The sequence below is a fragment of the Apium graveolens genome, chromosome 5 (assembly GCF_009905375.1).
Source record: "Apium graveolens cultivar Ventura chromosome 5, ASM990537v1, whole genome shotgun sequence".
NCBI classification, from domain to species: Eukaryota; Viridiplantae; Streptophyta; class Magnoliopsida; order Apiales; family Apiaceae; genus Apium; species Apium graveolens.
The window spans coordinates 250,156,394-250,228,482 of record NC_133651.1 but is presented as its reverse complement, the minus strand read 5'-3'; the positions used below and the strand labels follow the sequence as shown (position 1 = coordinate 250,228,482).

Genomic DNA, 72,089 nt, shown 5'->3' with positions numbered 1-72,089 from the left:
ATTGTCATACCAGTTCAATTGATTGTCATACTAAATTAATATTGAATATAAATTCAAAATCAATTCTGAAAATTCATAATATTAATTTAGAATTAATTAATCATTTAATTCAATTAATCAATAAATTAATCTTTGCAGATATAATTTATTTTCTTAATTAAAATATATGACTTAATTAATTAATAGAGAATTAATACTACTCTTGAACAGCAGCCATTCTTCTGAAAATCTTTTGAAAATTATGAATCAATTCCACCACTTCAATGTTGACACTCGATGTACTGTCTGGTTCATGAGTGAATAACTTCTGTGACGTTTCTTCATGACTTGACTTTGATAACTTGATTTTCTTCAGATTAAATCCATGTAATTATCTGATACCCTGACAAGATCTCTGTCACTTGATTAAATCCATAATCTTGATTTATATCACTGAGGCTTGATCAATTTCTTGAACTTCTTCCAGTGAATTAATTCCTCAAGTCTGTAGATGAACATTGTTTCTGAATCCTTTGACAAATATTACTTTGAGAGATCTCTTTGACGATAGATACACTATTTACTTGTTACATTCTTATTTGAGTTGAGTTAAATCCTCGAATAAACAAATAGGCTATGACATATGCCTTTCACTAGTTGTTGTGGCTAGGTGTCAAATGGCTAGTAGTCGGCTCATATTTATATGAGTAGTCTAGGGTTGAGCGAGATGGAGCGAAACGCATTCGTTCAGAAATTTAAGAAAAAAAAAAGAGAAAAAAGAAAAGAGAAAGAAAAAAAGAAAAAATATATATTTAATTGTTATGTATAATTGATCACGAGTGGGCTCTTTAGTACTCGAGTTATTAAGTTCTTAGGGGACTTTGTGCCTAGTGACCTAAGGCTTTGATAGTCTGGGATCCGCTAACCTAACGCTCGCTACATGTGTATTATTGTATAAGTCTTTTCTGGACCTCACTCATTACACAGTCAAATAAGTATAGTTGTGTTGTATTGTTGTGAATAATAGCGTGAATCCATGTAAACTCTGATATAAGAATTTAAGTGTTAAGAATTATTTTGAGTCTAGCTTTTATTTTATTTATAAACTTGTAAATATTTTGATGAGTAGTGAGTTATGATTATTGATCTAGTTGCGATAGTATATCTGTAAGCATTTACACACACGCACGTCTCTAGTTTGTAGATTGATTTGTGAGGTTTGATTGATCTTTATGCGAATAATAACATTTATTGAGATGTTGTTTGTTAATTGGTTTATTTATTCTATTGGGGATCGTTGCATTCATTTAGTTGCATTCATGCATTTTAATTCTTATTCTTTGAGTCTGTTTATGCTTGAGGACAAGCATCGATTCAAGTTTGGGGGTATGTTGAGTGGCATTTATGACACTTTATTACGCTCCTTAAAGCTTTGAATTGGTGTATTTGTACTCAAGTTGTTAGTGTTTTAATGTGTTTTCTAGTGTTTTTGCATTTTCAGGCATTATCCAGGTAATCACGTAAATTAGCATTGTTTTGGTGCTAATTTGGTGTTAGGAAGGTGTTGGAATAAAAGCTCGTGGAAGATCAGCTCAAATCAGCAAGGAAAAAAGAAGAAGTCAGAATTTTAATTAGGAGGTCAGCGCCTGCGCGGTATTAGCGCGCGGCTGCGCCCAAAGTCCAGAAGCCCAGCGCGCCCGCGCTGTTGAAGTGCGTGGTCGCGCCAGGTCGAGAAAGGCAATTATGCTTCTATACTGATTTTGATCCAGAAGACTTCTACTCAGCATGAGGATGTAATATATACATAAATAAGCTCATTTTTTTATAAGGAGACATACCAGAGCATAATGAGAAGGCGTAAGTAGACCGTTTTAGCACAAATCAACCAAGGCGAAGAAGATCTAGTTTTAACTTGTGATTCTTTGTTTAAGTTGTAACGTTGGATGCTAGTTTTCTTATTCTTTAACCTATACTCTTGTTTCATACTTTGTTTATTATTTGTTTATAAAGACTACGTTTATTATACCATGCTTTCATCGGAACCCACGTTGACGATGAGTCCAATCATGGGCTAATCGTTATCGTGGGGTTCTAGCGGATTTATTTATGGATTTTTTTAGTTGATTTATTTCAGTGTCGTAGTGTGTGGTAATTGTATGATATCCATGTATGTGTTGTGCTTATTCATCTTATGTGTATAGCTACATATAAGATAGCGTGTTAATCTCTATTGAAGCAACAGTGAATATAGAGGTTTAGAACTTGCCATGCTAGCATAGGTTCATGTGTTATTGTGATGCATGATTCGTAGGTAATTTTAACCATCTTACTTGCCCTATGTAATCATGATAGATAACTTGTGCATTAAACCGTTATGTTGTCAAATTCTATAGACATATAGGGTCTGAATATAATTGGTGTCTATTCAGCTTCTATCTCTTTTGTGGATGTCTGGTAGTATGGTATTCGTGCAATGAAAGTTGTCGTTTATCAGTTTCGTGTCATCTGATTAGTGTCATCACCATTACATGCTAAGGTTAAGAACAAAAAGGCTACTGAATGAAGTATTTAATGAAGTTAGGATCCCATGTTTGTCATATATATTAATTCAACTATTCTTGTTCTATTAGTTATAATTGTTAGTTTAATTCTTTTTGTGTATATGTTGTGTACTTGATGATTACATGAACAAAACACCTTGATAGATTTTACCTAGTGAAATTATGTAGCACTCGACGGATAAGGTTTATAGTCCCGACGAATGACTCAATATAGTCCCGACGGATGATGACTTATTATCCATCGAGTGAGTAGCTTATGTAACAATAAGTCTATAGCACATTTCTGTATACACATTGTTTAGAATCTGTAGTAGTGCTTAAGTCATTTTGACTTTAGTTAGATATGCAGAATACGTTGATTAATTGTACATAGATGATGTCTTGTAATTCTGCATAAGTGAAATGAAGTCAAGTGCCTGATTGCTACCCGACGGATAAACAACAATGAATTCGACGGATGATCAACAACCCGGCGGATTATCAATAACTCGACGGATGATCATGAACCCGACGGATAAAGAATTCAAATATCTGTTGACAGTGACAACACAGTCACATGCGTTGAGTGGATGCAAATGGAATATGGTAGCCTATTTAACTGGGTTTTCAAGAACAAAGAATCATTGCCATTTCCATGCCATTATGAAGATATTCAAATATGCTGGAATAGAGTAATGAAGTAGCATTGTAATAGACTAGATAGTTTTTGTTTTATTATCCTGTCTCATTACTTTATAATCTTGGTGATATATAAACCAAGAAGCAGCAACTAAAGATAGATAGGAGATACAAGCAGAGAAATATTTGTAAGCAAAATTCTTAGCATTTCTCTATACTCTAAGTTGTTCAATACTTGTAAGCAGCTGTGTGCATTTTGCACACAGGGTTCTCTCGATATATAATATACATCTCTGGTGGAATCATTCAAATCCACCAGAAAGTTTTTAAAGACTCTTGATTTTAATTACTTGTGTTTTGATTCATTTAAGTAACTATTCCGCATTGTGCTAATCAATTCACACTTATATATATATATATATTCGAGTTAGAACATTTTTATTTCGAGAAAAAGTTTCAAGAATTCCATTCAACCCCCCTTCTGTAATTCTTGTCATATTGTTAATGGACTAACAATTGGTATCAGAGCAAGCTCTTAACTTACAAAGAGTTTAAAGATCAAAACAATATAGCAAGATGAACAAGAAGGATGTTGGAGTCAAGATCCCTTTTCTGGATAAAGACAATTACCATCATTGGAAGGTAAAGATGCATCTTCATTTGCTTTCTCAATATGAGGCCTATGTTGATTGCATAGAAAGAGGCCCTCATGTTCCAATGAGAGTTGCAACAGGAAATGAGCCATCAGTCCCCAAGCCAAGGCATGAATGGTCTGATCCTGACATTGAACAAGTCAGGAAGGATAAAAAGACCATAAATATCCTGTTTAATGGAGTTGATGGAGATATGTTTGACAACATTATCAACTGCAAAATTTCCAAGGATGTTTGGGATACAATACAGATCATCTGTGATGGCACTTAGCAAGTTAGAGAAAACAAGATGCAGCTCCTGATTCAGCAATATGAGCATTTTCATAATGAAGAAAGTGAGTCTCTCACTGACATTTTTAGTAGGTTTCAAAAACTACTAAATGCTCTAAAGTTACATGGAAGGGTCTATCAGACAAAAGACTCCAATCTGAAATTCCCTAGATCTCTTCCAAAGAAATGGAAACCAATGACAATCTCATTAAGAAACTCACAAGATTATAAGGAGTTTACTTTGGAGAGACTGTATGGCATCCTGAAAACTTATGAGCTTGAAATAGAGCAAGATGAGAGGATGGAGAGAGGAAAGAAGAAAGGAGGATCCATTGCACTAGTTGCTGAGTTGGAAAAAGAGAAGGAAGTAAAGATGGAAGTTGTTGAGTCAACTTCAAGGGTCTGTGAAAGCAAGGGCAAGGGGCTTGCAGCTGATAATGAAGATTCTTTGAGCCAAGATGACATGGAGGACATTGATGAACACCTAGAATTTCTTTCCAGGAGATTTGCCAAGCTCAATTTCAAGAAGAACTTTGGAGCAGCCAAGCCAAATAGAAACATGGTGGATAAATCAAAATGCAAATATTTCAAATGTGGCTTGGCAGGGCACTTTGCCAGTGAGTGTAGGAAGTCAGATTCCAGTAAGAAAAAGTTTGAGCCTATGGATTATAAGCAAAAATACTTTGAGCTGCTCAAACAAAAGGAAAGGGCTTTCATAACACAAGAAAATGACTGGACAGCAGATGGTCTGGATGAAGATGAAGATGAAGATGTCATCTATGTTAATCTAGCCCTAATGGCCAAGTCTGATGAGACAGAAACAAGTTCTTCAAGTAATCAGGTAATTACTACAAACCTTGCACATTTATCTAAAGCTGAGTGTAATGATACCATAAATGACATGTCTACAGAGTTATATCATTCGCGTGTTACACTTAAGTCTCTTACTAAAGAAAATGTTAAAATCAAAGAAAACAATTTATTTTTGAGTGAGAGAAATAATGTGCTTGAGTCTCAGTTCATTGATTTTGAAAAGTTAAGAATTGAGTGTATGATTGCCAAGGAGGAATTAACTGAGTCCTTGAAGAAAGAAGAAATTTTAAAGAAACAGTTCGAGCGTGAACAAGAGGTGATTAAGGCATGGAAAACATCCAGGGATGTCCATGCTCAAATCACCAAAGTTCAAGGAATTGAGTCTTTCTGTGATGCAGCCTGGAAAAAGAACAAAGAGAAACTAGAACCAAATTTGGTAGATGGAGTGCTTACAGATGTGGACTCGACGGATGATGAGGATCATCCGTCGGATAATAAAAAGGGTTATCCGTTGAATGATGAAAATCCTCATCCGTCGGCTGTGAGCAAGCCTATCAGTAAAGCCAAACTTGTTAAGCTGAATGAGAAGTATGGGTCTGTTTCCAAGAACTTTGTTTGAGGAGAATCGAGTCAAGTTAAGAAAGGGAAAAAGGCTAATGTTGGTCACATGACTGTCAAACAGTTAAGTGATAGACTTGAAAAGATTGAGGTAAAAACAGAGGCTAAAAAGAAAAACAATAGAAATGGTAAAGTAGGGATTAACAAACACAATAACTACACACCTGATAAATATGTTCCTAGAAAAATCTGTGTCAAGTGTGGTAGTGTAAATCATTTGTCTGTTAATTGCAAATCTGCCATGCCTACTTCCATGTATGTGCCACCTCACTTTCCTAACATGTATTCCATGCCTCCCATGCCTATGAATGTTATGTCTACACAAAATATGAATGCACAGTTTGCTAACATGCCATTTGCACCTAATCCTTATTATGCTGCATTTAGTATGCCACAAATGCCATTTAGCATGCCTTACTGGAATAACATGTTTACTAATAGCATGTCATTCCCTGTTGATTATAATATGCATGATAATTCTGTTACAATGAATGGTTTCAAAGGCCCAACTCAAATGACCAAGGATGAATCTGATATCCCCAAGTCAAATGAGATAAAGCCTATAAAACAGAAAAAGAAAGCTAACAAGGCAGGACCCAAGGAAACTTGGGTACCAAAATCAATTTGATTTGATTTTGATGTGTGCAGGGAAACAGAAAGAATCTTTGGTACTTGGATAGTGGTTGTTCAAGACACATGACTGGTGATTCTATCCTGCTCACAGAGTTTAAGGAGAGAGCTGGCCCAAGTATTACTTTTGGAGATGACAGCAAGGGTTATACTGTGGGATATGGCTTGATTTCAAAGGACAATGTCATCATTGAGGAGGTTGCCTTAGTGGATGGTCTCAAACATAATTTGTTGAGTATCAGCCAGCTTTGTGATAAAGGCAACTCAGTAACCTTCAACTTAGAAGCCTGTGTTGTGACTAATAAAAGAAGCAACAAAGTGGTTCTCACTGGTGTGAGAAAAGGAAATGTGTACCTAGCTGATTTCAACTCATCTAATGCAGAATCTGTTACTTGTCTTCTCAGTAAAGCAATTCAGGATGAAAGTTGGCTATGGCACAAGAAGTTATCCCATTTAAACTTCAAGACCATGAATGAGCTAGTAAAGAAAGAACTGGTTAGAGGCATTCCTCTAGTGGAGTTTTCTAAGGATAGACTGTGTGATGCCTACCAAAAAGGGAAGCAGATTAAAGAATCATTCAGGAAGAAACTTGATTCAACAATTGAAGAACCTTTGCAACTGCTGCACATGGATTTGTTTGGACCAGTCAATGTGTTGTCTATCTCAAGAAAAAGATTTTGCCTAATAATTGTGGATGATTTCTCAAAGTTCTCTTGGACATATTTCCTAAAGTCTAAAGATGAGGCTAGTGAAATCATCATCAATCACATAAGGCAAGTCAATAATCATCCCGATTTCAAGGTTAGAAGAATCAGGAGTGACAATGGAGCTGAGTTCAAGAATTCTGTCATAAGAGCATTTTGTGAGGAAAATGGGATTTTGCATGAGTTTTCAGCAGCAAGAACTCCACAACAGAATGGAGTAGTGAAAAGGAAGAACATATCTCTTATTGAAGCTGCAAGGACAATGCTTGAAGAATCTAAACTGCCAACATATTTCTGGGCTGAAGCTGTTAATACTGCATGCTACACTCTGAATATTTCTCTGGTTAATCAACAAGATGCATGACCCCATATCAACTGTTCAAGAATAAGAAGCCAACTCTAAATTTTCTTCATGTCTTTGGCTGCAAGTGCTATATTCTGAGAAATCAAACTGATCAAAATGGGAAGTTTGATGCTAAAATAGATGAAGGAAATTTTGTTGGATATGCTGTTGGTAAAGCATATAGAGTCTACAATCTAAGAACTAACATTGTTGTGGAATCAATACATGTTGTGTTTGATGATAAAAAGATTGAAGGACTACAAGATGGAGATTACCATGAGAGCCTCAAATTCGACAATGTGGAGATGGTTAGTGATGACAGTGATGATAAAAGTGATCAAGAAACCGTATCTAAGGATAATACTGAAAAATCCACTACCAATGAAGCACAAAACTCAACATCTGTCGAGTTGTATAATGCTTCATCCGTCAGGAGGCAATCTGCGTTATCCGTCGGGAGACAACCAGCCTCATCCGTCGGTACTCAAAACTCACCATCCGTCGGGTTATCAATAGAAGCTGAAAATCAAGATAGATCACCTATAGAAAGTTCCCATTTCTCAAATCAAAGATCCACAAACTCAGGGGGAGTTTCTAACAATCTAAACTCAATCACACATCAAGACAATAATGAGGCCTCTTCATCTAGAGCTAATCTACCTCAACAAAGAAAATGGACAAAAGATCACCCCTTTGAGCTTATTATTGGTGATGTTTCTTCTAGAGTTCAAACAAGGAGAGCAACTCAAGAAGAATGTCTATACAGTAGCTTTCTTTCCAAGGAAGAGCCAAAGAAGGTAGAAGAAGCTTTGTTGGATCCTGATTGGATTTTAGCTATGCAGGAGGAGCTAAACCAATTTGAAAGGAATAATGTATGGAAGCTGGTGCCCAAACCTAAAGGAAAGAATCCAATAGACACCAAATGGGTATTCAGAAACAAGATGGATGAAAATGGCATAGTAGTCAGGAACAAAGCTAGGTTGGTTGTTAAGGGCTATTGTCAACAAGAAGGAATAGATTTTGATGAAACATTTTCTCTTGTTGCAAGACTTGAAGCCATCAAAATTTTCTTAGCTTATGCAGCCCATGCCAATTTCAAAGTCTATCAAATGGATATAAAAAGTGCCTTTCTGAATGGAGATTTGGAGGAGGAAGTCTATGTCAGTCAACCTCCTGGTTTTGAAGATCCAAATTTTCCAGAACATGTCTATTATCTTTTGAAAGCACTTTATAGACTGAAGCAAGCAACTAGAGCCTGATATGACACTTTATCAAAGTTCCTTTTGGAAAACCATTTCACAAGAGGTACTGTAGATAAAACTTTATTCTTTAGAAATGTTAATGGCTCTAGTATACTTGTTCAAATTGATGTAGATGATATTATTTTTGGCTCTATAGATGAGAAACTTTGCAAAAAGTTTGTCAAATTGATGCAAAGTAAGTATGAAATAAGTATGATGGGAGAACTGACTTACTTTCTTGGTTTACAAGTTAAGAAAGTTAGTGATGGAAGATTCATTAGTCAAACTAAATATATTTTTGATCTTTTAAAGAAGTTTGATCTAGTGGATTGCACATCTGCAAAAACTCCCATGGCCACTGCAACTAAGCTTGAATTAAACATTACTGAAAAGTCTGTGGATATTTCAAGTTATAGGGGCATGGTTGGCTCACTTTTGTACTTAACAGTTAGTAGGTCAGATATAATGTTTGCTACATGTTTATGTGCTAGATTTCAGGCTGATCCTAGAGAATCTCACTTAATAGCTATTAAGAGAATTTTCAGATATCTCAAGAGAACACCAAAACTTGGCATTTGGTACCCTAGAGATTCTGGTTTTGATCTAACTGGTTATTCAGATACAGATTATGCAGGTTGTAGAATTGATAGAAAAAGTATAACAGGAACCTGTCAATTTCTAGGAAACAAGCTTGTGTCCTGGTTCGGTAAAAAGCAAAATTCAGTTTCTACTTCTACAGCTAAAGCTAAATATATTGTTGTTGGTAGTTGCTGTGCACATATATTATGGATGAAAAATTAATTGCTAGACTATGGTTTGCAAGTTGAGAGGATTCCTATTTTTTGTGATAACACAAGTGCAATTGCCATCACTGAAAATCCAGTACAACATTCAAGGACAAAGCACATAGATATCAAGTATCACTTCATAAGGGAACATGTAATGAATGGTACTGTGGAGCTACATTTTGTTCCAAGTGAGAAGCAGCTTGCAGATATCTTTACCAAGCCACTGGATGAATCCACCTTTTCAAGGTTGGTAAGTGAGTTAGGTATACTTAATTATTCTTAAATCTATATGAGTTAATTTGCAAGTTGAAATGCAGCCAGAAATTTAATTGATTTTTCAGTCTTGGATGAAATTTTGGCTAAGTCAAAATTTACATCTCGACGGATGATCTTTATCCATCGAGTTTGATCATCCATCGGTATACTATTTGCTAATAAAAATCAATTATTTTTCTGGAATATTTTATGACTCGACGGATAACAGTTTATCCTCATCCGTCGAATTGTCTTAATCTCAGCCGTTAATTCCCTGTACATTATCCATCGAGTATACTTACAGTTTGTAAGCATAACATGACGGATAATGGGTGGAATTTTACAGTTTATTTTTAAATGGCTATTTTAGGCAATTTCTATTGGTTACTTTATTTTACTTTATTATTTTTAACAGTTATTTTTGAGATAGTATAAAAGCTTATTTCATTTCAATCGCTTTTTTTTATAATTCTCAATTCAACTGCTCTAATTTCATTCTCTCTCAAAGCACTTACTCTCTTTCTCTTCAAGCTCTTATTCTCTAACAATGGCACCTGTTGTAAAGATTATGTCTCAAACTGGGTTCATTTATGAGAAGAACAATTTCACTACACTAGTGAACAAGGGTATTCAGCAATCTGGTGACTATCACAAGATGATGGACTTTGTGAAGAATTACAAGCTCAATTATGCCATGCTGGAATCACCCACAATCTTCTGTGAAGTTGTTGAAGAGATGTGGACCACTGCTACCTACAACTCAACAGATAAGACAATCACACTCAGCATTAAAGGTAAAGAGTTCTGTATTAATAGTGATGTTATAAAAGCATGTTTCAAGATTCCTGATAACACTGTGACCGCACTACACACTGACACTTATATAATCAATATGCTTAATTCCATGAACTATGCTCTTTCTACTTCTAAGTTAAGTGACATTAGGAGAATGGGTCTTAGGAAATAATAGAGTTTTATGTGTGATGTTGTGACAAAGGTCTTTTCAGGTAAAGTCCGTAATTTTGATTCAGTCAATATCTCAATGTTTAACATGCTCTACATGCTAGTTACAGATAAATTCTATAATTTCAGTGACCTTGTCTTGTTTAAATTAGGCTTTAAATTAAGAGAGTTAAATAAAAGAGGTAAAAATTGTATTATGCTAGATTCTTTATGATGTTAGCTAACCACCTCTGTGAAGAGATTGTGCTTGAGAACCCTAACAACAAACTAGATTGTTGGGTTCAAGAGAGAAGGCTCATTGCAGATTTGAACAGGGCCAATCATCACAAGGATGTGCCATTGTTCTATTTTCCTGTAATGCAAGCACCTCAGGTAAGTGAAGTAAGTTCATCTATCCCTACCACTATTACAACCTCACTAATTTCTTTGAGTTCCAGTGTGGCTATGGAAACTGTGTCAATGACCAAACAGTTGCCTACCCAAGCTACCAAAACTGCAAAAATTTTCAAACCCAAATCAAAGAAAGCCCCCTCTGGTATCTCCCAAAAGATGCCAGTTGAAAAATCCACTAAAACCAAAGAGGGGAGCGTGAAGGAGGGAAAGATAGGTGAGGGAAGGGGTGAACATAAAAGAAACCCCAAGAATAAGGTTGGAGAGTTGAGTTGATCCCAGCCTAGCCACACTGCAGTTTCCCAATAAACTGCAGTGCTTAAAAAGGATAAAAGCTTATTTCTAGCTGCATCCTCCCAAAAGGATGTAGTTATTGAACAAAGCTCTCAACCAAGAGCACAGGCCAAGAGGGTTAGGGACACAAGCTCACCCCAAACTTATGCCAGAAAGAAGAAATCTAAAACCCTTGAGGATGCACAGGGTACACACACTGTGCAAACTGGTGCTAAAGACACAGTCACTGCACCTTCACAAATTCAGTTTGATGTGGCTCCAATAAATGTGGAGTCACAGCCAAAATCTCTAGTCATAGAAGCACATCAAACACCAAACTCACCAAAAAATTCTCTGGATGTGGATATGATAAACACATCAATTCCTGATTCCCCTTATTTAACTCTATTGGGGAAGCCAAAATCTAGTGCAAGTGAGCATCATCTTTTAGATGATTTGTTGGCTCACTTGCCAATTCTTTCAGGAACTGTTGTATCATCTGTGCCCAAAATATCTTAAATTAGCACAGAGTCAACAATAGTTTTTATTCCCAGTTCATTCATTTCTACTCTCTTGACGGATATTTCTCATCCGTCGAGTAGTGATTGTATCCCGACGGATAAGCTTAACAACAATTATCCGTCGAATAACAAAACCACTCACTCGATGGATATCATTCATCCATCGAGTATCTCTGCACAGCTTCAAAATTCATTTATTTCAAGTGCAGAAGATTTAGTGGTTGTACAGTCACTCTTAGGATTGAGAGAGAAGAGTGTTTTGAGTGAGAGTCTGGGTTGCTCCCAGTAAAAAGGAGAGGAAATGAGTGAAACTATGCAATCCATTTCTTCAGGATTGGCAAAAGAAAGTGAGGGGAGTCCCACCTTAGTAGGTGAAGGTGAGGGTGTGAGGGTGGGGAGCCAAGGTGAGACCCTGATGCAATAAAAAAGAGAAAATGAGAGAAATGCAGGTATTGGAGTTATAAGGATGGATGTCATTGCTAGTGAGTCAATGAATGTCCAGGATGCAGACAGGGAGGGACTATCTCAGCATCCTAAAGCTGTTATAGTTTCCACCTCCCTTGATGCTGAGGCATTTACTCACCCTGTTCCAGCTTATCAACTTCTAGCTGAGCAGGGCAATGACAATGCAGAAAGGATGCTGAATTTGGTGCATACCACACAGTCTATGATGAGATCTAAGGATGCCATCACAGCTTTGCCTTCTACAGCTGGTGATGTGGACTATGAGACTGGTGGATTAGCTGATTTCTTTGATGATGGAAGTGGGGATAGTGAAGATGAGGCAATGGACATAGGGGGAGAAGTAGGTTCAAGTTCAAGTTCAGGTATGCCATCATGGGCATTCTCAAAGCACTGTGATGAGTACTACTTCAAGACCACCCTGATCCAACTAATCAATCAGACAAATACTGCTCTTCAAACCACTATTAATGCCAGTACCAAGAAGCTCCTTCAGGCACATCTAGCCTTCCTGCAACTTCAACAAATCCAGGGCTTCCAGCATGTTAGGGATGTAAACACCATGAAGGGTTATATTGAGGAGATGAAGAAGGCCATTTCAGACAAGATAGATTCTAAACTTCCAGAAGCTACAATGCTTGACATCAAGAGGTAATTAAGGAAAAATTCTGCTCTTGCAACCAAGATAGATGCCTTGAACACAAGAATGTCATCCATGGAAGCATCTTTAACAGCCATTCATCTTCATCAAGCCCAACAGACAGATCTACTTCAAAAATTGGTGGCTGCTCAAACCTCCTCCTCTACTCAACTTGATGATAACAAAAAGGGGGAGAAAGGACCAAGTGAGGGGGAGAGGCTTCAGATTCAAATCGGTAAAGTAATTGTGCCTTCAATTACTATCTCAAAGCCACCAGTTACAGACAGTATTGATCTGATCAATGTAGCAGCAGCCAATATAAGAGCAGCTGATAATGAGAAGTTGAGTTTAGTCAACTAGGAGAAGATTGATGAGGAAATACATAAGAAGTTTGAACTTGTCAAGGAGCCAGTTAAGTAAGCCATCCATCACTCTCAAGTCAAGCAAATTAGTGTGAATGAGACGAGCATGAACTATCTGGAAATAGGACAGCCATCCTGCATCAAATCTCCAAAGGCTGAAATAATTCTAAAACCAAGGGTAAACTACTCAAAATCATCATTGAAGAACCCTTTGGATACTGTGTATGAGACACCTAAGCCTGATGAAAAGAAGCTTCTGTCAAGATCAATTGCTTTCTACAAAGATCCAGCTGATTCAGCTTTAAAAAGAAGAATTGCTAAAATTTTCAGGAATGGGAAAGAAATTTGTGTGGTGGCTGGGCATCCTCAATTTGCTCAAGCAAAGAGAGAGGAAAAGGCTAGATTGAAGCAGGAAAAGAAGCAAGCTGCTCTGGATGCTAAAAAGACTAAACAAAAGAAAGAGCAAATTGCTATCTTGGCCAAGCTACATGCTGTAAATTTATCACAACAAATTCCTTCTCAGCCATCTGAAGATATTGAATCAAAGGAGCAAGTTGAACAACAGAAGAAATCTCCAAGAATCAAAGAATTGGCTAAAAGAACTAAAAGGAAACTGGACATTGTTGATAAAGAATTGGAGAATCAATTTCCCAAGAAATCCACTCTAACTACAACTCAAGCATCAAAACCCTCTATGGTATTTGAAGATATCAAAGTGGTGGATCCTTACAGGAACATCCATGGTGAACCTATTGTGCCTAAGGATGAACCAGTAGATTGGGAGAACATACCAATTCCTGAATTCTATTTGCCAATCCTTAACAAGCCAAAGAGAACAAAGTCAAGAGCAGTCAAGAAAGTGAAGTTGTCACCTCTCAAATCCAAATCTCTAGTCAAAGCTCAATCTAAAATCAATAAGGGAGATTACATGTACTTGTGTGACATCAAAGGATTTTCTGATCTAAACCTCTATCTAGATGAACTAGATGAAGTGAGAGGAATTGATGCATACAGAAACCTACCTGAAAGGTTAGTGTTCAAGTACAAAGGAGGAAAGGAGATTAAGTGGCCACTTCACAGGATCCTTCAAGAAATCCAAGTTATACTGATTAAAGTTTATTCATCCTTCAAGAAGAACTTCGGGTTCAATATTACTGCAAGAAGATTGGTACTGAAGAAGATTGAAGAACTAAGGAGTGTTAGAGCTAAATATGCACTCCCAAAGACTCTAATTATCCCCTACACAGGAAGAAGAGTGCATCTAAGGCCCTACTGGCTGATGGAGTTCATGGATGACAAAGGAGTGAGAATATTTTTCAGATTAGAAGACCAATTGAACATCTCCAGCAATGAGACTCTTTTGGAAATGCAAGGAAAGTTAAATCTCTCAGAATCTGATGAACTGAAATTCCACAAGCAGCTCCAAAATCAGATTGAGGAAAACAACAGAAAGCTTGGAAAGAGATCCAGACCTTCAAGGAACTAGATAAATCTACTCAGGCTAGAGGTGCATCTTGAAAATGACTGTGAGCAAAACTTTGTACATTTTGTTAATTGAAGCACTTTTCAGTATTATCTACTGTCCTTTAAAATTTATATTTTTAAGGTGTTTTGTTATCATCAAGTGTCTCTTAATTTATGGCTACAATTCCAGTAGACATAAATTGGGGGAGATTGTTGTGTATATGTTGTGTACTTGATGATTATATGAACAAAACACCTTGGTAGATTTTACTTAGTGAAATTATGTTGCACTCGACGAATAAGGTTTATAGTCCCGACGGATGACTCAATATAGTCCCGACGGATGATGACTTATTATCCATCGAGTGAGTAGCTTATATAATAATAAGTCTGTAGCACATTTCCGCATACACATTGTTTAGAATCTGTAGTAGTGCTTAAGTCATGTTGACTTTAGTTAGATATGCAGAATAGGTTGATTAATTGTACATAGATGATGTCTTGTAATTCTGCATAAGTAAAATGAAGTCAAGTGCCTGATTGCTACCCGACGGATAAACAACAATGAATTCGACGGATGATCAACAACCCGACGGATGATCAATAACTCGACGGATGATCATAAACCCGACGGATAAAGAATTTAAATATCTGTTGACAGGGACAATACAGTCACATGCGTCGAGTGGATGCAAATGGAATGTGGTAGCCTATTTAACTGGGTTTTCGAGAACAAAAAAGCATTTCCATTTCCATGCTATTATGAATATATTCAAAGATGCTAGAATAGAGTAATGAAGTAGCATTGTAATAGACTAGATAGTTTTTGTTTTATTATCCTGTCTCATTACTTTGTAATCTTGGTGATATATAAACCAAGAAACAGCAACTAAAGACAGATAGGAGATACAAGCAGAGAAACATTGGTAAGCAGAATTCTTAGCATTTCTTTGTACTCTAAGTTGTTCAATACTTGTAAGCAGCTGTGAGCATTTTGCACACAGGGTTCTCTCGATATATAATATATATCTCTAGTGGAATCATTCAAATCCACCAGAAAGTTTTTAAAGACTCTTGTTTTTAATTACTTGTGTTTTGATTCATTTAAGTAACTATTCCGCATTGTGCTAATCAATTCACACTTATATATATATTCGAGTTAGAACATTTTTATTTCGAGAAAAAGTTTCAAGAATTCCATTCAACCCCCCTTCTGTAATTCTTGTCATATTGTTAAGGGACTAACAATTCTTAGTTATAAACAATCTCAACTTGTTATTTGTCTTAGCATTGGATAATAACCATACCATTATTGCATAGGTGCATATTCTTAAATTAACCAAAGAGTCTCTGTGGGAACGAATCTTATTTATCTCTTATACTACTTGTGAACGCGTATACTTACGTGTATTTTAGCGCGTGTTTAGCAACTAACAAATATGCAGAGATTTCTAAAATATTTATAATTCATATTTCAGTTAATTTCTAATTAAATCAAATTAATTTTGATTTACTAGAAATTAATCTGTTGCAACACATTAGCCGAGTTCTTGCCTTAGGATGAAGAATTAAGCATTCCAATTTCACCTATAAGTCTAGTGAAAGTTGCTGCATCCAAAGGTTTTGTAAAAATGTTAGCTAATTATTTTTCTGTTGGAAAAAAATGAGTTCAGTGGTACCATTTGCAATATGTTCTCTAATAAAATGGCACCTTGTAGCAATGTGCTTTGTTCTAGAATGATTAACTGGATTAGCCACAATAAAAATAGCACTGGTATTGTCACACATAATTAGAATTTTGTGTAACACTAGGCCATAATCCATTAGCTGATTTCTAATCCAAAGCATTTGAGTACAGCAACTTCCAGCAGCTATGTATTTAACTTCAGCTATGGAAGTTGACACATATTGTTGTTTCTTGCTATACCAGGATACAAGTCTTTGTCCAAGAAACTGACAGCTTCCACTAGTGCTCTTTCTGTCAACCCTGCATCCAGCAAAACTGCATCTGTGTATACAACAGCTTCAAAACCAGTTCCCTTAGGATACCATAATCCCAAGTTTGGAGTTTCTTTCAAGGATCTGAAAATCATCTTCAAAGCCATTAATGAGATTCTTTTAGATTGGCTTGAAATCTTGCACACAAACATGTAGAAAATATAATTTCTGGTCTACTTGCAGTTAGGTAAAGCAATGATCCAATCATTCCCCTATAGCTTGAAATATCTACACTCTTTCCCTTTTTATCTTCATCCAACTTTGTTGCTGTAGACATAGGTGTAGAAGCAGGTGCACAATCAACAATACCAAACTTTTTCAATAAATCTCTAACATACCTAGTTTGGCTGATGAAGATCCCATAACTTCTTTGACTAACTTAAATTCCAAGAAAGTAACTTAATTCCCCCATCATACTAATTTCATATTCACTCTGCATAAGCTTAGAGAATCTTTGACACAACTTCTCATTAGTGGAACCAAAAATGATATCATCCATATAAATCTGAACTAGGATCATATCACCACCATGCAGCTTGTAGAAGAGTGTCTTGTCTATTGTTCCTCTAGTGAAACCATGTTTAAGTAGAAAATCTGTCAGTGTGTCATACCATGCTCTAGGTGCCTTCTTTAGTCCATATAGAGCCTTGAGTAACTTGTACACAAAGTCTGGAAATTCTGGATTTTTTAAAGCCAGGTGATTTTTGCACATAATCTTCTTCTTCTAACTCACCATTTAGAAAGGCACTTTTGACATCCATTTTGATACACTTTGAAGTTTGAATTTGCAGCAAATGCTAGAAAGATCCTTATTGCTTCAATTCTTGCAACTAGAGCAAAAGTTTCATCATAATCAATTCCTTCTTCCTGTGAGTAGCCTTTTGCAACCAAGCTTGCCTTATTTCTGGAAACTATACCATTTTCATTCATCTTGTTCCTGAACACCCATTTTGTTCCAATTACACTACGGTTCTTTGGTGCAGGAAATAGCTCCCAAACTTTGTTTCTTTCAAACTATTTAAGCTCTTCTTGTATAGCAAATATTTAATCAGGATCCATAAGAGCTTCTTTAGTTTTCTTAGGCTCTACTTGAGACAGAAAGCATGCATGTAGGAACTCATTAGCAGTTGCACTTCTAGTCCTTACACCAGCATTGGGATCACCAATTATTGCATTTTAATTGTGACTCCTATCCCATTTTCTAGTGTTTGTTGACTGGTGACTTCACCATTTTCTTCATTATTGGTATGACTGGTAGATCCTTCTTCTCTTTCTCCCCCTGAGTTTATGTTATCAAATTCAAGTGTATGAGATGAGCTTCTATTTTCATGATTTTCATGTTCATTAGTCTCTTCATTCATCATCTGTTGTGCATTACCTTCATCCTCTTCATCAGAATCACTGTTAATGTTGAGATTTGTAAATGCAAGGGCTTCAGCTTCATTATCATCAAGGAAGTCCAAGCTTGGACACTTGTTATCCTCAAAAGTCACATATGTTCTCTCCATGATTTTCTTTTGATCAATTACATAGACCTTGTACGTAGTTCTCTCCAATGAATATCCCAGAAAAATTGCTTCAAAAACCTTTGAGTCAAATTTTCCCACATATTCAGAGTTGTCTTTTATAATGTAACACTTGCTTCAAAATACATGAAGATGCTTTATAGTAGGATTTCTCTTAGAAATGATTGAGTAAGGTGATTTTCCATGATTCTTGTTAATGAGATATCTGTTTTGAGTATAGCATGCAGTATTTACAGCTTCTTCTGAAAAACTAGTTGGTAGATTGGCATCTTGCAGCATTGTCCTTGCAGCTTCTACTAATGTTCTGTTCTTTCTCTCAACTATGTTCTAGCAGCAGAGAACTCTTGAACAATGCCTTTGTTTTTGCAGAATCCACTCAATGTTGTATTTTTGAATTCTGTTTCATTATCACTTTTTAATCTCTTCACACAGTATTGATCTTCAGCCTGTTTCTCTATCTTCTTTATGTGCTCAATTATGATGTGTGGAGTTTCATCTTTAGAATGCATAAATTCTACCCATGTGTATCTTGAGTAGTCATCCACGATCACAAGTGCATATTTGTTTCTTGAAATTGATTAGACATTTACTGGCCCAAACAAGTCTATGTGAATAAGTTGCAATGGTGCACTTATGGAATTCATAGTTTTTGACTTGTGACTTGATCTTTTCATTTTTCCTTTCTGACAGGCTTCACAGACTTCAATTTGAGCAAACTCTAATTTTGGCATGTCTCTCACTAACTTTCTTGACCAGAGTATTGATTACCTTTTAGTTTAGATGTGCGAGTTTCTTATGCCATAACTTGATTTGCTCTAAGGATGCCTTGGTGTAGAAGCAACAAATTTCATCCTCATTTGTTGAGTCCAAGTCTGCAACAAACAAGATTCTTTTCCTTGCTCCTTTCAGAGCAACTTCATTGGTTTTCTTGCTGATGAAAATACGTTCTTCTTTGTCAAATAGAACTTTAAAACCTTTATCTGCAAACTGGCTGACACTGAGAAGATTTACTTCAAGACCATCTACCAATGCTACATCATCAATGACAACATTTCCAGAAACAATCTTGCCATATGCCATAGTGAATCCTTTACTATTGTCTCCAAAGGTCATCAAAGGGACATCATTCTGCTCAAATTGTGATAGCAGGCCTTATCACATGTCATATACCTGGAGCATCCTCTGTCTATGATTCATATGACCTTCTTTATTTTTCCCTGCACACAATGAGTTTTAAGTGTGTTTAGCAACCCAAGCAGTATTGGGTACTTTCTTCTTGTTAACTGATTTAGCAGAAGTAGAGTTAGAAGTCTAAAAAAAATAGCAATTTGTGGCTGAAGATCCAATACTGACTTCTTTGAGATCTACTATCAGCTTGTGGCAATTTTTCATTACTTTTAAGTTACAGGGAATGCAGTCAAACTTATCACAAAATGAATAGGGATCATTTGCCTTGGCTTAATTATACTTGCAGGCTCCTTTAGCTGGCTTGATAACAACCTTTTTACAAAGGTGATTTAGGTGTAACACAGAGCCATACTTTTCAAATTTCTTCCTTGGAGCATCTGCAACATAAGCAAAATTGTTGCTTTTGTTTATCCCAATCTTCCCATTTCTATTTTTCTTCTTCTTTCTTGCATCTTAAAGACATTTTATCCGCTGCAAATCTACCTGACTACCACAATAACAAAAAACCATGATTTACATAAGGAGAAAGTAATATTGAGGTTTAGTGTTTGCTTCCTCATAATTACAACAAAGGTGTGTATGTATACTACAAAGGTCATACGGGGTGATATTATATATATATATAATATTTTGACTATCCTAATTTACAAAAATATAATACTACCATTTGCTCTGTTACTCGTTAGAGTCGTTAAAGAAATCAATCACTCTAAAATTGGAAAGTTCTTTTAAAGATCTTATATTACTATTATAACACTCCCCATACTCAAAACCCCGGGACGCTCATCTTTAGGTTATTAATTTATCTTTCGTGTTCACGATAAATTATGATAATATTGGGGTAACCGGGAGTCGAACCTGCTCATCAACATAAGTTTGTTTCGATATCATGTTAAGAAATCAGTCGTTATAAAATCTTAACGTATAAGAGAAAATCATTTCCGGGATATTAAATTGTAACTCTTAGAGACACTTTTTTAAAAAATGAAAAAAAAAATCGGTCACCATTCCATTAATTTAAAAATACAGCCAAGTTTTTTAAGATACTGTGTTAAATTTATCTTACATATTTGTAATTGTCTCTTTTTTTAACTTTTGCAAAAAAGTTTAAGATAATAGAATATTGATTCATTTACACCTTTTATTTGGTATCCTAATTTCCTTGTAAGTGAGGCATACGAGAAGCATGGGTACAAGTGCAACGGCGCCACCGAACTCCGGAACAACATCGTTTAAAGTTGTGTTAAAATAATTATAATAGTATGTTTTTGTAATTCTTTTTGAGAAAAATAAAATTTAAGTTTGAATAGTATATAGAATAAGTATAGAATTGCAGTGTATTTAGAAAAAAAATATTTTTTTTTATCATTGGAAAAATGGAAATCCAAGACACTAACACAATGGTTAGTGGTTACATTTCAGATAAGATGCGTACTTTCACACCACACGGGATAGGCGTGTGGTTTTATGGACCATAATTGATGGTCTTAGTCAAGTGTCCAGGGTCCCCATGCTTTGCATTTTGCACCTCATTTGGTCCCTTTCAAAAAATAATAATAATTTTTTTTTAATCATGTGATGTTTGGATGTTAGTAAAGGCTTGTGAGCTATAAGCACACTTACCACTATAGAAGTGACGGACTCGCAGAAAGGGACCTTACAGAAAAGTCATATCCGTCGCTACCTGAAAAATATGGAGATGCGGGGTATCGATCCCCGTACCTCTCGCATGCTAAGCGAGCGCTCTACCATCTGAGCTACATCCCCCGACATGTTAGACTTTTTCTGACTTGGAAAATCGTCCTTTTTTCTACAAGGACAACATGTTATTCATCCTCCTGTTTCTCTTAAAGCACTTGTAACTGTTTAACAGTTTGTGTTAGATTTCTCGAACAGAAAAAGTTTAAAGCTGTTATTTAGTTGAGAGGGGCGCAACTTGTTTAAGAAAATCACTTGCAATTGATGCTGTTTTTTGCATAGGCCCATTTACCATTGCCCTGTAGCAAAGCAAACCAGCAAAAAGAAGTTAAAAGCTGTCTATTTTTGTTCCTCCTTTTGTTAATTTTGCTAACACTGACATCCGATGACATGACAGCTCCTGAAAATGATAGCATTCGTGAGAGATGCAAAGATACGTGTTTGGAATTGGTTCTGATCAAACACAAATTATTCAGCCTTTTTTAGTCAGGAATCACGATCATGGCTGTTTGTCACTGCCGAATGTTTAACCAAACAAAGCTAATACGCAAGTAACCACGCACGTTAATTACAATCATGTTCGGTACTGTACAGTAGTATATCTTGGATCAGATCATAAAATAAAAATGCAGTACTGTATTTTGTTGATCAGAGCACACCACTTAGCATGCGAGAGTTGAAGTATTCAAATTAGGACTTTCTACTTGTCTGTATTGGGCCTCCTCTTTCTTCTATCTTTATTGTGTGGAGTGTTTATCAATCATTATTAATTTAAACGGTAGGTTTTAGACGAATCGGTTACTTGACAAATACATAGCTACGTTCTTATGTTTAAAGTTACGATTTGATGCATTTTTGGCTTAAAAAAGCATCAAAGCATGTACTCTTTGATCTTCAGGCATGAGGGACCCTATCAAAGGATCAAAGCTTTAAAGTTGTGGAGCTAAAATATTTAGTAAGAAAAATCTTTTAATTCTCCACTACCCTTTGAAAAGTTGTGGTGGCTCAATATTTTCTTTTATTGATTTATAAACATTAGTTGAGACTTTAGTATGTGTTAGCTCCTCGCCAGCCTCGGTTAGTTCTTCCTTAGTTCCGCCACTTACCAGGTACAAGTTTTTGGAATTTATTAACCTATTTTTTAAATGAAATAATGTGATGCACAAAATTTAAAATGTTCTTGTTCATGCATCTAGGTCAACAGATTATGAGCTCATATGATTATGATTGCCTTTTTTTTTACTACAATACATAATACATTATACAAATGATGCACATATTGTTTTGCTATTCTCATTTGTGAGAAGACAAACGTCATTTTTTTGTTTTTATTGTTATATTAGTATTTATCATTTGTGTTACTATATTCTTTTATCACACACTATTTTTTGTCGTGCACTAATCCGGAGTATTGACGGAAATAGCCTTCTGCTCTTGAAGTAGGGGCATGGTCTGTGTTTATGTTTGGTTTGGTTAGTTATTTGTTAGAACGCACACATCATTCTTTGAAGTATCACTTCCTATTTATCTTGACTCTTAACAGTACAAATTATGTTTTTCTTTCCAGCACATACGTTCTTTATGGTATTTTTTTTTCATTTGTCTGACTTGATCCTAAAAAGGTACAAGATGATTTTGTTTAAAACATTGAATTACATGCCGTATGAAATAGAGGGTTTTCTCAAATAGGCCTCTGTATTCTTTTAAATGCCAAACTTTATCAAGTTTGATTATGAGTGGTTGTTAGATATGGAGTTGTCCTATAAGAGAACTGACAAAAGCAAATTGGTTTCTTACATTCAGCACTATATAAACTCCAACAGGCATATATAATAATGCAAGCAAACTCAAGCTCGCTCTTGTTATTCCCTTCCCTTGAAACCTGAGGTTTCGTGTTCAAGTATGTGACTACAACCATGTATACTGTATTGTCTTATAGGGAGGATTTTGTGGCAAACTTGACATTATTTCAGTTATTTGGGCAGGTGGGAGAGGATTCTCACTTGAAGTTGTGAACTAGCCTTTGGTTGAAAACTAAATGGCCGGTGAAGATGTCAAAGAGACGCTGCTGGAGAAAGATTACTTTGAGGGCTGCCCTGGGTGTAAACTAGACAAGCAGAAGGTACTGCAGCGAGGTGTGCCATATAAGGAACTCTTCATAATATGGGTTGTGTTACTTGCTTCAGGTACGCCGATTAATGAACTTGCAATATTCCTCATTGTTCCTGTATGTTAAATTTCATCAAGCATGTTCAACAGATGGGATAAATTTCTTTATTTGCATGAACAATTATGTTTGGACTATACAGAAGCACTCTATTGTTAGCGTTAAAGTCAATTTGTCTTCCATATGATATTTTGGATAGTCTCGATTTATATCTGCTATAAATGATTCCTAATTTGAGGCTTTAAATATAACAGCAGTGAACTCAGTAAGAATTTTGAAGAACTGGTTGCATCCTTTTGGCCACAATAAAATTTAGCCCACTACAAAATAAGTCTTCAGTTTTGTTGTAAGAAATCCTACAATTCAAGCAAAGCATAACAAATCAAAAGTTTGTGAAATCTCTAACGTTATTCCAATTGTTCGAAGAAAGGATCTGACTCCTTTTTCTTTCTTTCTTTTTTTCCATAAAATATTCCACTCTTGGTTGATGGTTATACATGTTTAAAGTATTACACTTTTCTCAAGTTTAATGGTGATGGCATTAGATTGTTCTTCAGAAAAAACTTGATCACTGAAAGATCAATATAATAAAATTATAATTGATCACTGGCGAAAAAACTTTACACAAATGTCAGTTTGTGAATGGGAGAGTATATTGTACTCCCTCCGTCTTTTTTATTTCTTTACACTTTCTATTTTTGGCAGTCCCTTCCATTTTCTTACATTACTCTAAATAGAATTTTTTTAATATTATTAAACTCGGAAGACTTGCTTTAGAGCCACACAAGTATTTTAATATTGCTCATTTATGTCCTTGTTTCTTTAACTCAGCAACCTGACAATTACTTTACATTATTCTATCCACTGCCTTGGTCTATGTGCATAAACCGTTTGATAACTATTCAAATGGACAGAGGGAGTATTTGACAACAGAGGCATAACAACGATTATTGATTTACTGCTGATTTGAACATCTCAAAATGGACCGTAAGAGCTGAAACATGTTAAGATGATCACTTATGCTATTTCATTTGGATAACAACCCTGAAGCTAGATAAAAAAACTTGAGACTCTATGAACTTACCGCAAAGAATGTGGATGGATGACAGGCATTTGCTTTTGTGTACAGTAGTAATGCAAAAATTTGATGACAAACCTCTTAGAAGCTTCAGTTGTAGCTTATTTTTGGTTAGCTGGTAGTTATTTAGACACTATCCCAACAATTAACTGTGACACTCTTAATTAATTTACTGTTTTCTTAATCTGCTGAAAGGGAATGACATCTATTAGCATATTGTAGGGTTCTAATTCTTTTTATTGATTTTTGCAGCTCTGCCGATATCATCTCTTTTCCCATTCCTTTACTTTATGGTAAGTACATATTCCCAACCCTTTGTAGATTTGTACATATATCAGAATTGTACATTGTTATTTGGTGAAATTCTGGGACATGTTTTTAGGCTTTTCTAATTTTCATCTAGTGCTGCATTTCATGAATTCATACTATTACTATTTTCTCCTATTTATTTTATTTATTGTAAATTCTCTTTCTTAACAAAAATAAATCATTCATTAGAAAAAGTTGCTTGTTTATGACCAGCTAAATCTGAGGATCAAATTACCTCTAGTAGTCTTTGTTAATACCATCCAGTACATTCTAGATGGACGAAACATGTTCAACTCAAATATTAACTATTGTGAAATGCTACATGGTTAATAACTGATATCCAATTATACATGAACATATAATTTAATTCTAAGTTGATCGGACTCTTCATTTTACCTTCGAGTATCCGTGTCGGACACTCGACACTTGGACATGGACACTCGGACACTTATTTTAGGCCAAAAACATGTATATTTTTCAAAATGTTTCCAAGTCCGATCCTTGGACACGTGTCCATGTCGGACACTTCTAGCCGAGTCCGAGTAACATAGATTTAATTTGTTAAATGTTAATCCATAAACTCACCAGTTCCACACTATCAATTGTAGGTAAGGGACTTCAATATCGCAAAAGAAGAGGAGGATATAAGTTACTATGCAGGTTATGTAGGTGAGGCAGTCGTTATGAAGGTTAACAAATCGATTGCTGGTCCCTTATTCATAGCATGTCCACTTGACTTGAATTTATGCCTACTACTTTTTAAGGGTCATCATATATGCTTGGAAGGGTTCTCACGTCAGTCCTTTGGGGCTGGGTGGCTGATAGATATGGTCGCAAAGTTGTTATCATTTTTGGCACTTTCACAGTGTATGTTACTTCTTATTACCTTGCTCAAAGATTCTATTTTGGCTACTTTCAATGTGCTTGTCTTGTAAACCATTTTCTATAATCACTTACAGCGTTGTGCTCAACACTCTTTTCGGTCTTAGTATAAATTTTTGGATGGCCATTGCTACAAGGTTTCTTCTTGGAAGCTTAAATGGTGTACTTGGACCAATAAAGGTATCTGTAATATATCTGGCTCATTCCATAAATACACAATGAGGTTCACTGCTAATATTTCCGACTGATGTGTCATAATCTATGAATGATTATTAGAAGGCTCTTACTTAATAACTATTGGCTCAACACATGACATGTTTTGTCGAACATCTGTTTTTGTAAAGTGTTTGTGTACGCAGAAATTTTTATGAATTCGTTAGGGTCGTTCATTGTCATGTTTTTCCCCATGATCAGGCATATGCATCTGAGCTTGTCCGGGACGAATACCAGCCCTTAGCACTATCAACTGTAAGCTCCTTTAATTCACGGCATCACAACTTTTGAATACTATAGTGACATTATTATATGAGGATCAAAATGTTGCTCTTATTTTCATTAGAATGATCTCTATTTTTCTTCTTTTTTTCTTGTAACAGGTTAGTACAGCATGGGGTACAGGATTGATAATAGGCCCAGCTTTGGGAGGTTTCTTAGCCCAGGTTCTTTTAAACTTTTTACTGCAATTAGTAGAAAATAAAGTTTCCTTAATGTAATTTAGATTCAAGGTCATTAATTTATTTTTGAAGATCTACTCTACTACCAAAAGTTTGGAATTTTTAAGTGAAGTAATACTTCACATAATATGATATCCTCAGTTTTCAATTTTATCACTTCTTCTTTATCTCCATATTTTGCCTTTTAACCATTTCTTTTTAATTATGATCGTATTTTGACTCATGGTACTCTTTTTCTTTTAAAATAAAGCCTGCGGACAAGTTTCCAGCTATATTTTCTCAAAAATCGATATTTGGGAGGTAATTCTTATTAAATTAAATAATTTGATTACAGTTTCATTTTTGAAGTGCAGACATTTCATAACTTGAAAACTTTATGCAGGTTCCCGTACCTCTTGCCCTGCCTTGTTATTTCACTTTTGGGCCTAGTCATCGCTATTGCCTGCTTTTGGCTTCCGGTATGCTTTTAGTACACCATTCATGTGCTGTCATAAGTTTAATTTGATGGAGCATCTTAGAAAATTTTCTACCTATATTGCTAAATTTCTCTCTGTGTCATGACTTACTAATGGTCATGGTCCTCTCTAACGAGGTCAATAAGTAAGCAAGTAAAAGTTTTAAAATATATACGTTCGGTAATTTATGTTAAACTTTCAGGAGACACTGCACATGCCAGAGTTACACAAGGTACCATGTCATGACTCTTTGGAGGAGTTAGAATGTGCGCATGGATCTGATGAAACGGAGGATACAGATGGAAAAAGAAAAACAGATTCTACTGGAAGCCTATTTACGAATTGGCCATTGATGTCATCAATCTTGGCCTATTGTGTTTTTTCACTTCATGATATGGCTTACACAGAGGTAAGCTACAGATGTTTTTGAATACAGTTTCGACTCAGCAGTAATAGTTGTGTTCTGGATACAATTTGGAGTAAGCAGTGGCAGTTGTGTTAGTCTATTACTTTGTTTTAGCTAGAGAAAATCTAAAGAAATAATTTGTAGGATCAAAAAATTAATGATCAGGAGTGAGAAGTTTCAGAAAATTTGGAGGTATGGTACTAGTGTATCTGGTTTGCAGAAAGTGGGGGTTTGATTGGGGAGTTAGTATTGTTGGATTCTTGAAGACAAGGGGTATCTGAAGAATGAGAAAGTGGAGAGAAGAATAATGCCAGAAATTATTATGAATTCGATATTCGACTCTTATGATGTGAACGGCATCTTGTTGAATGTTACATATTTGATCGAGGATAATTTATGAACCTAATATTCCATGCTTAATTCTTGTCCTCTGCTTTGTACCGAGCTATGAATTAGAACAAATTTTCTAGTGTCTAATAGTGGAGAAGAAGTTTGCAGCATTTTTGAGAATAAGACAAATAGCAAAGGTTGCCGCAAAGATGTTTAGAAATTTGGAATAATGAAGTCAAGTCATATAAGTGTCTATTTGATCTCAGTAATTAAGTTAAGACAAATGATTGTAGCCGTTCATAGACCAGGAAACATTCATATCTAATATAATTATCCAGCAAGTTCATTCAAGTATCAAGGAGCGTTGGATAGTTCTAAAACAAACTCTCAAATTCATAGATAGGTAGGACCAAGAAGTTGCAAACTATCAATTCATTTTCAACATGTTATCCCGTGACATGATCCATATGTCTGGACCAGAACACATGTAAAATACTTGAGATTATAGTTTCTACAATTCTGCTCTGAAATTGAATTTAGAATGAGATATGCTCCTCCTCTGTGAGTATCCTTTGAACTATGATTTGACTCGTTCTGTTAATTTAACTTATCCATATGTGCAGATATTCTCATTATGGGCAGTGAGCCCTAGGAAGTTAGGGGGCTTAAATTATTCAACTGATGGTGTTGGCGAAATTCTAGCAATTACAGGTACAGAGGTTTATTATGTTACTCTTGACAATATTTGCGCTCAGAGTCTCTGCTTTACTTTACACATAGTATTAAACATAATTTGCGTATGATATATATAAAGTTCAAAGTTATTTATACCTACTTATTCTGCTTGCTTTTTATCATGGTGAACTTTGACACACTCTATTTCTGAGAACTGGAACCTCAAATTTTATTTGCTTTTATAATATCACCTTATGAACCGCTCCCCTCAGCATAATTATAGTTTTGTCCTCGTAACAATGTTAAAAACAACTAATGAAGAAAAATGAAAAGCCTGTCACTCTTTTTAATAAAAGTTGGTATAATTGGTGGTTTAACTATGAACACTTGAATTTATGCTGCAGACTCTTACCTTTTTTCTTTTTTGAGGGTTAAAAAATATCTAATAGGTTAAATGTAAATTTCAGTAAAACTTACATATGAACTGAACATGAGTTAATTTGAAACTCATACAATAAATTAGGAAATTGTACCTAATTTCAAGTTTACCTTTAATCTTTTAATTCGGCATACCTTCTTTTGTGATCCCTTATCAGCCGATGTTCAATTTCTGAGAACTGAGAGTCTGATATTTCATATTGTACCTAGTTTTGCAACTAAAACTTCTAAGATTATCCCATCCCTTCCTCCCAAGAAAACAAAGTATGTTACATAGCATATAATCACTAGCTACATCTCAAAAAACTGATCGTCCGGGTTCATTTTACTAAAGGGAAAAGTAAGATTTTAATTTTGTCAAATTGTTTCCCTCTTCCCGCAATTGCTTAACATGTGGACCATGGATTTCAAATGAGATTTTCTATCTTCAGGTATTGGACTTTTAGTCTTTCAGCTTTTCTTGTTTCCACCTCTGGAGAGGAGATTTGGTTTCCTCAGGCTAGCCCGTGTCTCAGGAGTAAGAATTTGGGCGTCTTGAATTCACCTTTTTTTTTTAATTTCAAATCCATAAACATCTAAATATTAATATGGTGCACAACTTACTTTTCTACAGTTTGCTTGCATTCCTCTTTTGACAAGTTATTCCTATATAGCCTTGCTATCAGGGGTCGCCCTTGCATTGTTGATAACATGTGCTTCCGTGCTGAAGAATGTACTATCTGTAAGTTCATTTACCACACAAGTAACAAGCTGCTTTCGACATATGTATTATCTATCTCAAAGATAGTTGCTTGTGTACATTTTAAGGTGTTCCCCAATGGATCTTTCAATTTTTTTTGAACATTTCTCATTGTATGTGAGTGCGGTAGCCAAACCCACAGGGTCATACCCTTATCGACACTGTCGTTTTCCTTATACCCCGTCTTTGGGGAAAATATCTATCCCGTGATACATCGTGCATCCAAATGTAGGTCCCAAAACACCCAAGTGATTATGAGAGTTCTCTTAAATGAACAATGTTTATTTACAAAAATGGAAGCATATTAATTTGCCAGCAGATGATGGATGCAAATTCATGAATTTATTGAGAATGAAAATAGAATTTATATAGTTTTGTCAAATTAATTTTACAATTCGGTCCAATGAGCAGTTCTGTGAAGTTCTTTGCTCATATCTTGAATTCTAATAATTATGACATCATGCAGCTATGCATCGTCACTGGCATGTTCATACTGCAAAACAGGGCTGTGGTAATCTCTGTTTGATATTTCCTTCTTAAAAATTTTGTCATTCCATGTCATGTATAATCGTATTGCATAAAAATTCTTGCGTGAAAACAACAGGATCAACACCAAAGAGGTGCTGCTAATGGCCTTGCCATGACTGCTATGTCACTTTTCAAAGCAATCGGTCCAGCAGGTGGAGGGGCAGTGTAAGTTCCTCTCTCAATATCTTTAAATCTAACTTTTTTTCTCAATTTTGAACTCATGAATGCACAAGAAAATTCATTCATACCGCTGTTCAAGACTGCTTGCCCACTTTCCAAATAGAGTCTATTTATTGCAGTTGTGTAGGCCGTTATTTTGACAACTTGGGTTGTTGCATTATGAATCCAAAACAATACTTAAAGTCAAATCCAAACTCATATCCAGAATAAGCTCAAGTGCAAATTAATTGGATCATCCACAAATCGCAAATGCACCTCTAGTTCCCAGAAAATATGATTTTATTGTGTACATATGAGATTAGAAATAAGACTTATATCATATTCATAGTGTCTACGAGTTGGTACTAACATGTACAATATGTAATCTGCATCGGAGTAACATTTTCCGGTCATCTAACCTACTTTTCTCCTCCTGCAGACTTTCATGGGCACAAGTCCGCCAAGATGCCCCCTTCCTTCCTGGTATGTTTTGTGTTATTATGTAAATAAAATCTTCTAGTTATGAAATTACCCTGTATATTTCTTTCGATGTGAAGGACTTGCATTTTCATTCAAATATCTTGTTTGTTCGTTCCATGCGATCATGAGTATATCTGCATCTTACTCAACTCTTTGAATAATCTTTTTTTGAAATTACGTCCATAATACACCCGTATACTTAATTTCATTTGCAAGACCAAGTTCATTCTTTAACACCTTTAATTTTTCAGTAGTTTCTTGACCATAAAATAAAGTCATCATATTCTTGCTGAAGTTGTTCTTACGATTACTTTGTGTGGTTGTATGTTTTTGTACAATCTACTAATAAGGTTAACATCAGTGTTTTATTGCATTGTAGGTACTCAGATAGTATTCTTTATCTTGAATGTAATTGAAGCAATGGGGATTGTATTGCTGTTTAAACCATTTCTAGTTTTACGAGAACCTTGAAAATTATCAACTACATTAATCTTTGGATCAGTAGTAGCAGTTCTGTTGTGTTTTCAAGTTCATGCGATGTAAACATCTTTTTGTGACTGTCTCTGAATTAGACACGGTTTAATTTGACAAGCCCAGTGTGTGTTACAACTTAGATGCAATCCACTCATAACTCACAGGGTACACCTTTTCTAAATGTCTTTGTTCTTGAACAAGTCAATTATAAACTTTACAAACTCACGGAAAACGTGTAATCAGTATCTTGTGAATTGGTTTAAGCAACCCATCTACGTGATGCAGGGGTTAGACAAAGACTGGACAAGTTTGGTGCTATGTGCAGTTTTAAATTTAGGAATACAATAGGACACTAGAAAATTTGACATGTACTTCTTTCTACCAGAAGATATTGACCCAAAATCAATTACTTAGAAATTAATTTCCATGGCGATCTAGTATCTATGAACCAATTAAAATCGATGAAAGCTACTTAAGTCTTGATTGACAATCTACCTCGGCGGGGTGGATTTAATTGGAATTTTGAAAAATTTTGAAGAATTTTGAAAATGGGAGGGTATTCAATTTGGATTTTATATAATTCATTAGAATCTTAATGTATTTATTTTGGATTTTAAAAACTCTTTTAAAATCTTTAGATATTCAATCAGGATTTCAAAAAATAGTTTAAAATCTTGTGGCGTTCAATGAAGATTTAAAACAATTCATTAAAATTTTATGGTATTTAATAAGTCATGGACTTTTTTGAATTTAATAAAATGATAGATTTCATTGGATTTACTAGTGTATTTTACATGTTTTGATTCTTCCCAAATTTCAATGAACACTAATTCTTCCCAAATTTCAATGAACACAATCTTTCGTTGTTCCCAAATTATAATATCATATAATTATATCATTTATTAATTAATTTTATAATATCCTGAAATTTATATATAATTTTCAAAGATCAATTTATCTATGACATCTTATTATTTTATTTATAATCAAATTCTTATATTTGTGCTCGATTCTCTTCAATTTGAGTAAATCTTCGTGCTAACATTATTTTCTCAACTAAAAAATAAAATGGAAATGAAATATGATCATACAATTTTAAATAGATTAAAAATATATATATAATTGTTCGGTTAGCTTCACTATTACCCTCATAAAAAATTTAAGTGCTAATATTGAATCATGCATCACATAATTTTAATGTAAAATATGATGAGATGGCCGATCTTTGGACACGGAGTATGATAAACTTGAATCAAATATATCAAGGCAACAATAACAAATGACCAAAGTAAATAAAAAAGACGATGAAGGATAATATAACGTGTGAGAAACATATGGATAATGACTGATGAGTTAAACTTGTTACTTGAATCTTGCTATTTATTTTGAATTAGAATATTGTTATTAGTTGATATATAAAAGTGTAAAATAAAAGAAATATTAGCAAATCAATCCACTAAAATTCATGAGATTTTATTCAATTCATCAAAATCAGTCCATCGAAATCTGCTTATAATTAAAATTATCATATCCAAATATTTGTGGAATTTAAAAAAATCCATAAATTTACAAAATCTATTAAAATCTCAACGAATACACCCCTAAGTCTATAAGTCTTGCTTGTTTGCAAGTTTTATATCTTGTCATGTAACAAGGTATTTGGTTATTAAAGTATACTTGTCTTTACCCTGAGATTAGTGAAGGAAAGTTTATGACATAAATGTCAACAATTCTCGAAGAAATGTATGCAAATCTGGTATTGGAAGATGACGACAGGGAAGGAGTGGTTATTGAGAATGCAGAGGTCACTAAAAACAAAATCTTTTCTTTTGATTGGGCGGTTTTTAACAGAAAAGAATACAAATTTCAAGGCTATGCAGAATGTGATAACAGTTTTGTGAAGACCAAAAGAAGATATGGAAATACATGATTTAGGTGGACATCGGTATTCTTTTATTTTTTATCATATTCTTGATCTGCAGAAGGTAATTGGTGGAGGACCCTGGGCGCAAAGCCGATTATTATTTCATGAATTGAGGGCGCATGAAAACTCACATCATGTGTCTTTAAATGAAATGGAGATATGGTTGCAAATATATGATCTGTCTAATGGGCTCGTATATGATAAAATTTTGCAGAGCATTGGTAATTTTGTTAGCACATTTGTCAAATCTAATTCCTCAAATTTTAAATGGGTTACGGAATCCGTATTTGAGGGTTAGAGTCAAGATGAATGTAGATAAACCCTTGAAACATCGGATGAAGATCAAACATGAAGGAGGGGAGTGAAATTAGATAAATTTCAAGTATGTGCGCCTTGGTATGTTTTGGTTTGTATGTGGTGTATTGGGGCATTCCGATCAAGATTGTGTAATCGTCTATGCACACCTGGATAAAGTTATTGATCGAGATTATGGTGCATGGTTGAAGCTCTAGCTAAAGGTGCAAAATAACAAAATTTTGGAGCTAAATGGCTAAAAAATGGTAAGGAAGGAAGTAGCTCGTGGACTGCTAATGAAAAGGAAAAAAGCTCGGCTGCCACCGTACAAGGCGAAGATAGGGTGGAGGAGCGTTTCATGGAAATTGATGGAAGAATGTGCGAAAATCAAGAAGATGATGGGGGGTTCGGGTTACTCAGCGTGAAAGTGGGAAGAAAGATACAGTCCCGTAAATTCAAACAGATTTGATGGGAGAGAAAGAATTTGAAAATGATATAGTTGTTGTGGATATGAAACGGAAAAGAGTTGATAACGTGGAGGAATTAGTGGCTACTGGACATGAGAGTATGTTGAGCACAATAAATAATATTGGGCCAAAAAACTTGTTAGAGGCAGGTCTTATGGAGCAGGTCCACCTAGAAAAATGAGTCTCTTAGCCTGGAATTGTCGTGGGCTGGGTAACATGTGTACAATTTGATTTTTGAAAGAAATTGCCCAACAAGTTAAACCTAATATTATTTTCTTATCTGAGACACTAGTTAAAAAATAAAATATAGAGAGTTTGTAAAGGATTACACTTCGCGGGCTGTTGGGCGATAGATGCTCAAGGGCATAGTGGTGGCTTGGCACTGTTTTGAAAAAAATGAGGGAGGGTGCTTGGTAATGGGAGGGGGAAATCATTATATTGACTTTGAAGTAGAAAATGAGTGGGCGCGTAGATGGAGGTACACTGATTTTTATGGCTATCCGGAGAGAGTGAGAAGGTGGGAGTCGTGGGATTTACTTCAATTTTTTGCTGCTAAATCGACACTACCACGGTGTCTTATTGGTGATTTTAATGATTTATTTTTTGCTGATGAAAGGAGAGGAAGAGAGCACCCTTAGAACTTGCTTGTAGGCTTTGGAGAAGCGGTAAATGATTGTAGATTAATGGACTTGGGTTATATTAGTGAGAAATATACTTGGGAGAAATCTTGAGGTAAATATAATTGGGTTCAAGAAAGATTGGATCGTGTTTTAGCTACTCAGGAGTGGCGTAATTTATTTCTTTCTGCGGAGGTGAAGGTATTGAAAGTTGATATATCAGACCATCTTCTTTTTATTTTTACAATTAAATAAAAAAGTGTATGAGATAAAAGGGAAGAGGTTTCGTTTTGAGAATATTTGGTTGCGAGAAAAGGAATTTCGTGAGATTATTGAGAATAGTTGGGAGGATACAGTAGCGTGTAATTTAATGGATAAAATTAAGTTTTGTTATTTTCGGTTGCAGGAGTGGGGAGGGGGGCTCAGTAACGAGTATAAGCATAAACTAGAACTTTGTCGGGGTACGTTGCGCAGACTTCGATCAAGAAGAGATATAGTTGGTATACAGATGTATAATGATGTACAGTGGGAGTATATAAATTTATGGGAGATGCGGGAAACATATTGGAAACAACGGGCCAATCAATTTTGGCTACGGGAGAGAGATTGAAATACACGGTTTTTTCACAAGCATACTTCATCTAGAAAGAGGTTTAATGATGTACATCGAATAAAAGATAAAGATGGCATATGGAAGGAGAATATGGAGGAGATTCAGGAGGTTATAGAAAAATACTTCTCGAAGTTATTTACTGTTTCATCTATGGGTTAAAAAGGTGACGACTGAGAAGAATGCTGGGTTTATTTAAGAAATTACGGCAGAAGAAGTTCGAGTGGCTGTGTTCTGTATGCACCCAGAGAAAAGTCCAGGGCCAGATGGTTTGAATCCGACTTTTTTCCAGGTGTTTTGGAATATGGTGGAGGAAGATGTTGTTGGTTTTTGTCAAAGGTTTTTAGCGATCAGGTGAGCTGTCAAGCCAGGTTAATTATACTTTAGTGCGATTAATTCCTAAAACAAAAGTGCCTCAAGACATGACACAATTATGACCTATTTTCTTATGTAATTTGTTGGTTAGAATATTGTCAAAGGTTATGTCTAACATGTTGAAATCATGTATGAAGTCAGTAATATCGGATTCTCAAAATTCTGGTTTATCTCCTTTTGAGAAATTATATGATGAAGTGCCTAATTATGCTTCGTTGCGTGTCTTTGGTTGTACCTGTTTTATTCTTAAACCTCAGATTGAGCGTAGTAAATTATCTGTTAAGTCTGCTTTATGTGTGTTTTTGGGCTACAGTGTTACCCAGAAAAGATACCGTTGTTTTGACCCAGTTAGTGTAAAATTATATGTTTCTCGGCATGTTTACTTTTTGGAGCATAATCCGTTTTTCTCTATTCCTGCTAGTTCGCATCATATAACACATGAAGAGCTTATTCGTATTGATCAGTTTGACACGAACATTGATGATGCTTCAACCATAAATTTTAATACTTCTGTTCCAGAGACATCTACATCTCAAACTCCCACATCTCCACCGACTTCTACATCTATATCTCATACTTTGATATCTCCACATGCTTCTACAACCACAATCATCACCAGAGATTTCAAATTCCCCTCCTACCCAATCGTCTACCGAAATTTTGACTCATCCGCCGGCTTGGAACTCTACTCGCATATCTAAGTCCACCCAACTTCCTGATTTAGTTTATTCATCTTATTCTCCTTCCTTTACTTTATTCGTTACTTTTGTTCACCATTTGTATTAGTATGCATCATATATATGGGTTGTTTGTGATCCTCTATGACAAAATGCTATGACCGAGGAATTTACTGCTTTACATCAAACTTATACATGGGATTTGGTAATAGTGCCTCCAAGAAAACATGCAATTGGTTGTCGTTAGGTATATAAAATTAAGACAAAATCTGATGGTTTTGTTGAGCGTTATAGGGCTGGACTTGTTGCTAAAGGTCTCGGGAGTATGGCTTAGACTATGAAGAGAATTTTGCGTTGTTGCAAAAATGACGACTGTTCGTACTTTGATTGCAGTGGCTTCTGCTCGCAAGTGGAAAATATTTCAGATTGATGTTAAGAATGCATTCTTGTATGGTGATCTTTATGAGAAATTTTATATGACACCTTCTCCCGATCTTCCGCATCAACCAAGTTATGTATGTAGACTTGGTAAATATATTTATGGTCTTCGTCAATCATCTCGTTGTTGGTTTAAGATGTTTTCTACTATACTTTATTCACTTGGTTTTCGTGCTGGTAATCATGATTACGCTCTATTTGTACGATCTACGAGTGCTGGTCGTATTTTTTTATCTTTATATGTTGATGATATGATTATTACCAATGATGATTGTGATGGTATTGAGTCAATGAAACGTGAGTTGGCTGGTTGTTTCGCTAAAAAAGATTTGGGTTTGCTACATTACGTTTTGGGAATTGAGGTTGCTAGCTCACCAAAGGGATATCTTTTTTGTTAATCTAATTATATTGCTGATTTACTTGACCGTGCACGTCTTACTGATAACAAGATTGTGAAAACTTCTTTAGAAATGAATGCTAGATATTCTCCATCTGATGGTCTTCCCTTAACAGATCCTACTTTATATCGCACGATTGTTGGTAGTCTTGTTTATCTCACTATTACTCGTCCGGATATTGCACTTGTTGTTCATATAGTTAGTCAATTTTTCACTTTTCCTACTTCCGTACATTAGGTTGCAGTTCTTCGTACAGTTAAACCTCTTTAAAGTAATAGCTCTAGGACCGGGAAAATATTACTTTACCGAATTTATTATTTTATTGATATAATAATATTTTATTACTTCATCTATAAAGTAATATTTTATTATTTTATCAAATTTTTATATGTTTATAAATTATAATTCATTGTTCTTAAAAATGAGAATCAGTCACATGCAATGTATTTGATTTAAAATTACTTTTATAATAATTAATCATATGTGAAAACTAAATTCATGCATGCACTACATAGAGAATACATTTACTGTAACATGTGCAATGTATGTACATTATCGTGAAACTCAATCACCTAATGTTTATTGTAACTCATAAGTTTCATCGTAGCTCATAGCCCATAAGGCTCCACCTGATGCCGCATCAAGCATGGGTCTGGACTGTGCTCCCAAGCCATTATAAAAGCAGCTAATAATCATCCAGTCAGGCATCCCATGACGAGGACACTTCCGAAATATCTCCTTATAACGGTCCCAAGCTTCACATAAAGACTCTCCCGATTGCTGCGCAAATTGAGTAAGAGCGTTTCTGATTGCAGCTGTCTTTTCCACAGGGAAGAATTCAGTAAGAAACTCTTGAGCAAGATCTTCCCATTTGGTGATAGAGCCTGGTGGTAGAGAATACAACCAACACTTAGCTTTATCCTTCAGATAGAATAGGAAAAGCCTTACCTTTATAGCATCTTCAGACACGTTGCTGAATTTGAAAGTGTCGTAGATCTCGATGAAATCTCTAATATGCATGTTGGGATCTTCCGTTGGAGAACCCCAAAATGGACTGAGTTCTGCACCATCTGAATCGTGCTAGCCTTGATTTCAAAAGTGTTAGCCGCGATGGCTGGTTTGACAATGCTAGACTGAATATCATTGATCTTCGGTTGAGAGTAATCCATCAAAGCCTTCAGATTCGCTTATGGTTCTCCCATTGCAACAAGAGATTCTTCTTCAACTTTCTCAACTTCTGCAAGAACTTCTTCAACTAAAACTTCTTCCTCTGCTTTATCCAGTGTTGTCTTTCGAGATCGAGAACGCGTTAGCATAAACGCTCTCTAGAGTACCTGAAAAAGCAACAAGCAAATAAACAAGTAAAATATCCGAGTTAGTGAACTTTAACAACCACTGATGTCAAGCACATAAACTAAAAATTAACACCGAGTCCCCGGCAGCGGCGCCAAAAACTTGTTAAGACGAAAACACGCGCTAAATTTTATGCAAGTATATGTGTTCGCAAGTAATATAAAATTCTTTCTAGTTCGTTCCCACAGAGACTGGTTTAGGTTAACTTCAATCTATGCACTTATGCAACAATAATATGGCTATCGTTCAATGCTAAGACAAATAACAAATTGGTTTTGATTAATTAAGAGATTATATTAAATAACATTAACTAAGAGAATTGAGGTTGAATTACTTATATGACACAATCATGGGATTCTAACTTCATTACTACTTCATTCAAAGTTATTGTTCTTAACCTTAGCATGCAATGGTGATGACAACTAATCAAATAACACGAAACTAGTAAACGCCAACTTTCGACCAAGGAGTGGCGAAAGCAATCCAAGAACTCGTTGTACGAATACCCAACTACTAGACATCCACAAAAGAGATAGAAGCTGAATAGACACCAATTATGTTGAGACCCTATATGCCTATAGAATTTGACAACATAAAGGTTTAATGCGCAAGTTATCTATCGTGATTACATAGGGCAAGTAAAATGGTTAAAATTACCTACGAATCATGCGTAACAATTAGACATGAACCTATGCTAGCCTCTATATTCACTTTCGCTTCAATAGAGATTAACACGCTATCTTATATGTTAGCTACGCACATAAGACGAATAAGTACAACCAATACTAGGATATCATATAATCACCACACACCAAGATATTGAAACAAATTAACTATAGAAATTCATAAGTAAATCTGTTAAAACCCCACGATAACGATTAGTTCATAACCGAACTCATCATCACCGTGGGTTCCGATGAAAGCATGGTATAATAAACTAAGTATTTATAAATCGAATAAATAATCAAAGTACGTAAACAAGAGTATTAGGTTCAACAAAAAAGAAAATAAGCTTCCAATATTACAACTCAATCAAAGAATCACAAGTAAAAATAAGCTTTCTTCTCATTCGTTGAATTTGTGCTCCTAGGTCTTCTTGCCGTCTTCTCCTTGGTCTACGTTGTGAAAAACGTCTTTAAGATGTCTTTATATAGCAGCCCATCTGATCAGGTGTCCAAAGAATCAGCCTTCTAATCAAATCAGGATTCCAGGATTTCGACCCGGCGCGGCCGTTCTGTGAAGCGGCGCGGCTGCCCTGAGTCTCTGGAAAAACTGATTTCTTCTTATTTATCTGCCTTCACTTGCTGGTTTCTTCGCGCAATCATCCGAGGCTCCTACTTAACACTCTTCTAAGCATAAAAATACTGTAAAACCATTCCTGCTTCTGATTATGCCCTGAAATGCAAAATACTACAAAAACACATCAAATACACAAACAACTTGAGTACAAAACACCAATTCGAGTCTTTACGAAGCGTTCTAAGTGGATATAAATGCCACTTAACAGGGACCGACAAAATTTATTACTTAAGCGAGGTTATTACTTTATATCGGATATTACTTAATCGAGGTTTAACTGTATTCTCAGGTATCTTCGTGAGAATCAGTTTAATAGTCTTTTGTTTCCTTCTACCTTATTTTTAGAGTTGCGTGCTTATAGTGATGCCGATTGGTCTGGTGATCCTGAGGATCGTAAATTCACAGGTTTTTGTATTTTCCTTGGTGATTCTCTTATTTCATAAAAGAGTAAGAAACAAGATGTTGTTTTACGATCATCTTCACCATGGCTTCCACTACTTGTGAGATTGTTTGGTTACGTCGCTTAAGTGCATATTTGGGTGTTAGATTTCCTAGTTCAACTCTGTCATATTGTGATAATAAGTGTGCAATTCATATTGCACATAATTCGATATTTCACGAACACCCTAAACATATTGAGATTGATTGTTATCTTACTCGCCATTATCGGCTGCAATGCACTATCTCATTTCCTTTTGTTCCTTCTTCATTTTAGATTGCTGATATTTTTACGAAATCACACTCGACTTCGCGATTTCATTTCTTGTGTGACAAACTCTCAATACTCATTGCTGCAACATCGTGAGTTTGAGAAAATGTTAGAATATATATTTATTTTATTATTATATTATATATATTAGGATATTTTCAATATTTAACTTATATTAATTTTTAATATAAGTTCAGACATATTATAAACTCGATATTAAATATAATAAAATTTAAGGTTTGCATTATATCTCTGAAACTATCACCTTACATGTTCAATATTTTCCGGATTTCACTTAATTGATTTGTGACGAGAGTCATTTGGATGGTGGTACGAATGGAGCGTGAAGTCTACCAAAAGTCATATTTCGTCTTTTTTAGTTCTCATTTAGTTTTCATATAAAGTAGGATTTTTCTTTTGAAAAAAAGGTATAATTTATAATTTCTTCAAAAAATAATAATAATAACAAATAGATATTTATACGTACAATAAAATGTTTTTAATATTCAAAAAAATCCTCATAATTTTTAATATAATATTTTAACTTAATTATAAATTATAATATTTAAATTTAAATAACAAATCTATTATTTGTGAAATTTAAATCACATATAACTCAATCCCTTTATAATTTACGATCAAATAACACATTGTAAACTAAATTACATACGAAAAAAATATACTTCTAATTTTCATAAGACCAACCAATTTACGGTCAATATTTCGCCAAAAATAAATTTATGGTCAAAATTAAAAATTATAAAAAATAATGCTTTTAGTAATAAGCTTCATCAAAATTATTATATTAAAATTTTATCGTTTACCGATTTAAATAAAGTAGATCATAACTAAAATTAATACTTCAAACTAAAACTATTTTATTGAGTTAACCTAATTTTTATTTCAGATCCAAACCATGAAAATGTCTTACAAGGAATAAATAATATTGAAATTGAGAATCAAAATTTTTTTATTAAGATTTTTATGCGTTTGGTACTCAACAAATTTGATATTTACAATTCATTAATTCTGAAGTCAAGCAAAATATATTACTATGAAAAGTCAGTAATGTTGTATTCATTAAATTATTACATCACGCACCAGTATAGAAATGCTGGTAAATATTAATATTATTATCATCATAGACTAAAATAAAAAAGAAATCTTGGTTTTGTTTAATCCGAGCAGATCTACTGATGCATTCTTGAGTTGTGGGTAGAAAAACATATTGGTACAAGGATAATTGAGTGGTGTTGTTATATCAATTCTCTACAAAGAATAGAATAGAATAGAAAGCCATGAATATCTTCAGATTAGCTGGGGACATGACCCATCTTGCCAGTGTTCTTGTTTTGCTTCTCAAGATCCACACCATTAAATCTTGTGCTGGTAACCCCCCATTTACTCTCTTTTCTTGATTGTAAAGTTTTCATCTTTTTATTTCTATGTTTGTGTATGTATTAGTGATTCAGGTGTCATTATTTTGTAATCTTGAGCATGCCCTTTTGTTTGTTTGGTGAAATTACACAGAGAGAGAGAGTGAGTGAGAGAGAGAGAGAGAGAGAGAGAGAGAGAATACTATATTGGGATGTTAGTTTGTTAAGGAAAAGTTGTTTTTGAGCATTTTGGAAATGTTACATGAGCTTTTATTGTGGATATTAAGGAGTTAAAAATGTGAGTGTGTGAGTGGTTAAAATTATGTGTGTAATTGTTGTTGAAAGTGTAGCCTGAATTGGGATATTTGTAGCTTGTAACCTTCTTCTCTTGGTAACAAGAGGTGGAGTGTTGGAGACATAGTGGATTGCAGCTCGTTTTTATTAGAGTAAGGGCTGCCTGTCTCTTGAAAAAGTTGAATATAAATATATACGAATGAAGTTTTTCACAGTCATAGTATGTTTTAAGTAGGTATAGGGAACAACATGAAGATAGTTAGCAAATGTGGTTTTATCATCAGCGAGTCGGCGTCAAGGATTTAATTGTTTTTTACTAGGAAATGCAATACATGGTATATGTAACTTGTATATACTTGTAGAGTACAATGAGATAAGAAATGGAAATGGCAAGTTTTGCAACAATACTGTTTTCTATAGCATATATCTTGTTATCGGAAGAAAGTTGAAAATTTTAAGAGTGGAAGTTGTGCGTGAACCGAAAGTCGTCAAGATAAATGATAAAGCAGTGCTAGTGTATGTACTTGCATATTGATTTGATCTTCCTGTATTAATTTATAGGGAAATAAAGATGGTTTAATCTTCTATCCTTTCATTCATTACTGACGTACTCTTGTGAAATTATGCGCTTCCCCAGTGAATGTAGTTGGATGTAATATTCATGACGAACTTACCACCAGCATACAAATTATAGACTTTAATAAAATTTCTGTAATTTTTTTTGACTAATATGTCTTATAGTCTTACAATGTGAGTATCTGTTATAAGAAATTCTCGGGGTGAACCAAAGTCGAACCCAAGACCGACAAAGGATAAACTCATAACCACTTGAGCTATCCAATCATGCTAAATAAAATTTCTGTATTAATTGTACTGATTAAGTATCACAATATGGGATTTAGTGTGTGCTTTTTCCAATACTCTCCCTAATATGGTATCCGTTCTTTTCCCAATATTCTCCCTAATATGGTATCAGTTTAAGCATTTTTTTTGTTACTTTTATTAATGTTGTTGATCTTTTATTGTTGACTTCTTGATTTCCATACAGGTGTTTCTCTAAAGACTCAAGAGCTCTTTGCTCTCGTCTTTGCTACTCGCTACGTGGATCTATTTACTACTTATGTCTCGCTATACAATTCTGTAATGAAGATAATCTTCCTAGGAAGCTCTTTCTCGATTGTTTGGTACATAAGGCGCCACAAAATTGTGCGCAGATCGTATGATAAAGACCAAGACACATTTCGCCACTACTTTCTTCTGCTGCCTGCTTTGATTTTGGCCCTATTTATACATGAGAAGTTCACTTTTAAAGAGGTAATATGTTCCCTGCCTGGCGATTAAACTTCTGTGTGTGTTGGTGGAAGTTAATTTTGCTCAAATCTGAGTTATCGGTTATAAATCACTGTATGGTCAGTTTCTTAATTACTTATGTTCTGTATATTGGATCAGGTATTGTGGACGTTTTCTATATTTTTGGAAGCTGTTGCCATACTTCCTCAACTGGTGTTGCTGCAAAGGACAAGAAATATTGACAATTTGACTGGGCAATATGTGTTTCTCCTTGGGTAATCACTAAAACTTGATTTTAATTTCCAGACAATAATAATGAAACACAGGTAGCACAGGTTACTTACTCATGGTTAACTTAGTTTGTATAACTAAAATACATTTCTGCGTACCCAGTAAAACACCAATTGCTTTACACTGGAACGGTTCTGTTGTGTTTTGGGCCTCTGGCTATATGCTGCATAGTACAGTTAATCGTCTATCTCACCTAATGCATTGAAAATTCAAATATTTAAAGCCTTAAACATTTAATTTCTTTAGCAATGAAGTTGAGTTCAATTCCGTGCAAAAGCATATGATTTGATGTAGAACAGGATTTAAAAAAGACAATTTAATACAAACAGTAAAAATATAGGGTCCAAGGATTTTTCGATTGAAGGTAAATTAGATTTCAATAGTAAGTCAAAGTCCGAAAAAACTAAAAAATTACATTTCCTTTATGTAAGAGAGGGTAGGAACCCTACAAGGCTACAACTGATCCATGTAATAAGGAAACTACTTCCAATCAATATATGCTTCTAAATATTGAGGTGGGAGTGCCATTATTGAAGCAAGAAGTAGATACAACAAGAAAGATGATGATTGAACACATGAAAGAATGGAAAATTACCCACAAAACCTTAAAATTCAAATCTTGATGGAAAATTTAGGATTTGTTTTGCTCAAGAATTCTGATTTAATATTTTATAAAGTATTAATTATTTTATTTTTGCTTTAGAAGTGTGAATTAATATATTACAAAGTATAAATTATGTTATAAACCTAAGTTATAATATGTATAATCCTAAATAATATATTTTAGAAATTTTTGTTAAATGTGCGCCTCGCTTCAAAGAAGCGTGCGCTTCGCGCCTAGGCTCCGGGAAGGGTTTGCGCTTAGTGCTTTCGATAACACTGTGTATAGCTATATATATTAAGATGCTTGTAAACACTAGACATACTGTTTAATAATTATAGCCTTAAAAGGTAGAACCAGACCAATGTTTCATATTACTTAAAGATATCAAGAAGGGGATGGAATTTAAATTTGTAACCAACATCTTCTTACTCGCCAAAATACCCCGACTCTTCATATTACTAGACCAATGTTTGCATTTTTCCTTCTTGATTGTGACCTTGATCCATATAGTGTCTCTCTAACCCTAGAAGCATTATAAACTCATTATATGTTAAGCCATTTTCTTCATCGAAAACATAGTCATTATGTGATTCTCCTCCAAGCCTTCTGGTTAGCCATTCATTACTTTCATTAATATCATTTAACAATAATATAGGATCAAGCCCACCTATTTTAAATTATATTCAGATTTAATAATAGGGTCGTGCTAATGGTTGTTGTTAATAATTAATAATACATCTATTAGGTTAAACTTTTATTAGCTGTTGTCACTGATTACAAAGTCGGAGTAAATGTTGTTTGCAAAGTCGGAGTAATGTTGTTTGACTCCTTATTGCTGCTACTGCTACTATGGACCTAAAACTTTTCATATTCATTTCCAAACATGTTTTTTTATGTACCAGATTAAATTTAATAAATTCAATAAAAGATTTTAATGAAATATAATTTTTTGATTAAAAGTTAAACCTTATTTTAGTATATTATTAGTTGAGTTCATAATTTAGAAATATTTAACCAAATTAAATAAAAACCTGTCTTTTTTAATATATATTTAAACATGTCAAAACTACTCATTTAATATATTGTATTATTCAATTAATAATTTTTTGAATAATTAGTTTATGACTAAATATTACAGTGTTTAATAATTAATTGGCATTGTTGTCTAACTATTTTTTCTATTTAATAAGTAAATATAAAAGTTTTTTTAATTGTATTATCCAAATAACTATTATAGTTTATAAATTACAATAAAATATAAAACAACTTGTATATGTTAATTTATACGAAAATTGGTATATGTACTGTAATTTAGATGTACTTGAAGCGCATTTCTTGAACTAGGAGACTCAAACCTTAATACTGACCTTAATGCCGTGAAAAGCGATGAATATTACATGTATTAAATGCTTAAACATAGCCTTAAGGGGGGCTGTTAGCATTTTCCTTAATAATAATACACTTTTAAACAAGGGAAACACTAACAAAGGCCTTGAAGCTAAGTTTATGCATTTAATGCAGGTAATATTCACCGCTTTTCACAACATTAAGGTCAACACTAAGGTTTGAGTCTCGTAGGTCCGAAGAATGCGCTTCAAGTACATTTAAATTACAGTACATGTTTATATTGTAAATACCAATTTCATATAAATTAGCATATACAAGTTATATATTTTATTATAATTCATAAACTAATTATAGTTATTTGAATTATACAATTAAAAATACTTTATATTTACTTATTAAATAGAATAATTAGTTAGACAACAATGTCAATTAATTATAAAACATTGTAATATTTAGTCATAAATTAATTATTCAAAAATTTATTTATTAAATAATACAATATATTAAATCACTGGTTTGACATATTTAACTATATATTTAAGAAAAAAGACATGTATTCATTTAGTTTGGTACAATTTTCTAAATTATGAACTCAACTAATAATATACTGAAATAAGGTCTCAAGTAATAATTTTCTAAATTATATATTACATCTAATAAATAAATGTATATGAAAGAGGGTCCACCTGTTATGAGTAGGCGGGTGACTTATGGACTAGTCTTCTTCAAGTTACTCAAGCCACTTTTCTTAACTAGTTGTTGTGACAATCATGTTTTATGTTATTTAAATGAAATGGGGAAAGGAAATAAGTGGCAAGCCATGGATACCATGTTTGGGTTGCCTTTGCGACGTTCTCTTAAATTTTTTGTGATGATCCAACCATAAGATGTGTACACAGATATGAAGGTGTATACAAACTTACAGTAGATTTCTTAAATGATTGGTTGTATAATTATGGTTAAAAAATTCAATAGATCTATAACAATTAAATTTGAAGTGAAGAGTTAATTGTACTATAGTTTAACTTTAACCTGATGAAACCCTCATTAATGTCTGCAAAAAACATCTACATATATATATATCGCTGTTTCAAATATATTTAATAATAATTACTACTATTAGGTTTGGGAGAATTGTATACTTTTGTCATAGTTATAGACCAATTTTGTACTTAAGATGGTTTAGAACAGGTTGACACTGGAATTACAAGTATAAACAGTGCAGGGTTCAGAGTTGAGAATCTCAAAAGTCAATACTTAGTTGAACTGATTACAATTCAGTATCACAGGCTATACCGGACACAACTCGGTTTTGTACAGCTATTGACATGCTCATATGTATTTCCCAGAAATATGATTCAAAGTTGTACTCTGAATATCAAGTACTGCAACCATAAATTTGTATAATTTATCCTGTCACGAGAATATAAATCTTAATCCAGCTTAAAATTTGTTATTTAAAGTTACTTCTAAATTGAAGTCCTGTGAGATTATTTCTGTATGAAGTCAAGTAGTAGTCTAGTAGAAAGTCTGATCCAAAACAAATGGCGCTGCTTGTTAATGCATGTATTATAATTTACAAAATCATGTTACTGTCCAAGTTATTACTTGTTTGTCAAAATGTAAAGCAAAACTTGACTGTGTTTCTGCCTCTTTGCAGTGCATATAGAGGATTCTACATCTTGAATTGGGTATACCGCTACTTCACTGAACCGCACTTTGTTCATTGGATAAGTATGTGTTGTACTTTGTTACGAAGTTGTTTAATATTACTGCATGCACTCTGTTGTTCTATTGTCTGTATACTCTTTTCATCAATAATAATATGCGAATGCTTGCAACTTTCAGCTTGGATAGCTGGGGTCATTCAGACACTGCTTTATGCTGATTTCTTTTACTATTACTTCCAGAGGTAATATATTTCTTCTTTCAAATGTGACAGTCACAGACTTTATATAGAAACTCATCCTATTGCAATCGTTTGCAGCTGGAAGAATAATTCAAAGCTTCAGTTACCAGCTTGAACTCCAAATAGATCTTCTCTGCTAAGAAGTATACATGAATATGAATGTTTTTAATTACAGGGGGTTTAGCGCTTTGATGTTGTATCTTGTCAACTTTTGGTGCTTATAGTAGTAGGCCTGTCAAATTCATGATTATTTATGTTTCCATTGAACCTGGGCGATAGCGTATGATACTAGATAAGCACCAAAAGGACATTTATCATCACCAATGTTGTTTATTACTATCCATCTAGCTCAAAATAGTTTATTTTTCTAAATTGCAGATGCATTTTGCTGCTGTTTTTTAGTACATCTTATAAGCTACTGAATAAGTAATAACTTTACCATTAAAATACACTATGTATTCACTTAATAGTATTCACGTAATTCCGCCAAGTACGTTCTTAGGGATATTTTTCTCCAAGTGATATACATTCTTAGGTAAATTCTAGTGCGAGCAAGAGTCGAATCTAAAACCCGAACGGCAAGAGATAAACCCTTATTACATGAATTCTCTCATCAAGTTTGGCATTTTGCTGTTGTTTCTCTGAGGGAAGAAAGTATTCAACTTGGTAAGTTTGTAATTGTTAATTGCATCCGCCAAGTTCAAATCATAGCAGATAAAATGAAATCTAAATATTTACACAGCTAGATGTTTAAACTTTGATAACAGAGAAATGTTTTTAAAGGAAATGAAGCCAGTGAGAGCTGGCAACAAAACATTGTCGGTTTCTCGATGTCTGAAACATGAAAACATGCACAGTTGAGACTGAGAATAAAAGGAGAGATCTGAAGCCAAATATGGGAGTGATATATGTTATACCCAAAATTTGACATTAGATTGACTCGGGTCAAACGCGGGCTAGTTACAGTTAAACTCGGTGTTACATTGTAGAGGACTAGGACGCGTCCAGAGACGAAGGACGCGCCTTCTTGAGAAGGGATATGTTACGAGGCAAGACGAGTGCATGATCAAGGAAGGACGCGCCCAGGATACATGGACGCGTCAATACTTATGAAAGTGCTTAGCAAATGAGATCTTATGGCGATAGACGTTATAGGACACACCTACTTTAACCATGACGTGTCATAGGGTGTGAAATGCTGTGTATGATGGAGACGGTGCAAGTCTAACGAGGGTGAGGGCGCGCCCTAAGTTCTAGGACGCGTCCTGTGTTTGTTCAATGTGTTCTTAATGGTGACTTCAGGACAAAGCTTGCCTGGAGAGGAGAAAAAAGCCCATACTCTGGAAAGAATGAATTGAAAATGCCATTTCTTGAAATCTCTCTTCTGATTCTTATTTTTACTAATGTATTTGTTGCAGGTACTCTTTGAAAAATTTACTCTTTGAGACGGTCAAGGAGGGGGATGTCCGTGAAAAGCATGAAGGCCTCCAGGGGTATGCCTGATGATTGAAGGCCTCCTCCTGTATTCAATGGGTGTCCTCGTTGGGGATGCGGGGTTAACTTTGGTGTGTGCTTTGGGAGCTCTGTTCTTGTATTCAACGGGTGTCCTCGTTGGAGAACTTTGGAGTCATCCTGCACTTTGCACCCAAGAGCTTGGGATCACATGTCCTGCTATCTGGTGGGTTATCCTCATTCGGGGGACAGGGACGCGTCTGGCACTTGGGGTGAACCGTGGCTATACCTGCGTCCGTATATCAAGGGAGATAGCTGTAGCGGATTGTTATCCTCGCGCGGGGAGATGCACTATCCGTGAAGTCCTGCGATTACGGACGAGCCTTGGGCCTTCGCGGTTGGGCCTCATAGTTGGACATTCCTAAAGCTAGCGAAAGACGGATTTTGGATGGGCTTCTATTGGACTTAGGAATAAGAAGTCTAGACCCGTTAGACTTCTTGTTCTACGAGAACTACGTCAGGCTTGATCCCTATATAAAGGGTACGTAGGCACATTGAGAGGGTAAGAAGTTGAGAGCTGATAAGAGAGCCACCACTTACTCTGATCAATCTCAGCCTAAAACAACCATAATCAACCACACACCGCTTAAGTTTCCGGCAAAGAACCAGCGTCACAGATCTTAGTTCCGGCGAGAAACCTCAATCTTTGTTGTTACCAGATTCCTCCGTCAATAAATTGGCGCTAGAAGGAGGGGTGCTAATTAAGGTCGCAATCTTAGGAGGAAAAGATGTCTTACAATCGTGATGGAATTTTTTATGATGGAAGTGACAGCAGGTCTGAAGGAGAAGGCGGGGGGCGCTATACTCGCCACAAAGAACCAGCGTCACAGATCTTAGTTCCGGCGAGAAACCTCAATCTTTGTTGTTACCAGATTCCTCCGTCAATAAATTGGCGCTAGAAGGAGGGGTGCTAATTAAGGTCGCAATCTTAGGAGGAAAAGATGTCTTACAATCGTGATGGAAGTTTTTATGATGGAAGTGACAGCAGGTCTGAAGGAGAAGGCGGGGGGCGCTATACTCACCATGAACCTTACGTTACCAGAAACATGGCAGATCCACCAAGAGCTCCGGATGTGGGGGGGACACCTCCAGTTCTCATCAGCAACGCTGATATCTTGGAGCAATTGTATCGCATGGGGGATACTCTTAACAGTTTTAACTCAAGACTGAACACGGTGGAGCGTCGAAGGACGAGGAGAGGTCGTCGTTTCCCCCGTTACGGTCATGCCTTGGGAAAAGCCCCTGCAGTTGAAGGAGATACCCAGGGGAGCGGGGAAAACCCGCGAATCACTCCACGGCGCTTGGAATACTCTGATGATGTAGAGCCTATTGTGGAGCTTGCGGATGAGGACACTGATGGCAGAGAAAGGCCTCGCCTGGGTAACCAGGTGGTGCCACACCCACATAGGTCTGGGCGTACGATGGACGAGCGTCATCGTGCGGAGATCACTCAAAATCAAGACGAGGAAGGAATGGATCTTTCAGCCTTGAAAATGAGGCTTGGCATAAGGTTGGAAGACGACGATTTGAGGATGTTACTGGTAGAATGGCAAAAAGAAGGAAACGCCGGAGAAGCGAGGCCCCGTGACACGACGCGTGTGCCCCCCGCATTCCAAAGGGATGACGGGGCGCGGCACCGCGATCACGAGCATCCCCCTCCGCGAGGAAGGCCCGGGAATTACTACCGGGGATATCAGAGGAATGGACGAGGAAGAATGGGATATCAATACGGAAGAGCACCCTACAATGGTAGGAGAGGTGGAGCACACTCCGCTGGAGAAGCCCCCGCCGTTATTCCCGTAGCTTCCCACAGTGCTACTGGTAATGGGTCTGGGGCGCGTCCTCATGACCAGGACGGCGGGCGAATTCAAGTAAGAATGCAGAACAATGATGAAATTACGCGACGCGGTCAAGAGGGACCTCGCATGCGGGAAAATATTCAAAACCAAAATGGTAACATGCCACAGCCGTAGCCTCAGGGCGAGGGGCGGTGAGATCCTCCGCCATACCCGGGGGGTAATCAAGGGGAATTTCAGCAAGTCGCAGAGCAACCCCAACAGCCTAATGTTCAAACCATTTATGGGGTAAGGACGTTTAATGTGAACGACCTCAAGAGGTTGCTCAACCATCTTGAGGGAGGAAGAGTAACGGCGACTGCGCAAGCTCCTTCTCATTTTGCTGCTGTCGTGAGGGAGGCACAATTGCCCACAGGGTACAGGAACACAACCAATGACTTGCGTTTTCATGGGAACTCTAATCCTGTGGAATTCCTGGGGCGTTTTAACATTGAAATGGACGTATATCAAGTACCTGATTTGGCTCGATGCCGTCTCCTGGCAACCACTTTTAGAGAAGGCGCTCAGCAGTGGTTCCAAAAACTTGGTCCAGGTGTGATCACATCCTGGGAACAGATGAAAACTTTGTTTTTGACACAATTCCAAGCCGCGGTGAAGTACACGCCACCTGTTACCACGCTGGCTAATGTGAAACAAAAGGAAGGAGAAAGTTTGACTTCGTATTTCAAGAGGTTTAATGTAGAATCCACTTTGGTGAGGGGTGCAACTGATGAGACACTGAAAATACTGCTTAGAGCTGGGTTGCGTGTGGGGACAGATTTTTGGAAGCACCTGCAAGGGAAGGATCCAGTGTCACTAGCTGATGTGCTTGCGCAGGCGGAGTCGTTCAAAGCAATCGAGCAGTCGCTTGCAGAAACAAAAAAGAATGACAATACCCATAACTCCAAGGGGCGATCCAAGAGAAGGGACATATCCTTGAGCCCAGATTATCGGCGAAATGCCAGAAGCCCTAACAGGGTGAACACTGTGAGCTCGCGGAGAGAATGGAGCCCACCGTCGAACTACGAGAGAAGAGTCAGCAATTATACACCGCTGGCGGCGTCCATTGATCATATCTTTGAGGTAAATAAGGATAGAGGAATCTTCAAGAAGCCCGACCGTCTAACTTCATGGCAGAGCAGAGACAAAAAGAAGTATTGTGACTACCATGAGTCTACTGGCCATGACACCCATGAGTGTCGTCACCTGCGGAATGAGATTGAGGAATTGATCAAGGCTGGATACCTAGGAGAATGGATTGACAAGGTGAAGCGACGTAGGGGACTTGATGACAAGGGTAAGGATGAAAGACAGCCCCCGCGGGCGGAGGATGTTGAAAAAACAGCAGAAGTCAAGTTTCAGAGGGCTGGCAGCATCAGGGAAATTTTTGGAGGACACCCCTTTGTTGGTGATAGTAATCGAGCACTGGAGAGAAAAGCGAGAGAAGCGCGACATCCACCACTCACCAACATCCACAGCTTGGAAGATAGACCTCCGAAGGTCTTTAAGGGAGAGTCCGCTGATATTACGTTCAAGGAAAAAGAATCTAGGTGGGTGCATCATCCCCACAATGATGCGCTGGTGATTACCATGCTTATTGGGGCAATGAACGTACATCGAGTCTTCTTGGATAATGGGAGTTCTACAAACATCTTGTACTACAGCACTTACAAAAAGCTGGGTTTCCCAGATAGCGACATGTATTTCGAAGATGCGCACGTCTATGCTTTACTGGGGAAGCAGTGAGAGTTATGGGTTCGGTCAGGCTTCCCGTCACGCTCGGGGAAGGAGCTTTGTCGGTTACTCAAATGATAGATTTCAAGGTGCTAGATTAGGATTCCGCGCACAATGTGCTGGTCAGCAGACCTTGGTTGCGAGCGTTCAGGGTGATAACCTCGATACACCACTTGATGATAAAGTTTCCAATGCCAAACGGAGTTGGCAGTCTGAGAGGGTCACAGTATGAGTCACGCGACTGCTATCACAAGGCTGTTAAAGAATTCCGTAGAAGAAGGTATGAAGGGAAAGGTCTCCCATTTGAGGATGTAGAAGATATTCATACAAAACCAAGTGGAGAGGTCCATGCCCACTATTTCGTTGAAGGCCCCGAAAAGGAAGAAACCTATGTCTCTGGGAACTCTTTTTTGACGCGGGGACGTGTTTTGAAGATCCGCAGCGTGGAAGAAGTGGTGGTGAGCCATATAGAGGAGATCATACGGAAAGAGGTTAACGGGGAAAAGTTGGAAGGAAGAAGTGAGATTTTGCAAGGTCTCGGGAATAACTTCAAGGTGGATGCTCCTCGAAAGAAGGACGCACCCTTGAATGAAATTGAGGTTGATGCTCCTCCAAACGAGGACGCGCCCTCTTCATCTGTGTTGCACAAAGCTACGCCCTGTCTGGAGGTGGATGCTCCCACTCATGAGGACGCGCCCTCAGATGCAAAAGTGGAAGTCGAAGACCCCCGAGACTTTGATTTCGATTTGGATCCCAGGATCCCTATGCCCGCCGAAAAGACGGGACCGGCCGAAGACACAATATCTATTTCGGTTGATAAAAATGACCCGAGCAAGGTTTTGAAAGTGGGGTCCCAATTGGCTGATGAAATGAGAGGAAGTCTTACCCGCTTCCTAATTGCAAATCTTGATGTCTTCGCATGAAGTCATTCAGATATGATAGGAATCGACCCAGAAGTAATGTGTCACCGTTTGAACATCTTCCCGAATTGCAAGGGCATACGTCGGAAACGCCGCCCAGTAAGTGGAGAAAGGGCAATAGCATGAAAAGAAGAAGTAGACCGGTTGTTGGAGGTGGGGCTAATCAAAGAATCGTTCTACCCCGAATGGCTTGCAAATCCAGTACTGGTGAAGAAACCGAATGGGAAGTGGAGGACATGTATGGATTTCACAGATCTCAATAAGGCCTGTACAAAGGACAGCTTCCCGCTGCCAAGAATCGATCAGTTGGTTGACGCGACGGCGGGGCATGCGTTGCTGAGTTTTATGGATGCATACTCCGGTTACGATCAAATTCCGATGTATGGCCCCGATCAAGAACATACATCCTTCATTACTGACAGGGGGTTATACTGTTACATAGGAATGCCGTTTGGTTTGATTAATGCTGGCGCAACCTACCAGCGGTTGGTAAACATGATGTTCAAGGATCAAATCAGGAGAACTATGGAAGTGTATGTGGATGATATGCTGGTAAAGTCTGAGGTGGCGAGTGACCACATCAAGCACCTGGTGGAGATGTTTAACATTCTAAGGAGGTTTCGTATGAAATTAAATCCGTAAAAGTGTGTGTTCGGCGTAGAGTCGGGCAAGTTTCTCGGGTTCATTGTCAACCACAGGGGAATTGAGGCCAACCCCGTAAAGATCAAGGCATTAATGGATATGAAGTCACCCACCAATGTGAAACAGGTACAAAGTTTGACTGGGAGAATCGCCGCGTTAAATCGATTTATTTCCAAGTCGTCCGATAGATGCAAGGAATTTTTCAAGGCAATTAAATTAGCAGGTAAAGACTTTGTATGGACGTCAGAATGTGAAGAGGCTTTCAAAAGAATCAAGGAGCAACTGGGAAAACCTCCCATGTTGTCAAAGTCGTTGGATGGGGAATCTCTAATACTGTACCTCGCAGTGTCTGAATATTCGATCAGTGCAGTTCTGGTAAGAGAGGAAGATAGGCAGCAATCACCAGTGTACTATGTGAGCAAGCGGTTACAGGACGCCGAAACTCGCTACACAAGCATGGAAAAACTGGTTTACGCCCTGATTCTTGCATCAAGAAAATTGCGGCCGTATTTTCAGGCCCATAGAATTGAAGTTCGTACAGCGTACCCGCTGTGACAGGTCATGTATAAACCAGAGTCATCAGGAAGAATGCTGAAATGGGCTGTGGAGTTGGGACAATTTGATTTGGAATATGTGCCCCGAACAGCGATAAAAGGGCAAGCCTTAGCCGATTTCTTGTTGAAATTTGATTCTGAAATTGATGATAAAGCTTTGGTAATGCTACATCCACCTCATGCTGAGGAGTCTTTGGAGGAGTTTCCACACCCTTGGTGGATCTTGCATATGGATGGGGCGGTTAACAATGGAGGAGCAGGTGCGGGTATAGTACTTGTGTCTCCGGAAGGCCACCATCTGATTAGCGCAATTCACTTCAAGTTTTATGCAACCAATAATGATGCAGAGTATGAAACGCTGATTAATGGCCTAAAAATCGCTTTGGAAATGGGGGTGCGAAACTTGATTGCAAGGAGTGACTCAGAGTTGGTAGTGAATCAGGTGAACGGGGGGTTTCAAGCGCGAGGCCCGCGAACAGAATTATACTTGAGATGTACACAGCGCTTGATTGGAATATTCAAAAAAGTTAGATTGGAACGTGTCCCGCGGGAGAAGAACAGTAATGCGGATGCTCTGGCAAAAATGGGGTCGCAAAAAGAGGCTGTGTTGTTAGGTCCATCCCTCTTGAAATCCAGGAGATTCCTAGTATCCCAGAGATAGAAATTATGCAAGTGGATGAGGCTCTCAAGGAAACATGGATGACGCCCATTCTAGCTTATATTCGCAAGGGAATACTCCCCGAGGATAAGTTTAGGGCTCGCCGACTCCGCTATCAGGCTGCAAGATATGTGATATACGATGAAGTCCTATACAAGAGAGGCTTTAACCAACCTCTGCTTAGATGTGTTGAAGAAGAAGAAGGAAATTACATCCTAAGAGAAGTACATGAAGGAATCTGTGGCAATCACTCGGGGGGTAGCTCGTTGGCAATGAAAGTTTTGCGCCACGGATATTATTGGCCCACAATGAAAGAAGATGCTACAAATTTTGTCAAGGCATGTGATCGCTGCCAGCGCTTTGCAAACTACTCATCTATACCGGCGACACTCTTGACGCCTATGGCAAGTCCGTGGCCGTTCGCCTTGTGGGGAATTGATCTTATCGGAGAATTGCCAAAAGCTAAAGGAGACTTCAAGTATGTAGTGGTTGCGGTCGATTACTTTACTAAATGGGCGGAAGCTATGCCACTGGCTACTATCACCGCAAAGAAAATCAGGGATTTTGTTTTCAACTCCATCGTATGTAGGTTTGGAATCCCTTACAAGCTTGTCTCCGATAATAGAAAGCAGTTTGATAGCAAGGAGTTGCGACAACTATGTGAGGAGTTGAAAATCAAGAAGGAGTTTGCAGCGGTCTATCATCCTCAAAGCAATGGACAGACAGAAGCTGTTAACAAAATAATAAAGCATACCCTCAAAACCAAATTGGAGGAACGCAAAGGGAATTGGCCTGAAGAACTCCCGAAGGTGATGTGGTCATACAACACTACGCCACGATCTACTACGGGAGAAACGCCGTTTATGCTGACTTACGGCTACGAAGCTATGGTCCCCGTGGAAGTTGGATCGGGATTCACTTCGCAGAGATTGTTACAGGAAAGAAGATGTTGAGGTTAATCAAAGGCTTCATTTAGATCTCTTAGAGGAGACGAGGGAAAATTCTCAGCTAAGGCTAGCGGCGTATCAGCAACGCGCCGCAAGGTATTATAACAAGAAGGCAAAGGGACAATTGCTGAAGGTGGGAGATTTGGTACTTAGGAAAGTGATGCCCAATACAAAGAACCCCCAACATGGAGTGTTTGGAGCTAATTGGGAAGGACCGTACAGAATAAAGTCCATCCTGTGGAAGGGGACTTATCACCTTGAAGATATGGAAGGGAAGCTGGTTCTGCGAGCTTGGAATGCGGAACATCTCCGAAAGTATTACCAGTAAGGCGCGGCTTTGGCCCCTTACGTACCTCTTTTATTATATATTTAGGATTATGCCCGGATTATAGGCTAGAATTAAATAAATTCCTCCTAGCCTAGGGGGGTAGTGCATGTACTACTTACCTTGGAACTAGTTGAAGGGTCATTTTTTAGAATTTATCTCCCCACAGAGCATAGTAGCCGTGGGACTGGTGCACTTTTGACACCAGAGCGCATTATAAATAAAATCTTTGAAATTTTTCCCAAAAAGTTATTTGCTTTGTTTGCTTGGTTGCATGACGCGTCCTAACTATAGGACGCGTCCTGATTGACGGTTCCATGTGAATGCTAACTAAATTAATGGTTATCAAAAGGATCAATAAAACTCAAGTCAAAATGGAACTAGAAAGTGTACTACTTCCAAGGACGCGCCCAAGTTGTCTTGGTTGATGCTCTTTTAGACTGAATGTTACTGTAACTTTGACAAAACATGATTAAAAAGGAAAAGTCCTTGTTTAGGACGCGTCCTACCTGAAGGATGATGTGTTTTGGATCGAAGGTGAGGCGCGTCAAAACCATAAGATGCGCCCAATTGTGCCTTGTGCCTTGATTAAATACGTAGGTACAACATGGTGCCATGCTCATATATTTTTGCAAACAAAAATATTCATTAAATAATTAAAAGTCGCGTCCAATCAAGGAGGACGCGCCCAAGACGGTTATTTGCTTGACTTGTGATAGTCAAAATAGACGCGTCCTAAGAATAAGACGCGCCCATATGAATGGAAAAATAGAATACTTAAGTAAAAATATACATGGATAAGGCAAAGAGGTTTTATAAAAAAGTGCAGGCAAATGAAGTTCAAAAATAGATACTATAACTTGCAAGGCTTCAAGGGGCCCGCACCCTTAAAATAGTTCAAGTACATAAAAGACAAAGGACGCGTCCTAAGAAGGAGGCGCGTCCTGTGGCTTGTCTTGGTATTCCGCAGGAGGAGGCTGAGTTTGAAGCGGAGCAGGATCAGGGGACGCGTCCTCTTCCTCTAAGCCCAGAAAAATCCTTTTGTTCTTGATAGAATCTGCGGCCCTGACCCTGAAATCATTGACCCATATCTGGGTGTCTGCATCAAACTTGGAAAATGTATACCCTGGGTAGTTGGCAATGAACCCAGAGCACCATTCCTCAAACCCATCTTGGAAGCCGTGCTGGTAAACTAGCTTTTTCTCCTATGTCCATCCATGCAGCCTGTCATCATTCAGGGTGTCAAGCTCCAGCTGCATGGTGGAATTCAGCGCGATGACACTGTCCATTTGCTTCTCCATTGAGAAGACATTCCCTTCTAGCACAGCTTTGTCTGCCTCAAGACGCGTCCTCTCCCCCTCCAGGCGTTTGATCTCAGCATCTTTCTCTTGGACAAGCAGGGTAATGTATCTCTTGAGGGATTTAACTTTGTCTTCGGCCTGACTCTTTGCAGTGTCGGTAGCAGCAAGACGCGCCCTAAGCCTTGCAGCCATATTAGCACCTTGCCTAGCGTGCAAGTGGAGCTCAGCTGCAGCCCTCACCATGGCCCCCTCTGTTTGCTGCTCTGTTCTGAAGGTCCAGCCTCTGACTTCATCCTCTGTGAAATCCCCAACTGAGGACGCGCCCAGATATCGAAGCACGAAGGATTGATCATCTGGCACTACCTTTTGGCGTTTGGAGGGCGCGTCCTCCACCTTTTCGGGAATGTCTAGCACAGTAGTGTCAATTATCTTTGGTGGAGGAGGAGGAGTTGCAACAGGAGGTGGGGTTTTTGCCTTTGGATCAACCTTTGTAGGGGCCTGTTTTTTGGCCCTTAGCTTTTTGGAGGCCCCAATTGCGAATCCTTTGGGAAGAGAGGCCATATCTGCGATATAAACATGAAAAGGTGTTAGTTAAGTGCATGAAGACGCGTCCTGAAAACAAGATGCGCCCATATTATGATATAAAATTCTACATGCATGACAGATAAAAGTAGGAAGGCGCATGAAAAGATGGCAATCAAAATGTATAAATGCGTTAAGATATAACAAGGAAAATGAAAGACATGAGTAATGCATATATGTATCAAGCAAAGAATGACGCACCCTACACATATGGCGCGCCCTGCCTAGGGATATATTGGCTATGACAGATTATGGAAAAATATAAGCCGTAGGAATATAGAACAAACAGGACGCGTCCTGTGAAAAAAAAACGCGCCCTTAGCAGATGTATGTGCATGAAACACCTTTGATTTTTATGTAAGTTGACATTTTTCGAATGGGGAGCTAATTTTTGTAGCTGTGGACGCGTCCAAAATTTATGATGCGTCCTTCCTCACTTAAACTTACCTTGTTCTAAGTCGAATTGCTTACTAATGTCAATTTCGACCACCTCCGCGACACTGAGGCCCCTGGTTTTTTCTGAGGTTGTGAGAACAGGTTTGCCATTGTGAAATTCACGGAACTTGCAGATAGAGCCAACCCGGGAGGACAACGCGCCCACCAGCTTAAGGTTGTCTTCTGCAATCATGTCCATAAGGTTAAAGTGCTTCTCTGCATATTGAAAGACTTTATCTGCTCTCTTTTTCCTTTTTCCTGTTATTTCCTTTTGAATTCTTTTGTCTAAAGATAAAAGATAGTTATAAGTTGTTAAAAGAGGAGCGAAGAGTTTGTTAAAGAAAGAAAACAAAAAAGGACGCGCCCAACCAAGAGGACGCGTCCAGCGTTTGAAGACAGGCTTTGGTAATCACTTACTTGGTTCTAGGTTGAAACGAACTCGGGATCTCTTGACGTCATAGATATAGAAGAAGGGTTCTTTCCAATCCCTTTCGTGGCTGATCTTTCCTTCATTGAATCCCTTGTTATTCAGCCATTTGTTGACAACAAAGAAGTGATAACCAGGAATAGACTTTCTTATGCTGTAAAAAAAGATGAATTCCTTCATGGAGGGCGCGCCCAGCCTGAGGTTGTGGTAAATCATGAATAAAGCCCAAGCTAGCTTATATGAGTTTGGAGATAGTTGGATTGGGGCGACGTCATACCACTTCAAGATCTTTTTGATATATGGGTGCAAGGGCGCGCCCACACCTAGAGAAATCAACTTTGGAGTAAGCACCATTCGGGGGATCTTTTGATTCCCAATGTTAAAAATATGTGGCCTCATGGTTCGAAGAGGGCACGCCCAGATTCCCTCCATGTCATAATATTTCATGTGCCACTGGATCTCCAAGTCGGTTGCGGTTGAGTCCAGGGCTACGCAGGCCAACTTACCCTCTTTTTTCCTTCTGACATTCTTCTCTGCCTCAGTAAGGGTACCGAGCCTCGCCCAGTCACAATCTACTTCTACATCTGAAGGTTCCCAATGCTCTAGGGGAGAATCAGACTTTTGAGGAGATACGGGGTATGTCTCAGGGTCAGGAACCCTCCTTTGGAACTCACTTACGCTGTGTGGGGACGCGTCCTCAGAAGGAGCCGCATCCTGAGAAGCTGACGCGTCCTGTGAGTTTGACGCGTCCTTATCAGAAACAGCCTTTCCTTGAGGTTTTTGGCCTGTGGTAGGTATAATCTCGTCGTCCGTCCAATCTTCGATGGTGGCCCTTGTATGGAGAACTGGAGTTCTTTGCCTTTTAACTCCCTTCTTTTTCATTCTAGAACTTATGGGGACATGGTCCACGGAATCGGAGCTAGAGTCAGACATTATAGAAGTCTTTGAGTTGAGAGATTCGAAGACGCGTCTTTCTTTTTTGAGAAAGGAGCTCGGAAGTCGGGTTTGAAAGAGATCAGGTGCGGGGAGTAGATTCCAAGGCGTTTGTTGAGGACTTTAAATGGATGAAAGGGTGAGGAAGATGACGCGTCCTCCAGCTGTAAAAGAAGGAATAAACATTTGAGGACGCGTCCACAAAAAAAAGAAGGAAAATGAATGAATTATGATGAAGGAAGATACTAGAGACATTCGAGGACGCGTCCTAAAAAATTTAACGTGCAAAATGCACTACGAAAATGCGTCCTAGTAAGGTGTTGCTCCTATGCGACCTTTAGTTAAAACGGCTTAAACATGTGCCTTAAACAAAGGAAAATAAGACGCGCCTTGACAGGTAGACGCGTCCTACGTGGTTACAATGCGGTGGAATGTTAATCGACTGTTAGCAATTTGGGGGAAACATGATAAAATCCTAGAAACATGTAGTTGGGAGATCAGGGAAGCTAAATATATTATATTTGCCTATACATACACATATACATACAAAAGAACATGAAGAGCAGTTGATATGAACATGAAGCATACGAACGGTTCCTAGCTCATTAAAACCAATATATTTGGCCAAATAAAGAAATAAGAGGAGATTTGTGTACCTTTTGAGTTGAGGAGTTGATTGACCAAAAGAAATCAAGTAATGGGCGGTTAAATTATCGGGAATTTGAACAAAAAAACTTAAAGAACGGCGACAATGGTGGTTTTCGGAGGGAAAAGGAGTAAGGTACAGTTCTGGGTTGGAAGAGGATATTTATAGGATGACGGCTATGTGGATGACAACTATTTGCCACGGGTGTAAGAAGAAAGCAAGACGCGTCCTACGGCCATGACGCGTTCAATTGTTTTGGGCCAAATTTCGTTACTCGGATTCAAGGATAAAAATTCCAATTTTGTTGTTAACTGCAAATGGAATTTGGGGGGTAGTTGTTATACCCAAAATTTGGCATTAGATTGACTCGGGTCAAACGCGGGCTAGCTACAGTCAAACTCGGTGTTACATTGTAGAGGACTAGGATGCGTCCAGAGACGGAGGACGCGCCTTCTTGAGAAGGGATATGTTACAAGGCAAGACGAGTGCATGGTCAAGGAAGGACGCGCCCAGGATACATGGACGATGAAAGTGCTCGGCAAATGAGATCTTATGGCGATAGACGTTGTAGGACGCGCCTACTTTAACCATGACGTGCCATAGGGTGTGAAATGCTGTGTATGATGGAGACGGTGCAAGTCTAATGAGGGTGAGGGCGCACCCTAAGTTCTAGGACGCGTCCTGTGTTTGTTCTATGTGTTCTTAATGGTGACTTCAGGACAAAGCTTGCCTGGAGAGGAGCAATGGAGTTTATTTTTACTAATGTATTTGTTGCAGGTACTCTTTGAAGAATTCCCTCTTTGAGACGGTCAAGGAGGGGGATGTCCGTGAAAAGCTTGAAGGCCTCCAGGGGCATGCCTGATGATTGAAGGCCTCCTCCTGTATTCAACGGGTGTCCTCGTTGGGGATGCGGGGTTACTTTGGTGTGTGCTTTGGGAGCTCTGTTCTTGTATTCAACAGGTGTCCTCGTTGGAGAACTTTGGAGTCATCCTGCACTTTGCACCCAAGAGCTTGAGATCACCTGTCCTGCTATCTGGTGAGTTATCCTCATTCGGGGGACAGGGACGCGTCTAGCACTTGGGGTGAACCGTGGCTATACCTGCGTCCGTATATCAAGGGAGATAGCTGTAGCGGAGTGTTATCCTTGCGCGGGGAGATGCACTATCCGTGAAGTCCTGCGATTACGGACGAGTCTTGGGCCTTCGCGGTTGGGCCTCATAGTTGGACATTCCTAAAGCTAGCGGAAGACGGATTTTGGATGAGCTTCTATTGGACTTAGAAATAAGAAGTCTAGACCCGTTAGACTTCTTGTTCTACGAGAACTACGTCAGGCTTGATCCTTATATAAAGGGTACGTAGGCATATTGAGAGGGTAAAAAGTTGAGAGCTGATAAGAGAGCCACCACTTACTCTGATCAATCTCAGCCTAAAACAATCACAATCAACCACACACCGTTTAATTTTCCGGCAAAGAACCACCGTCACAAATCTTAGTTCCGACGAGAAACCTCAATCTTTGTTGTTACCATATTCCTCCGTCAACAATATAGTAATGAGAGAAGCCAGCATCTGCAGAGAGCTTAGCCATTTCCTTGTCATCTCTCTCCTTTCCTCCCGCCCACCAAAACCATCATTAACGTATCAAGGAGTAGTTGTGTTTCTATAGCTTCTTCATCTACTTGTTTCTCGTTCCGGTCGTGTAGAATCCACTGTCATTTACACTTAAATCTTTACTTCAAATGGACTATAAGAGGCCCAATTAAATCTACTTCTATCATTAATACTATATATATATTAGCCTCATGAGTCATGGACAAGAAGAGGCCCAATTAAATCTCTATTCCAAATGTATACTGGCCTTCCGGCTTTGTTTTGGAAACTTCTAATTCTCAGCATCTGTCAACTAAATGAGAGAGAGAGAGATATGGTGTTTAGCCAGAACTCCTGAACACAGACTTTTTACGAAACAAGAGTACACGTCTTAGTTCAGTGTTCAAGCATATCACACGTGTCTGATTGAAGACTATAATACAGATAATGAGATAAGGTGGTGGTGCACTTCTCAAGAACATAAAAAATATGCCATTTTATTCATATTATTGGGATTATTATCTAGGCATGACAAATGTTATTATTTGCACAACTCAAGCTTTTACATAGTGTATTAATGGAGTTCTGTATTACAAAGCCTTACAATAGAAGGAGATCGTCTCATTCACTCAACTATCTGCTGATTACAAATTATACTAGTCACTCTCAAAGTTCTAACTATTATATCTCTTGTTTCTCTGATTATGAACTAGAAGAAGTTTGTGTATCACATCACATACTATACACTTGTTTGGCACTTGATGCCGACTCATCACCCGAGAAACGAGTTGGATTGCTGCTGTCATGCTCAACTTTATATTTATGCTATTAGTACGATTACAGATTTCGAAAATTGGAATTATTTGGTTGAGATATCGATTTATGATTTATCGGATGATTTTTAAAAATCGAATAATTTATTGGTGTTTTATTAGAAATCGATCAAATCAGACAGATGTTTTTGACCGATTTTTGAGCGATATATCGATAATTTTTGAAAATTCGGTCGATTTGTATATACATGGCTATTAGTACTAACTGTTAGATCTAAACACACAGTATAATTTTATACAATATTATCATGTTTATATAACATACTTTAATACAGAAGCGTACCTGATCCCATGACAGTAAATATAAATACGAATTCTTAGACTTGATTTTCCAGAGACTTGATTTTGATTCGACTTCTAACTGTATCTTATTCGAACCGATGGAAATAAAGGAGTAGAAATTGTTAAAAATCTCGGGGACCAAAACCCTATTATGTTCTTAATATAGTAGTCCAATTAGATCCCATTAATTCTAATCAGACTCATATTGGCATTACACATTACAAAATTTATACCGAATTAGATGTTATTGGACCCTTTATTTTAGACCACTTTATTAGTTCAAATATAGAATAAACATTAAATATAATTATCTTTAAGCATTTATTGTAAATATTATAAAATAGTCTAACAATAACACCCCCTCAAACGAGGGTGACAAGATGTCATCCCGAGTTTGGACAACAACTCAAAATACTGAACAAAATGTATAACCTTTGTAAAAACATCATCTAACCCTATTGTGCCAGGTAAATAAGAAAGTTGAATTAAATTTTCTAAAAATTTGTCTCTAGTATATACTTCGTACGCTCATGGTGCACATGATTCTTAGCAAAATGAATCGAGTTTTAATTATCACAGTATAATGTGACAGGTTTCAACCAAGGCATTCTCAATTCAGTAAGCAACCGAACTAACCAAGTGATTTCAGATGCATCAGCAAACATAGCTCTGTATTCTGCCTTTACTGAGATTTTAGAAACAATTCCTTATTTCTTAGATTTTCAACTAATGGGAGACTGTTCGCAATAAAACACACGCGAAAATACACGCAAGCGTACGTGATCACAAGTAGTATAAGATTTAAGTCAAGTTCGTTCCCACAGAGACTGGTTTAGGTTAAGTTCAGATTATGCACTTATGCAAAAATGTATGATTATCGTTCACAGCTAAGACAAGTAACAAATTTGAGTTGATTAACTACTTAAAAAATTATACTAGCATGCATAAACTAAGAGATTAAAACTGATTTACTTTATGAGAATAAAACATGGGATTCTAACTTCATTAAATACTTCATTCAAAGTTTATTTCTTTATCAATAGTATGCGATGGTGATGATAACTAATCAGATAACATGAAATTAGTATACGCTGTCGTTCGATATACGTATACCCCACTACTAAGCATCCACAATCAAGATAGAAATTGAGTAGACACCAATTATGCTTAGACCCTATATGTCTATAAGATTTGAAAACATAACGGTTTAAGAACAAGTTATCTATTATGATTACATAGGGTGTGTAAGATGGTTAAAATTACACTACGAATCATGCATGTTAATTCATACATAAACCTATGCTAGCATGGCAACTTCTAAACCTCTACACTCATTGTCGCTTCAATAGAGATTAACAAACAATCTTAGATGTTAGCTACGCATCAAAGACGAATAAGCACAACAAAACTAGGAAATCATAAATCACCATACACTAAAGATTTAGAACAATCAACTATTGAAATCCATAAATAAATCCGCTAGAACCCCATGATAACGATTAGTTCATGATCGAACACATCGTCACCATGGGTTCCAATGAAAATATGGTAATAAATAAGTTCAGAATACTACGCAAGAATATATAAAGTACTAGGGTTTAGAACAAATCAAAAACAAACATCCAAAAGTATCGCCTAAATCGAAGAATACAAAAGAATGAACTAATTCTTCTTCTCCTTAGCCATATCGTGTGCTCTAGGTCTTCATTTTGTTCTCCCTGGCTTCCCTCTTATTAAAAACGTCTTCTTTTCATTATATATAAGCCCCCGATTGACCTGGACTCTTCAAATCACCCAATCAGACTCAAATCAGGATTCTACAACAAGTGTATGGCGCGGGCGCGCTTGGTTGGTCGCGGGTGCGCTTGGTTGGGCGCGCTCTATAATACCTAACAAATTCTTCTAACAATGTAGTAAGGTAAGTCAGAGTCGATCCCACGGAAACAAAGTTACCAATCACTAGTAATTCTTGACTTGATTTAACTAAGAAAATAACATAATAAAAATTGAGAGATTGTTTAACTAAGATTATACTAAAGCAAATACGTTGTATTAATCAAATAATTAAAAGAACATCCAGAGTCAATTATCCCAACTAGCATGAATCAATGTAATCATGATTTCCTACCCCAATCATTCATATACTACTCAAGAGGAAAGACGCTCCCTACAAAATACCAATAACCTCTCTCGGGTATTAATGACTTCTCTAAAATATAATCAAGTCTATTTTCATGGTATCATGCAATTTAGAGATATTAAACACAACACCCTAACTTCCTAACAATTTGTTCTACCTTTTTTAATGGAGAAGTTCATGTATTTATTGGATAAATCACAACCACCTAAGTCCAAATTTCGTTAATAAATACATATTAGGTTTAAACAATACATATTGTTAGGTATGAAGTGCAACATAAGGGTGAATGTGTTTTCTTAATTTTCTTAATTTTCTTGATTTTACTCTTGAAAATGAAATAGTGTTTTGGCATTTGAAACTTAACACTCAAAATTGAATCTGTAGTGATAAATGACTAAATATAAAAACACAAGTAATTTATCAAAACTCGCTTTATTTCAATTAAATCAAATTTGTTTGTGCTACAAATCTGTGTTCTTGATAATACAAACTCAGCTACTTCTCTTGAGAGAGTACAAGATTTCTAGATCGGTTTTGGTACTTCTAAACAAAGGACTCGTGATATATTTTAATGAACAACATGCACAACTTACAAAGATTGCACTAAAATGGACTAACACATATTCTAAAGTCTATTTATTTATTTTCACTTTTAGTGCACCAAATCTTCATATAATATAATAGGTCTGTGACCCTCCTTTGTCCAGTTCATCTTGTCCCTTGATCTTGCATTCTTCAAGCTGCATTTGTAGACTTTTCAATTCAATGATAAAATTATTTATTGACTGATAATCTTGAATCTTCAAATTGTCCATATTATGAAATTTGAGGCTATTGTCAAGATCTATATTACTGTATAGAGAAGTCACATATCGATATGTAGAATGACTTATCGATATCTCTACTTCTCTATAAGTATTATGACTTATCGAGATCGCCAGTTCTCTACAAGTAGATTGAATTGTCCATATCTCCAGTTCTCTACATAGGATTTTGACTTATCGATATCTCTAGTTCTCTACAAGTAGATTTTGATTTATCGATATTTTCCAATTCTCTACAAGTAGATTTTGACTTGTCGATATCGCCAGTTCTCTACATGGACCTTTTTAACTTGTCGATATCTTCACTTCTCTACAAGTAGATTGACTCATCGATATCTCTTTGGACTTCTCTACAAGTTATTTTGACTTCTCGACATACATCTCTATACTTCTTGATCCGTGACTTTGTCGATATGTGACTTAGAGCATTTTTCCAAAAATAACATTATTCAAATCCAGGCTTCTACACTTCTCTCTGAGGTATGATTATGATTGATCTTCCTCCAGAGTTTATTTCTTAGCTTGATGGTTGTTCATAAGAAAATCCTCTAGTCTAATCTCCTTAACATTTTTACAGACTCAAGAAATCAAATATCAAAATATAATAAGATTATCATACAACTGATTCTTAGGTTTGTCAGAGTGACTAAGTCTTGTTATGTAGATCCATATCTTGAAAAATAATCTCCCTCAATTTGTGAGAAGATTACTTATCACAAATTCATGCATGATAACAAGACTAACCCCAATCTAAAATTAAAATAAAAGACTGACAGATTGACAAAGTACTCACTTTATACATTTTTTACAGTTACGTTCAGAATTGAAATTGCGGAATCATCTAAATTTCTCATATCATGGTTCTTCTCTAATCAAATCCTTGAGTTTGACAAGGCACTCAAGTTCTTCAATAATTTCATTCCCTCTTAGAGCTTCCACCAGTTTGAGCCATTCATACATTGAGTAGCTGTCAAGATATGTTATCCTGTATCTTGATAATTTATGAGTCTTGACATTCGGAAACACACCATCAGGAGAAACTCTATTCAACCCTTTAGCTTTTAGCTCATTTAACCTTTGTTTAAACATTTCAATCTCCTTAGCATACTTTGTTAGGTCACACACACACTGTAGAGGGGGTGAATACAGTGTATAGTACACTCAAATCGAACTTAAAGAACTTAAGTAACAGAAAACAAACTTTATTGAAACAATAAACTCTGTTACAGTATGAAACTGTTACCTCTCAGTGATGAACAAATATCACGAGAGCTGCTAGGGTTATATAGAATAATAACTTCGATAATGATAACACTTATAGTGTAAACCCTATGCCTGTGTTTATATACTACACAGTTACAAGATAATCGCTAATTGATATGGAATATAATTCTGCTTCCTAAAATATATCAATCAGATATCTTCTATTCCAAGTATTCCATTCTTCACGGAATTCCTTCTTCATGCATATCTCTTCTTATGTTTATCTCGATCTTCTTTCCTTTAATCAGCTACTGTCCTTATCTGATTTTCCTCCAGCACTTAAGTTCTGATATCTATCTTCTGATGATTATCTCCTGATAATATAAGTACTGATATCCTTAAGTCCTGACTTCCAGTATAAGTACTGATCAACAGTTAAGTACTGATTTATCCTGTTCACGTAAGATTTGAAAGCTAAACATAAAATATATTAGCCATGACATTATCAAATATATCTAACAATCTCCCCCAACTTGTAAATTAACAAAATATACAAGTTAAACAGATATTTGATGATGTCAAAAACATTAAGTACAAATGCATGAGAAATAGACTAGATAACTACAACTTACAGTCCTTAAAGTTTTACCAATTTCAACTTCTGATAACAACTCAATCTGTATAAATATCAGAATTTAAGCAGTTGTAGATCTTCGACTTGGCTTCATCATCTTCTGATCTCTCTGATATCAGAAGTTGTTCTGAGATAGTTCTTCAACAAATATTTCTCAGCATATCTTAGTTCATCAATCATTCTCCTTTTAACACCTTTAAGCTCTGCAGTATCTTCACCAGTTTGAAAGATTGCAGCTCTGAGATCAATAATCTTTGCTTTCCTTAACTCCTGATCTAGTCTTATGATATAAGCTTTGTCAGATTCAAGATTGAATTCAAGTCCCTTAATACCAAGATACGTTCTGATCTGTGCAGTATTAGGCTTCATATCAACAATATCACCATTGTGATCTCTGTACTTTGGAACATATCTGCTGTCAGACTTAACAGAATAAAGCCTTTTCTGTCTCTGAATCTGTTCTTTTAAGTAGTTTGCAGCAGTCTCTGTTATTCTGTCATCCACTTGAAGTAAGAAAAGTACATGCTCCAATTCTTCAAAATACTTCAAAGGAATGGCATTTTGTCTTATATGATAAACCCTACCATCTGTCATGAAATACAACATGATGTATTCTTTCAAGTAGGTATGGTAAACCATCTGTACAGATTCCAGTTGATTCAATCTCTCAGGAGTTGCTCCAATACCTGGTTCACTCAAGGAAGTTGGATCATCGGTAGTGTTGTGTATTCTTCTTTCATCAGCACTTCCCAATCCAGTTTTATCTCTAGCTTCCTTTCCAGTAACTACTCTTGCTTCAAAACCACTTGGAGTAGTCTTCAAAGATTGAGTCTGTTTTGCTTTAGTGAATCCTGGTAGGAGTGTTTTAGATCTATTTTCTGATATCAAGTTAACTTGAGCACTGTCAGAGGTTACTTGCTTCTTCTGAATATCAGAACTTACAATTTCTTGACTCTGAACAACTTGAGCCATGTCAGAGGTTGTTTTAAGAACTTTTCTTGAAGTCAGAGCAAGATCATCTTTTCCATCAGTAATTTCTTCTTCCTCAGGAGGTACATAAGGCTTGATAGGTTCACCAACCTTTTCTTTACCCTTGGATCTTGGATCTATCTATGGTTGTGATCTAGCCAACGTTTCTTCAGTATGTATCCTTTCTTTGATCACAATGCCTTTAGGTTTTGGAAGTAACTTTTTACCAGAAGCTTCAGATTTAGATGTGACTTTCTCTGATTTAAGTCTGGCTTCTTCTTCCTTTAAACTTTCCAAGTCCATCCCTGGATTTTCTTGAAGAAATAACTGTCTTGACATTTCCTCATCAAGATCTAGAAGTTCATCAGAACTTATCCTTTTACCAGCAGCAGAACTTATTCTTTTCCCAGTATCAGAACTTGTTCTGTGACTAGCTTGTCTTGATGTAAACCTTCTACCTTGACTATGACCACTACCCATTCCAGAGTTTTCTTGGTCATCCTTTCCTTGCAGTGTCTTGTTGGTTTTGCATTTGGACTTAATTACCTTCTCCCCCTTTTTGGCATCAGCAGGTAATAAAAGAGAGATAAGTAGTTCCACTGAGGTCTGGATTTTAGTAAGTTGCGATTGCTGAGAAGCTTGATTTGTCAGAATTTGATCAATCTGAGCTTGTTGCTTCTCTTGAGTTTTCTCAATATAAGCAACCCTGTCAATGGTAGGTTGGAAGAACTTTTTCTTATCAATTTTCCAAACTTGTTCCTGTTTGATAAAGTTCTCCTGAATCTTGTGTAGCTCTGCATGAGTGTTGGAATGAAGACCTTGTAGATGTTTAGTACTCAATGCAGTGACTCTAAGCTGGGTTTTAAAATCATCAGAATGTAACATTTCATCAGCTTTAGTCAAGTGCTCAGCAAGATGTAAAGCATTTGGAACACATGAAACTGAGTTCCATTCCTTAGTCCACTCCTGACCTGCAGGAGTTTCACTCCAAGGTACTGGTGCATCCCTGATAACAAACTCCTTTACCAGTTCAGACTTAGGAAGAGTCAGTGGAGGAGTATGTCCTGAAGGACCTGCTTCATCAGCATCTACAGTTGTAGCAGCCTCACCAGTATCTCCAACATTTGCAGCATCAGAACTTAGAGAATCAGTATCTTCTGATAAGACAACAGTGTGAGTAGCAATGGAGGCTTCAGCATCCTCTAATTGCTGATCTAATACTAAGTTCTGATCAACAGCCATATCCTGATGCTCACCTAAAATCTGATCATCAGCATCTTGATGCAGAGAAGGTGTTGGTGATAACTCAGGAGTTTGAACAGCATCAGTAACAGGTGTTGTGGAAGGATTATTTACTGTTGGAGCTTCTAAGAAAAGTATTTCAAGCACAACCAGGTTCTGAATATCAATTTCAGCACTTGTGCCTGAATCAACAAGAGACACAGAAGGTGAATTAGCCTTGTCAGATACAGCTTCCTGAGATGGAGTTGATAGAGAAGAAGTGACTGGAGCAAATTCCTTGTCTTGTGAGATCAGAGATTCCTGATCCCCTTCCTTAGCTGCTTCCTCCTCATCATCTGAAACTGGCCTTTGTGCCCTCTGTTTCTTGTACTTCCTTGTTGATTTGGATTCCTTGGGAGTTTCAGGAACTGTCATACGTCTAAGCCTCTTGAGAAGCCTAGAACCCCCAATTGCAGAATCCTTCTAAGAAGTTGCCTTCTCAGCTTCATCTACCACAGGTTCTGAAGAAGGAATCTGATCCTCAGAATCTGATTCATCTCTCAAAGTAATTCTCCTCCTCTTTTGAGGTGTTTGAGGAACAGTCTTTGTTCTCTTTGGCTTAGAGGATGTAGGCTTCACAGTAGGTGCTGAAGAAGAAGGTTGAGCAGTCTGTGAAGTGGAGAGATAGGATTTGAGATAAGTTTTGAGGGTAGGTTGAGTAGAATGAGAGGTAAGTACTGAGGTTGATGGATTTTGGGTGGTTGGAGGTGGTTGAACATCAGAGTAAACAGATCTATAGGTATCAGGATCAGCATTTACCAGGATCTGTTTTACAGACTTAGGAATCTGTAATGGTCTAACCATTTTCTTCTTAGTATCAGCATTTACCAGATCATTAAAGTACCTTTTTGCAACCTTAAAAGGTGGGGTTTGGGTGCTGACTAACTGAGGTTCATCAGTACAATAAGTGTAAATAAGTTGACAGAATCTAGCAAAATAAATAACATCTCGATCCTCTGTCATCCTATCCCCAATTAAACCAATTAAAGCAGTTGCAAAATCAAAATGAGTTTGATTGATAATTGCATACCCGATGTGCTGACTCATAATGGGAATAGCATCAAAATTCGAACATTTGTTTCCAAAAGCTTTGGTGATGCAATCAAAGAAGAAACTCCATTCTCTTCTGATATTAGCCCGTTTCAACTGTCCAAGTTTCGTCATACTCTTTTCATATCCTAATGCAGCCATAAACTCCCTAAGGGCTGAGTCCTCTGGAACTGAGAAAGTACAGTCCTATGGAAGATGTAAAGCCCTGCGTAATGTACCAGGAGTGACTACAAAAGATGAATCACCCACTTGGAAGATAATACTGGGAGTTCCACGGTTACCACCATCATCAAAAACGCCAGTCCTCCAGAACCTCAGAACTTGTTGACTTGAAAATAATTCAGGCTGAGTTAAGGCGTACCCAACCTCACTATGTGCAAGAAGATCTTGCACAAAGTGCAATTCAGATGGAGCTTCAGCATGATCAAGAATTGCAGCATAGTTGTTTGGAACAAACTTAGCTCCATCAATGATTAAATCCTTTGGTGCCATGTGAAAAAATTGAGAATTAAGTATGCCTGATAGGTGTTTGATATAATATCTGTATGAAAACAACGGAAAAAGTAAAGTGAAGGAGAGTAAAAGTAAGAAGAGAGATAGAAGATGAAGAAATTAAAAAGATTAAAGAAATCTTCTCTCTGCTGTACTTATAAAAAAAATATTACCGTTGGACACCTGTCAGACATGTAGTAATAACGGATAGTTACTGGGCTCGAGAAAACAGTAATCATGACTTACCCATTTGCCGAGTTTCAAGGAAAAACTGTTCCATTTATCAAGAGAAATAATTCAAATTTTAACCCGTTAT

At 36.9% G+C, this 72,089-nt stretch overlaps 2 protein-coding genes and 2 non-coding genes across 6 annotated transcripts; 3 read left to right on the top strand and 1 right to left on the bottom strand.

Moving 5' to 3' along the window:
* Positions 1–20,954: 20,954 nt before the first annotated feature.
* Positions 20,955–21,027, bottom strand: TRNAA-AGC (transfer RNA alanine (anticodon AGC)). Its single transcript has one exon. It is a non-coding gene; the product is annotated as a tRNA-Ala (tRNA).
* Positions 21,028–22,027: 1,000 nt separating this feature from the next.
* LOC141725047 (protein ZINC INDUCED FACILITATOR-LIKE 1-like) lies at positions 22,028–30,869 on the top strand. 3 transcript variants are annotated; one of them, XM_074527424.1, is made up of 19 exons: positions 22,028–22,067; positions 22,762–22,858; positions 22,944–23,144; positions 24,456–24,496; positions 25,121–25,181; positions 25,277–25,379; positions 25,472–25,574; positions 25,809–25,862; positions 25,991–26,053; positions 26,319–26,368; positions 26,451–26,526; positions 26,726–26,932; positions 27,883–27,970; positions 28,804–28,889; positions 28,986–29,093; positions 29,578–29,622; positions 29,716–29,804; positions 30,238–30,281; positions 30,658–30,869. In XM_074527424.1, exons 3-19 carry the CDS (start codon positions 22,997–22,999, stop codon positions 30,747–30,749), a joined length of 1,458 nt encoding a protein of 485 aa, XP_074383525.1. In that variant the 5' UTR covers positions 22,028–22,067; positions 22,762–22,858; positions 22,944–22,996; the 3' UTR covers positions 30,750–30,869. The 3 variants fall into 3 exon arrangements, with proteins under 3 accessions (XP_074383525.1, XP_074383526.1, XP_074383524.1); XM_074527425.1 differs by having other exon boundaries at positions 22,050–22,067; positions 22,932–23,144; XM_074527423.1 differs by lacking the exon at positions 22,028–22,067 and having other exon boundaries at positions 22,548–22,858.
* A 6,389-nt stretch (positions 30,870–37,258) lies between these two features.
* Positions 37,259–37,365, top strand: LOC141662300 (small nucleolar RNA R71). Its single transcript, XR_012550421.1, has one exon. It is a non-coding gene; the product is annotated as a small nucleolar RNA R71 (small nucleolar RNA).
* Positions 37,366–41,035: 3,670 nt separating this feature from the next.
* On the top strand, positions 41,036–47,415 carry LOC141725046 (ER lumen protein-retaining receptor-like). Its single transcript, XM_074527422.1, has 6 exons — positions 41,036–41,302; positions 42,632–42,897; positions 43,033–43,148; positions 46,776–46,849; positions 46,964–47,027; positions 47,103–47,415. Exons 1-6 carry the CDS (start codon positions 41,212–41,214, stop codon positions 47,137–47,139), a joined length of 648 nt encoding a protein of 215 aa, XP_074383523.1. The 5' UTR covers positions 41,036–41,211; the 3' UTR covers positions 47,140–47,415.
* The last annotated feature ends 24,674 nt before the right edge of the window (positions 47,416–72,089 follow it).

What these genes read in the sequence shown, in the direction of transcription:
- LOC141725047 (XM_074527424.1), top strand. Translation starts at nt 22,997, where the DNA reads ATGGCCGGTGAAGATGTCAAAGAGACGCTGCTGGAGAAAGATTACTTT. An exon ending in TGGGAGGTTTCTTAGCCCAG is followed by an intron (nt 26,054 to 26,318) that starts GTTCTTTTAAAC and finishes TTTAAAATAAAG; the next exon opens with CCTGCGGACAAGTTTCCAGC. An exon ending in TGCTGAAGAATGTACTATCT is followed by an intron (nt 29,094 to 29,577) that starts GTAAGTTCATTT and finishes GACATCATGCAG; the next exon opens with CTATGCATCGTCACTGGCAT.
- LOC141725046 (XM_074527422.1), top strand. Translation starts at nt 41,212, where the DNA reads ATGAATATCTTCAGATTAGCTGGGGACATGACCCATCTTGCCAGTGTT. An exon ending in CAATATGTGTTTCTCCTTGG is followed by an intron (nt 43,149 to 46,775) that starts GTAATCACTAAA and finishes GCCTCTTTGCAG; the next exon opens with TGCATATAGAGGATTCTACA. An exon ending in TTTTACTATTACTTCCAGAG is followed by an intron (nt 47,028 to 47,102) that starts GTAATATATTTC and finishes AATCGTTTGCAG; the next exon opens with CTGGAAGAATAATTCAAAGC.